General features: G+C 38.3%; 1 protein-coding gene across 3 annotated transcripts; it reads left to right on the top strand.

The window, feature by feature from the left end:
• The first annotated feature begins 19149 nt into the window (after positions 1-19149).
• Positions 19150-51416, top strand: KCNS1 (potassium voltage-gated channel modifier subfamily S member 1). 3 transcript variants are annotated; one of them, XM_039351318.1, is made up of 4 exons: positions 22838-22929; positions 24733-24805; positions 32449-33453; positions 49443-51416. In XM_039351318.1, the coding sequence occupies exons 3-4, from the start codon at positions 32488-32490 to the stop codon at positions 49875-49877; spliced, it is 1401 nt and encodes a 466-aa protein (XP_039207252.1). In that variant the 5' UTR covers positions 22838-22929; positions 24733-24805; positions 32449-32487; the 3' UTR covers positions 49878-51416. The 3 variants fall into 3 exon arrangements, with proteins under 3 accessions (XP_039207251.1, XP_039207252.1, XP_039207250.1); XM_039351317.1 differs by lacking the exons at positions 22838-22929; positions 24733-24805 and adding an exon at positions 19150-19495; XM_039351316.1 differs by lacking the exons at positions 22838-22929; positions 24733-24805 and adding an exon at positions 30020-30100.
• Positions 51417-72089: the final 20673 nt, after the last annotated feature.

Here is a 72089-nt window from a genome sequence, read left to right as displayed (position 1 = left end):
AGTCTCACCGACTCAAGGTTGACTCAACCTTCCAGCCTTCCAAGGTCACTAAAATGAGGACCCAGATTGTTGGGGGCCATATGTAAAACATTTAGCATTGTGAAGGGATATATCAGTCTAAGTGTGATTGCTATTTCTCTCCATACAGACAACCTCAATTGTAACTTCTCCTTTTGTGGCATCTGTACAGGGTAGACTGATCTCATGTTGCACCATTTTCCTTCCTCTGTACTAACCTATATTTGATGACTTAAACCTATCAGTAACCAACATTTCTTTTCTCTTCGGCAGTCTGAAACTACCTTATACACTTTTGCTTGCTAGGAACATTTTTCTCCTTCTCCAATTCCAGTAGCCACAGATCTTTTCCTGTTAGCTCCTTGGCCTATTTTCTATTTTATCTATCTCTCCTTGTGAGAGATTCTGCATATGTGGAAACACCTTATCTGTTTCCTACCAGCTCTTTCTCATCCTCAGAATTCAGTATTTTCAACTGGTTGATTTGTATTAGACTCTAATGGGCCCTAGACAAGATGACTGGCACATGAATCGAATAAAAAAACAAACAAATATAATTCCCACAATTTCCAATCAACATAGCCAAAAAGAAGAATTTTTAGAATTGAGCAGAAAGAATGATTAAATTTTAGATGAAGATCATAACTACTCTAACCCTCTCCTAACTTCTTGCCAACCAATTCCTCACAGCCAGAAAGCAGTTGTTCCCTCAAGATCAAAGTACAAATGTGCCTCAGTTCCTGTCCTGCCATAAAGATATCACTTGCCCACTGGCCTTGATTGTCTATTAAGTAATATTTATTCCAGTGATCCAGCTATGCATATATAAAGGCAGATTTTGAATAACCAAGCCGCAGTGTCATGCCAATATGCCCTCCCTCTTGGGTTCCTTTTCTAGTGTACAACCTACTTTGCATAGCCACTAATGCTCAGATTCTAATTGATTCTGTATTCAAAACATATTGTCAGGCAGAAAGTTAATTGAAGGCAAACTGCAAATCAAAGCTAAGGCTTATTGAAAAATGTTAAAATTACTGAGGCATTTTACGTTTTCCAAATATCCAAATCATTTAATTAGCAATTATGTCTTATGGGCTGATCTTTAAAGCTTTGTGCTCTTGGGCTTCTGAAAGATTTAACCCCGTATTCATTTTTTTCCTAGCAATACCCAATGGGGATAACAGAGAAGAGAGAAGCAGTCTTTTGAAAACACTGTAATTTTTAAGTGCAGCTATTTGGCAGTCTCCTGCCAAAGAATATGGGCAAAGTCATTCAAAAACAAGGAGATATAATTTGGTGTGAGGAAAAAACCCATATCAAAAATATAGCAAGATAGATTAAGTGGTTCTAAATTCATCTCTGTTTATATGGAGCCTTAGTGGCGATAGGGAAATCATAAAGCATATGCAGTAAATTTACAGGCTTTGATTATTTATTGCTTCTACGTATATCCTGATGCTCTTCCAAGGATATGGGTGATCTATGCTTCTCCTTTCTTACCATTGTTCCCTTCCAATATCCCTGTGAAATAGTTTGAAAGTTGATGAATGGTCCAAATTTACAGAGTGATTTTTCTAAATGTCTCCCTGCTCTAGTAATAGAACTTCAGAGTTTCTATTCTAATCTTAAAATAAATAACTGGATATTGAAGCTTCCTGAGGAAGGCCTTTGCATATCATGGTTAAAAACCAGAATTCAGTTGTGCCTAAGTTAATGTTTTGCATAAGGCAGCCAAAGAAAACATGTAAAACTTTATCCTCCAATCAAAGGCATGATAATTCCAGTGGCAGAGTCCAATGATCAATAGTGTAAATTATCAAATCTTTCTTGTTCGGGTTCAGGTGACATGGAATCCCTTTGCACGAGACTGGTCCTTTATCCGCTGCAAATATATATATTTTTAAAAGAATCAAATAATCATGGTAAGATATATCAACCCAGGATGTAATACAGGAAGCTCAATTTTGTTTTGTTTTTTTTTTGTAATATATTTTATTGATTTTTTTAAACATAAATCACTTAATAATTAGTGAACAGTGTGTTATCTGGGTTACATTTGTAAAACAATCGTTAACAATTGATTTCTATAATCCATAATCCATATAATGGTTTTAGTTGATTTCCTCTTTTCCCAAAATATCCTCTTTTGCAAACATTGAGTTAATGCAATTCTTATTGTTTTGATAGATAACAATTAAATATATATTTTTCCCAATATTCCTAAAAATAATAATCTATGGAAAAGATCCCCAAGAAGAAAAATACCTCTGAAAGGGAAGGAGGGGGATTTCTGCCCCAACCTTATACTAACAGAAGCGGTGAATTAATCTTTTTATGGAGGATCAAAACATATGGAAATGAAATAAATATAAAACCTGAAATTTAAAACTTAAATCTGGATAAATCTAAAATTGTTTGAATGGTTAAGACTCTCATTTTAAAAATAATTGTTCATTTTGGAAATTGAAAAACAAATAGTTGCTGATACCTAGTGGTGGATGAAGACTATGACAGCTATGACTTTAGTATAAGACTTGGAAAACCTGGGAAAAGCTAATCTGTGTTTGTGACCTTCATAGTTTTAACAACTATGACAAAAAAAGACAATAATCTGGGCTGTAGACAAAGAGAGAATTATAAATTTCAGGGAAAAATTTTTTGGGAACTATTTGGATTACAAATATCTATTTAATTGGGACTCTAAAGCTATTTGCAGAGAAAGGAAAGATTTATCTTCACAGGAATTGGAAAAAACAACTTATCCCTTAAGACTACAAAATAAATCTGAGGACAAGAAAACAGATTGGATAAAATGGACATCAGAGGAACATCGGAGAGAAAGGAAATGATAAGAGAAGCGGAGAGGAAGAAAAAGAAAAAGATTTTCAACAAACATGGAAAGGCAGAAGCCCTGTACAAAGACACTTCACCTGATTTACTTTTTATATCTACAGCAACATTTACAAACATATGGGAAAACCGTTTGATTTAGCAAAATACATTGATTAAGAAAGATACTGGGCAAAGGAAATAGACTAAAGTAGAAACCAAGAAAATAGATGATGGGAGTTACCAGAGAGAATACTTAAAAAAGAAACATTTGTTTGAATATGGTTAAAGAAATAGAAAAGTTTTGGAATATATATGTCATTCTAAGAGGGATGAATTCCCTAAATAGTATAGTATGTTTTTTCCCTTTTTTGTTCTCTTTCTTGATATGAGTAATATAAAAAAGTTGAAATGACTTAGATAAAGGAAATTGTTTTAGATATTTAAATGTGATTGAATTTAAGAAAATTATAATGGATAAAAAACCTCTTTTGAATAAGAGTTAAAGGACTAGATGACTAGATGTATTAAATGGAATGTTTAAAGATTAAACATATTTTTAATTATAGTTAAAAAGAATAAGAAATTTAGGAAATAAATATATATTAGCTTAGGAGGGATATATATTTTAAGTAGTGTGTTATTTTTTATGTTTCTTTACTCTTGCTCTCCTTTCTTTTCTTTTTCATTGTTTTATTATTCCTTAAGAAATGTAAAAGTGTGAGATGGTTCATATGGAAAAATAGAGTTAAATTTTTAAATGTAATTAATTTTTGAGAAAATCTTAATTAGTAAGAATACCTAGAATTTGGTGGGAGAAACAAACTAAAATAAGGACTGTAACAGGATCTATGATAAGGGAAGCTCGATTTTGATAGATAGATAGATAGATAGATAGATAGATAGATAGATAGATAGATAGATAGATAGATAGACAGACAGACAGACAGACAGACAGACAGACAGACAATTTCAAATGAAAACTGCTCAGAAGCCACTAAACATTTGAAGAGGTTATTTATTAATACAGCAGGAAATTTTCACCAATACAAGCAATGGTTGCAAGAAGGGGTACCTTTTCAAAATTAATATGTAGAAGATTACTACTTTATTTCATTCTTCTGCTCAGTGCCTAAAATAAGCCTGAAATATTGGGTTTCAATTGCCAACAATGATGCAAATAAGAAACTTTAGGTCCCGGACTTAATGATCTTAATGGAGCTCCAGTGTAGATGCCAAAGTGTTTCTTATTTACAATAGCTTACACCAGCTGACTAGTGGTACTCAGGCTGCTGGCTCTTCCAATTAGAGCAGGATTAGGCAATATAGTATTTGTATACAATATGTTATTTGTATACATCAATGTGCTTTCAGGTACCTGTTGCCCACCAGTCATCCTCTTTCACCCGACTTTAAAAAAATTATATTAATAAAAATAATGAATAAAGTTAATATGCTGTAAAACACCAATTTTTTTAAACTATATTTGTTCATAATAATATCTCTGGGCTTCATTAACTTTCTATTAGGATTGTGGGGGGAGGGTGTTTTTTTGGTGAGTGTTTTGTTACTGGCGATATTAAAACAGTTGCCATTTTGTGATGCTATTCATCAAGTGTTCCCCAAACTCCATATATTTCCCTGTTCCAAAAATTCTGCATTAGAACCAAGAAATTCTCATTATTCAAATAATAATAACTCTCATAAAATATCTGGATGGGAAAGATGTAGATACCTTAATTGACCTGTTTTTGTGGGCCTTAAATATCTGAAAGAAGATATTGAAAATTATTAGGGGTCACTCAGTAGGAAATGAAAAAGGGGAGAAAAATCAATGTTTATTATGAAGTAAATAATTAAGAGTCACAGAAAGGAAATTACTTTATAGATGAATATTGGGAAATGAAGCCTAGGATAAATCATAAAAAATACTAGATATGATGGAGAGGATAGGAAAGGATAAATGTCCACTGTATTTATAGGAATAACTAACAAAAATAGCTGATGCAAAACTGGTTGCGTTGAAGTGGTGACTAATGTGAAAATTCCTTCCAAATAATTAAAGACTTCTTAATTATTAAGAAATATTATGACAAAAGTTTGCAGGATTTCTATAACGCTTATTTTATTTTATTTTTTTATTAAAAATTTTTAAGATTTTACGAATAAGGAAAAAAACAACCCTACCAACCACCCCAACCCTCCCAGTCCATCCCCCCCAAACCTTCCCAGAGCTGAATATAGGCTTAATTAAAATTTCTAAAAGTCTTAAAAAAAATTTAAAAAGTATAAACCATGAATATATCTAAATACATTATATAAACTTATAAAATAATTAACAATAATGTATATGTGAAGAAGAAAAGCATAAGTATATATTAAAAAAAGAAAGTACTTAAAAAGAATAAAAAAAGAAAGAAAGGAAAATGTATATATATTTAAAAAGAAAAAAAAGAAAAAAGAGAGAAAAAGGGAAAGTAAAATAAGATAACATAAAAATAAGAGATATAAGGAAAGAGAAGAGAAAAAAAATACAATCTATAAAATATTAAAGTTTGTATATAAGTTATTGAAAAACTAAGTAATATTTTTTTATATCCATCTTATGTTGTATAAAATCTATCCATTTTTCCCATACTGCAAAAAACTTCTCTTGCGATTGATCCTTTAAAAAAGCCAAAATCTTTGCCATTTCTGCCAGATAAGAAACTTTAAAAAACCATTCTTGCAAGGTAGGCAAAGATTCCTTCTTCCAGTATTGCCCTACTAGCAACCTTGCGGCTGTAATTAAATTTAACATCAATATAACCTCCTTAACATCACAATCAGTAACGATACCCAACAAAAACAATTGTGGAGTAAATTTTACCCTCCTTCTAAAAATTCTTTGAATATTCCACCATATCTTAATCCAAAAAGCTTTTATATGTTTACACGACCACCAAATATGATAATAAGTAGCATCCAAACAACCACATCTCCAACATTTAGGCTGTAGGTCAGGATACATACGAGACATTTTTTGTGGATCAAGGTGTAGAACATTTTGTAAAAATTCTCCCTTAAATTCTGGGCTTGTGTAAATTTGACATTCCTCACCCAGATGGTTTCCCAGGTATCTAGTAGGACTGGTTCACCAAAATTTTGTACCCATTTAATCATACATTCTTTAATTAGTTCTGGTTCTGAATCCAGTTCTACTAGTACCCCATAGATTCTCTTGATATGAGTTCGCCTTTGATCTTTTACTTGTTTAAAAAGATTTTCATCTTCTCTAAGCAAACCCATATTACGATCTATTTTCCATCTATCCACTATTTGTCTATACTGAAACCATGAATATATAATATTTTCATGTGCTAAATCTTCCAAAGATTTTAACTGCCAATTTTTACCATCCCATCTGAGTAATTGTGCATAAGAAACACTATCCATCTTAACTCCTCTCCTTATCCCCTCTATCGCATGCCAAGGTATAGCCCATAATGGTATTTTAAAATCACTTTTGTAATATTTCCTCCAAACCCGAAGTAAAGAAATCCTTATAATATGAGATTTAAAAACCCGATCAACTTTTTTATTAAAAATTAAATAGGCATGCCATCCAAAAAGTAAATCCCAACCCTCCAAGTGGAGTATTTCTACATTTGTTAAATTAACCCAATCACTAAGTAATGTTAAAACCACAGCATCATAATACAATTTCAAATTCGGTACCTTGAGTCCACCTCTCTCACGAATATCTTGCATAATTTTAAGCTTTACCCTTAGTTTTTTCCCTGCCCGGATAAATTTATTGATACCTTTCTGCCATTCATTTAAGTTAACCTCATTCTTTAAAATAGGTATCATTTGAAATAAAAAGAGAAACTTTGGCAGGACATTCATTTTAATCACCGCAATTCTTCCCATAAGGGATAATTGCAACTTCTCCCAATTTTTCAAATCTCTTTGTACCCTGACCCACAACCTTTCATAGTTATTTTTATACAATTTTACATTAGAAGCAGATAAAATGACTCTCAAATATTTTATCTTATCAACAACTTCAAAATCTGTCAGATTAACCAGAGTCTGCTTATCCAAATTAGTCATATTTTTAGGTAATATTTTAGTCTTATTATTATTAATTTTAAATCCTGAAACCCGTCCATATTGGTAAATCAATTGTAACAACTCTACTACAGAATAGGTGTTGTTGTTGTTAATTGCGAAGTCGTGTCCGACCCATCGCGACCCCATGGACAACGTTCCTCCAGGTCTTCCTGTCCTCTACCATCTTCTGGAGTCCATTTAAGTTCTCACCTACTGCTTCAGTGATCCATCCAGCCATCTCAGTCTCTGTCGTCCCGTTCTTCTATTGTCCTCAATCTTTCCCAGCATTAGGCCCTTCTCCAGTGAGTCCTTCCCTCTCATTAGGTGGCCAAAGTATTTGAGTTTCAACTTCAGGATCTGGCCTTCTAAGGAGCAGTCGGGGTTGATCTCTTCTAGGACTGACCGGTTTGAACGCCTTGCAGTCCAAGGGACTCGCAGGAGTCTTCACCAGCACCATAGTTCAAAGGCCTCAATTTCTTTTGCGCTCAGCCTCTTTTATGGCCAAACTTTTCACAGCCCATTTTTTTACAAATTGCAACTGGAAAAACCATGGCCTGGACTATACGCATTTTTGTTGGCAGGGTGATGTCTCTGCTTTTTAGTATGCTGTCTAGATTTGCCATAGCTTTCCTTCCCAGGAGCAAGCGTCTTTTAATTTCTTGGCTGCAGTCCCCATCTGAGGTGATCTTGGAGCCCAGAAAAATAAAATCTGTCACTACCTCCATTTCTTCCACATCTATTTTCCAGGAATTGAGAGGGCCGGATGCCATGATTTTGGTTTTCTTAATGTTGAGTTTCAAGCCAACTTTTGCACTCTCCTTCTTCACCTGCATCAAGAGGCTCTTTAGTTCCTATTCACTTTCTGCCATTAGAGTGGTATCATCTGCATATCTTAGGTTGTTGATATTTCTCCCGGCAATCTTAATTCCAACGTTTGATTCATCTAGCCCTGCCTTTCTCATGATGTGCTCTGCATATAAGTTAAATAGGCGGGGCGACAGTATACAGCCTTTCCGGACTCCTTTTCCAATTTTGAACCAATCAGTGGTTCCGTGTCCAGTTCTCACTGTTGCTTCTTGACCCGCATATAAGTTTCTCAAGAGACAAATGAGATGGTCTGGTACTCCCATCTCTTTAAGAACTTGCCACAATTTGTTGTGATCCACACAATCAAAGGCTTTAGCATAGTCAATGACGCAGAAGTAGATGTTTTTCTGGAACTCCCTAGCTTTCTCCATGATCCAGCGTATGTTGGCAATTTGATCTCTAGTTCCTCTGCTTCTTCGAAATCCTGCCTGTACTTCTGGTAGTTCTCGATCTACATACTGCTGGAGTCTAGCTTGTAGGATTTTAAGCATAACTTTACTAGCATGTGAAATGAGTGCAATTGTGCGATAGTTTGAACATTCTTTGGCATTGCCTTTCTTTGGAATTGGAATGTAAACTGACCTTTTCCAATCCTGTGGCCACTGTTTCCAAATTTGCTGGCAAATTGAGTGTAGCACTTTTACGGCATCGTCTTTTAAGATTTTGAATAGCTCAGCTGGAATACTGTCACCTCCACTAGCTTTGTTGTTGCTCAGATTTTCTAAGGCCCATTTCACTTCATATTCTAGGATGTCTGGTTCGAGGTCAATGACCATCTCATTGTGGTTATCTGGGATGTTAAGCTCATTCTTGTATAGTTCTTCTGTGTAGTTTTGCCATCTCTTCTTAATCTCTTCTGCCTCTGTTAGGTCTCTGCCATTTGGTCCTTTATCATGCCCATCTTTGCATGAAACGTTCCCTTCATATCTCCAATTTTCTTGAAGAGATCTCTGGTCCTCCCTATTCTGTTGTTTTCTTCTATTTCTTTGCACTGTTCATTAAAGAAGGCATTCTTATCTCTTCTAGCTACTCTCTGGAATTCTGCATTCAATTGGGTGTATCTTTCTCTTTCTCCTTTGCCTTTTGCTTCCCTTCTTTCCTCAGCTATTTGCAAAGCTTCCTCAGACAGCCATTTTGCTTTCTTGCATTTTTTTTTCTTTGGGATGGTTTTAGTTGCTACCTCTTGTACAATGTTGCGAACTTCCATCCATAGTTCTTCAGGCACTCTGTCTATCAGATCTAATTCCTTAAATCTATTTGTCACCTCTATTGTATATTCATCAGGAATATGATTTAGTTCATACCTGAGTGGCCTAGTGCTTTTCCCTACTTTTTCAATTTAAGCCTAAATTTTGCAACGAGAAGCTCATGATCTGAGCCACAGTCAGCTCCTGGTCTTGTTTTTATTGACTGTATGCAGCTTCTCCATCTTTGGCTGCAGAGCACATAGTCAATCTGATTTCTATGTTGACCGTCTGGTGATGTCCATGTGTAGAGCCGTCTCTTGGGTTGTTGGAAAAGAGTGTTTGTTATGACCATCGTATTCTCTTGACAAAATTCTATCAGCCTGTGCCCTGCTTCGTTTTGTACTCCAAGGCAAACTTGCCTGTTATTCCGGTTATCTTTTGGCTTCCTACCTTAGCATTCCAATCCCCCATGATGATAAGGACATCATTTTTTGGTGTTAATTCTATAAGGTGCTGTAGGGCTTCATAAAACTGGTCAATTTCATCCTCTTCAGCACCAGTGGTTGGTGCATAGATTTGGACTATTGTGATATTGAATGGTTTGCCTTGGATTCGAATTGAGATCATTCTGTCATTTTGGGGATGTATCCACAGTAGTGCTTTTCCTATTCTTTTATTTTGACTATGAAGGCTACTCCTTTCGCTGAGGGATTCTTGCCCACAGTAGTATACCTGATGGTCATCTGAGTTAAATTCACCCATTCCTGTCCATTTTAGTTCGCTGATTCCTAAGATGTCGATATTCAGTCTTGTCATCTCTTTTTTGACTACGTCTAGCTTGCCTTGATTCATGGATCTTACATTCCAGGTGCCTATGGAGAAAAAATCTTTACAGCATCGGACTTTCCTTTCACCACCAGATATATCCACAGCTGAGCGTCCTTTCGGCTTTGGCTCAGTCGCTTCATTCTTTCTGGCGCTACTAGTACTAGCCCTCTGCTCTTCCCCCGTAGCATATTGGACACCTTCCGACCGGAGGGGCTCATCTTCCAGCGTCATATCTTTTTGACCTTTTAGTCCTGTGTATGGGGTTTTCATGGCAAAGATACTGGAGTGGTTTGCCATTTCCTTCTCCAGTGGATCACATTTTGTCAGAACTCTCTGCTATAACCTGTCCATCTTGGGTGGCCCTGCACGTCATAGCTTATAACTTCATTGAGTTACGCAAGCCCCTTCGCCACGACAAGGCAGTAATCCATAAAGGGGACAGAATAGGTAGGTTGACACAAAGTAACCACCAAGTCATCTGCAAAAGCTCTTAGTTTATATTCTTTTTTATTAACTTCTATTCCTTTTATCTCCTGAGATTCTCGGATTTTAATCAACAGAATTTCCAAAGTTAAAACAAACAGTAGTGGTGACAGTGGACATCCCTGTCTTGTCCCTTTTTCTATAGTAAAAACCTCTGACAAACCCCCGTTGACTATAAGTTGTGCTGTTTGTTTTTGATATATAGCACCAAGAGCTTGTAGAATTTTTTCTCCAAAGTTCATATCCTCAATTAATCTTAACATAAACTGCCAATTTAGCTGGTCAAAAGCTTTTTCAGCATCTAAAAATATCAATCCTGCAGAAATTTGGTTATTCTTATCTAAATATTCTAGTAATCCCTATTCAAAACAACAGCAAGGTCATTAACCACAATCTCTATCAAATCTTGATTCATGTCCTCTTTCAAACCCCTGATTCTTAGGGCATATTCCATTTCCCTATACTGAGACATAGCAATCTCATCTTGTGAAATTTCCATCTTTTTTTCCATACCTTCAAATTTATCTTCCAAGATATCAACTTTGTCTTCAACCTCTTCCACTCTAGAATCAAGCTTCTCAACCACAGAGGCCAATCCTGATAGAGCCATAACTATATCTCAAAATAGTATTATTCTTCTCTAAAAGGTTCTTCATTTCTCCTCTAATTTGAGTTTTGTTCTGATCTAAAAGCTCCTTCATTTCGCCTCTAATTTCAGATTTGTTCTGGCCTAAAAGCTCCTTCATTTCCTCTCTGATTTGGGATACAGCATTTCCCATTATATCTTTCATGTCTTGTACAGATAATACTGGCAAAGGAGGAGAAGGTGGTGGTGTAGCTTTAGGTTGTTGAGCTGGTAAAATTGCAGAAGAAGCCACCTTAGAAACTGTAGAAACTGCTTGCCTCTTTGAAGACATTTTTTAAAAAGGATCTTGTTCCCTCTTTCTTCCTTCTTAAAAAAAAATACTGAAATTCTCAAAAATTAAAAAAGAACAAAGGAGAGTCCAAAAGAAACTGTAAAACCACAAAACCACTTTCAGAAAAAAATTTAAAAAAATTTAAAAGAGAAAGAACTATATAGTCCATTACATTCCATTTAACTCGCTTCTTTCCGAAAAAAAAAATCACTTTCAAATCGCCATTTTACTTTCACTCTCCAGACCGACAAAGAACAAAAGAAAAAGAAATCAACATAAACTAAAAAGCAAATAGAATTCAGTAAATAAAATCCTTTATCCGGCTCTGTCCGCTTTAAAAGTCACTCACCCGATCAATTTAGGCGCGGAGATGGTAGCGACATTTCACTTTGTTTCCGAAGAAACAAAAACAACTGGGAGGCGGAGACAACACGAACTCCGAGGGAGCCTCTTTTCACCCCCCAAAAAGAAAAGTCCTGGGGGGTTTAGAGGCTTCTACCTCTATTCGTGTGCTTCTCTACCCCCTCCCTTCACCCGGGAGGGGGATTTCGAACCGCGGGACAGCTGATATGCACTGTGCTCCGCGGTTCTGACGCCGTCCCAGAAGGACGGCTACAATGTAGCTGGCATCAACGGCGCTGGCCACCGGAAGTTTTTTGCTTATTTTATTTTTAAAGGAAGGATTTCTATAGATGATTCTGCAATATAATGATATAGATTTCATTTGATTGCTAGTTTTTCACTAGAGTCATGTTTTCATTTTTAGAATGTATGCATTGAACACCTATTAAGAAAAGGTAAGGTAAGGTAAGGTAAGGTAAGGCAAGATAAGGCAAGGCAAGGCAAGGCAAGATAACTTTGATTGTCATTTTTTTTCTTTTACTGTGGGCACAATGGCACACATCAAAAAATGAAATTTAGTTGCCCGCTCTCAAAGTGAAAAACATATATGATACACACCTAGACATACTATATACAACATATGTATACTATATACAATATATGTATTTAGTACTGTACACACTATGTACAGTAATGAGAAGGAAGGACTCACTGGAGAAGGGCCTAATGCTGGGAAAGATTTGAGGGCAATAGAAGAACGGGACGACAGAGAATGAGATGGCTGGATGGAGTCACTGAAGCAGTAGGTGTGAACTTAAATGGACTCCAGAAGATGGTAGAGGAAGACCTGGAGGAACATTGTCCATGGGGTCATGATGGGTCGGACACGACTTCGCAATTAACAACAACAACACTGTGTATACATTTTTAGTATGGTACACATTTGTGGGGTCCATGAAGGTCTTGGGTTGCCATATCAGATGACTGAAACTGTAGAATGTTCCTATTTCTAAAACAGAATAACAGAATAATAGAGTTGGAAGAAACCTTGGAAATCTTCTAGTCCAGCTTCCTGCCCTATACAATTTCAGATAAATGGTTGTCCAATCTCTTCTTTTTTTTAACAGATATTTTATTAGTTTTTAACTATAACAATCTTCACTGCCTGGTGTACAGCGTGTTGTCTTGGTTCATATTTTAACAAGAAAAAAAGGACAATAATAATTAACAATCAATAATAATTAAATTTGATAATTCCATAATTAATATATTAATTAATGATACATTTCTTTGATCTTCCCTTTTCCCGTTTGTATTCTCCTTCTTAAACCTTAGCCAAAATATAATTCTTAATATTTTCAATATATAAATGATTAAATATAGGCATTTTTTATATTTACAAATAATAATAATCTCTATATAACATTTTTTCATCTTATATTATTCTCATAATCATCATCTCATTAGTTCAGCATAAATCCTATTTTTATAATTTTTGTTCGCTTAAATTCTCTTATATTCAACCCTATTCTTATCAGTCATAATTTCTTCATATTAGTCATCTAACTGTTCAAATTTTCCTATTTAGGTACATCCTCCCAATATTTTATATCATGCATTATAAAGATACTGTACTTTTTATCTATCTTATAATATCTAGATATAACATCCTTTTTAATCAGTTTATATTTCACTTATATATTAATAAAAATTACATCAACCTACTATTTTAACATTTCATATATTATAAAACATACTATATTACTTAAATCTCTTATCCTTCTTGTTATAAGGCCCCTTTGTGTTCAAAATTCTCTGTTCTTTTAGCCATATTCAAACAAATGTTTATTCACGTAATAGTCCATCTGGTAGGGCAAGTCAAATCTCTTGTATCTGTCTCTGGTCTTCTTATTTTGCCGAGTAATTTTCCAAGTTGATGTAATCCGCTTACCCAGCAGTTCCTGTATTTTTACAAGTGTTGTTGGGACTACAAAAGATGAAGTAAGTAAGATAAATTCTTTCTGTCTCCCAAACTTTGATGGTTCTCTTGATAATTCCATTTTTCTTGTTGTATCAGAACCTTGAAGATTTTTTCCTATTTGTGTCAAATTGTAATTCTTTTCCTTTGTTGTTTCATCAATTTGATCATACTCTTCTAATTTGCAGTCTGCTGTCTGATTTATTTGTGCCTTTGTTGTTATTTCCTGGGTGTTTTTTAATTGTAAATTTAGATTGGAAATATGCTTATTTAAATCATCAAAGTTGTTTCGGATTTCCTCATGGTTTGAGTCTATTGTCATTTGTATTTGTCCTAACATTACATATATTTCCTCCTGGAAAGTATTTATCTTACCTTGAAGTATTGCTTCTGGAGGCCCTTGATTTTCAAGGCTACGTCCTTCAGGAGAAAATATTGAATGTGATATCCTGTCATTTTTTGATACATATGTGATATCCATGTTGTCTCCCCCCTTCAAATAATCTTTCATCAATGTTTTAATTCAAAAGTCAATTTATCAGTCAGTCAAAATTAAAGTTCAGTATGTTAAGCCACTTTAAATCCTTCCTACAGATTCTCCTCTAAAAGATTAGCCAAAAAGCCAAGGTTTTTCTTTTCCATAAACAGTTCTTAGGTTTAAGCAACAGTCCAGGTGTTTTTTTTTTTCTTTCAAACACTTTTTAATCTTATAGCTGGCTCTTCCTTTGTTCCCAGCTGTCTTCAAGGTTATTTGCAATTCAAAGGAACAACTTTTTCTTTGTTTCTAGACCCTCTGCCAATTTCTGAGTCCTTATTGTTGGTGTTCTATTCTCTGAGTCTCCACTAGATGTCAGCAGTTATTTTTCTTGCAATCAAAAAGTTATTTTTGTTATATATTTTTATAATTCTATCAAAAAAAATTTAGGGTATAATCTTGACAGTATTTTAGTTCCTAAATTTGTCCAGACTGAAGTATTTTAAATCAAATTTTAATATATTTCTTCCCTCCTTTAATATTAATTCACTGCTTCCATCTGTAAAGGAATGGGGATATAGTCCTCTCCCTTCACTTCTGGAGGTTTTCTTGCTTTGGGGATCTTTTCAAGGATTTAGATAGTAGATGGAAGAAAGAAGATCAGTACTCTCACCAATTCCAAGCATGCTGTTCACCGATGTTTAGGTTCATGCTCTGGGACTTTGGCTGCAAGTAGCTTGGGTTAGACACTGATCTCATACTAGCCTTTTTCCTGTCAGGTTCAGAGGGCTTTCCCCAGATCAAATGAAGCAATTGCCATCATTTCGTGATCAACAGGGCACCCCTCCTTCACGATCACCTCTCTGGGGCACTTCGGACCCATCTAGGGTCCCCCAAGCAGGAAGAAACTAGCCGTGGGGAGTGGAGGTCCGCTCTCACGCAGCCATGTGCTGTGGGTGCAAAACCGGACATCTGTCCAATCTCTTCTTAAAAACTTCTAGTGTTGGAGCATTCACAGCTTCTGGAAGGAAGTCGTTCCACTGATTAGTTGTTCTGCCGGGAAATTTCTTCTTAGTTCTAGATGCTTCCCTCCTTGATTACTTTCCATCCATTACTTCTTGTGCTTTGGCGAATAGCTTGACCCCCTCTTCTTTGTGGCAACCCCTGAGATGTTGGAAGATTGCTATCATGTCATCCCTCGTCCTGCTCTGCATTAGACTAGACATACCCAATTCTTGTAACCATTCTTCATATTTAGCCTCCAGTCCCCTAATCATCTCTGCTGCTCTTCTCTGCACTCTTTCTAGAGTCCAAATGTCTTTTTGATATCATGCCAACCAAAACTGGATGCAATATTTCAAATGAGGTCTTACCAAGGCATTCTAAAGTGGTATTAACACTTCACATGATCTTGATTCTATTCCTCGGTCAATGCGGCCTAGGAAGTCATTAGTTACTCTAGTCCAGGAGCTACTTTAGATAATTCCTTCTCACTGACCACAGAAGGGGAGTGAGAAAAAAGAATCAGATGAGGAGATAATAAAAATCACATTACTTCATGGTTGTAATGAACTGCTAGTAAGAACAAGTGATATCCACATAAACAGAGGGCTTTTTTTGCCAAAATATCCAAAGGAGATTTCCAGAATCACAGTGCCAGTTCTGCAATTTTTGTACAATATCACAATACACAATACACACATCATTTCTCCTTTCCTGATGCTTCTGGTTCTAAAAATCTTCTTTCTCTTCTATTCACACAATTGATTCACACAACATGCTTCCATAGGCCAAAAATCTGATGTCTGCAACTTGCACAATGTGTGGTTTGATAACTTCAGACTGTTTTTGTGGCCTGATGAATTGAGCAAGCCTAGTTCATTCATTTAATCTAATGTGTGTATCCAGAAAAAGGGTTAATCCAATACCTTCAGAGTTATATGAATGTAGCTGTTATAATATTACAATTTTGTGGTGTGGCATGAGGATTTCCTTAGAAATTAATCTCACCGAATGGATTGATCCATCATGAATTATATCACAGTGACTCACTCAAAAAACTTGTTTAAACAAATCATGGCTTACCACAATCTGTAAATCAGCCATTCAAGTGGCTTTATCTCAGGTAAGTATGTATTCAACTGCATGTAGAAATATATTTATGTATGTTTATGTATTATTTATATATATGTTCAAAAGGAATATCATTCTGAATTAAAGATGATGCCTCTCAAAAAGCAAGGGTGGATGGAAACAATAGATGCATCCATGCATCACTTTTATGCAAATATGTATGCAATAATAAGACATTGATAATTATAGTATTAGTAAAATAATATGATTAAACCAGGAGGGGGGAGGGGAGGGGAGGGAAGAGGAGAGGAGAGGAGAGGATAGGAGAGAAGAGAAGAGAAGAGAAGAGAAGAGAAGAACGTTCTTGGTATGCTTAGAGGGATCTGATGTTGGTCCTTTCATGGGCTCAAAAAGCTACAGGGATGCATATATCTATTTTTCTTTTCACAATACTGAATCTCTCAAGCTTCAGGATGATAATATATTTCTTTCTAGCCCTTATGAGAGAACAGTTTATATTATAAAGGAGAATATATTCTCAAAAAAAGTAGGCACTGTCCAACTGTAACACTCCTACATACTTCCAATTCACTACAGTAATGTTACACTGAGGAACCACACAGTTGGTTATTTCTGCAAAATAGTTTTTACCTACACAGAAAGCAGATATGGAGGTTTTATGTATTCCAAATAAAGAAAAAAGAATGGTCAGAAATACTTATTTCAGCAATACCAACAAGCTTGCAACTATATCATCTTCGTTCTCATCACCATAGATATTTAAATCATCTCTCATGAAATTGTAATTTCTGTCCTGTCTCTATTGAGTCATACAAGTACCATACTTGTTTGTTCATTACAAACAGGTTTTCAATGGTTTCCTTTTAAATGCCTTAATATGAGATTGTTTCTCTAAACACTATTGAGTGTTTTGCTTAGGATTCCTTTTCCTCAGAAGAATGCTTTCCCAGAAAAATATGCAGATAATGACGTCAATCCTTGGTGAGTTTTTTTAGAAAAATTCATTTAAAGACATCCTTTTCCTGGAGCAAAGTAACCCTCAAATCTGTACCCATCATTTGTTCCATATAACATATGCTTTTACATCTTGGCTTCCTTGTTGCTGATCCATCCATTCCTAATTAACATAAACAAGAAATAACTTTTGCTTCATCTCACATTTGCAGCCAACTGGGATCATCCCTCTCTTCTGAAAGCCCCCCCCCTCCCCTTGATCTTCTTCCAAGAGAATTACATCCAAGAAAGCTAAAACATTTATTATTATATTTGACTGCTCCAGTATTCCAAACCCATCTCAACTAGTTACATCAGATTTAAGGGCAAGAGTATTATACGAGTATTATAACAGTGGATGTAATATTAAACTGTTTGAGCTGTGTTACTCAGACCATAATATGCCAGTCCCTGAGGGCATGTCCCATGTGTCAGGTTGACCACACTGTAAAATAACAGAGCCATGAATCAAGGACTGTGAGAACCTCTGGATTGCTTTTAAGCAAAGGGATACATTAGTCTACTCTACATGTTGTGACTGAAGGCAGTGTTAAGCTGTTTTAAAATCTAAAATTTTAGACACACAACTTACTCTTTTAGATAGTATGCAGACATATTTTTAAATTGGCAGACGATTATTTTAATGGTCAATCTGCATAGAGGTTTGGTAAGGATAGCAGGCTGCGTGCTGTCATTGCTTCATCTTCTCTTGGGCCCTGCATCCTAACACAGTAAAATATATGCTTCCTGTGAAATTTTAAAAATGCCCATGTGACAGGTTCTACAAAAGCAGGCCAGAGAAGGTACCCCCTGTTAACATGGCAATAACTCTTTAGCGAACAAGCCACTTGTCTGCTTGGACTCCCATGTCCAATGATCCCCAAAGGGCAAGGTCTTGGAGAACCTGGGCTCAAGCCCACTCTCCGCCATGGAAACTTACTCTGGCCCAGCCGTTCTCTCTCAGCCTGACCTATATTGCAAGATTGTGATTATGAGGTGAAAATCAAGGAAGATGCTGGAACGCTGGAGAAAAGGCAAGCTGGACATTTAACAAATAAAACAGCTAATTCTAAAGTCTACTGTCAAATCCCACTTTTCCCTGATGGTTTGGTTTTTCACAAACTGTATTAATCAATCCTCTTTTAGAGAAACATACTTCAGCTTCTTTCCTGCTTTTCACTTTGGGCTGTTTCTTTTTCCGCCACTTACTTTCTGAGGAGAATGTGTCTCTCCCTTTCTCTTCATGTCCCTGTTGGATAGCTCACAAACAACAGGAAGCCCTCAACTTATGAACACAATTGAGCCCAAAATTTGTGTTGCTAAGTGAGAAATTTATTAACTGAGTTTTGCCCCATTTTACGACTTTGCTTGCCACAGTTGTTAAGTGAATCTGGCTTCCCCACTGACTTTGCTTGTCAGAAGGTTACAAAAGGGGATCACACAACCCCAGGACATTACAACCATCATAAATATGAACCAGTTGCCAAGCATCCGGGATGTGGCAATGGTTGTAAGTGTGAAAAATGGTCATACGACACTTTTTCAGTGCCATTGTAACTTTGAACAGCCACTGAATGAATTGTTGTAAGTCGAGGATTACCTGTATTCCTCCGTGCCCCCCCCCCCACTGACCTTTCTCTGCCTTGCAACTATTCAGGGCACAGAGAAACTGCTTTCTCTTCTTAGCGAGACAAATCCAGTCGAGGTTTCCTCGGAGGCTTTCCCGTCTTCTCTTCTGCGCCTTTGCCTCAGCTCGGAGGCCAAGCAACTCGGCGTAATGAATTGCCTCCCAAGTGGCCTTTATGCGCGGGAGGAACCGGAGACCCCGGAGGCAGAGACGACGCGCTTGGTCCGTCCTCCTCCTTGGTTCCAAAGAGAAAGTCATCCTCCGGCAACCTCCCGATTTGGAAAGGAAGAGAAGCCACGCGCAGGGCTCACCACGGACTCTCCCTCCCTCCCTCCCTCCCTCCCTCTTTCTGGCAAGTAACAAAGCGAACATTTGTAGACGGTGCCTGGACGGGGTTACGAGGGGGAGCTGTCTCTCTCATCTTCAGAAGCGGCAGACAGCGGCGGCGGCTGTAGCACTCTGTGCGGATCCCCCGGGATGGCTAGAGGTGATTCGGGAGCCGCGCAGGGGTAAGCGGCAGGCGCCTTCGGCATCAAGAAGAGGGCGCTGGACTGCTGCGGCGCTAAATCCGCTTCTAATCTGGATCCGGGAGAAGAATTAAAGACCCGGCGCTTCCCAGCCAAGGCGCACATGGCTCAGGCGGAGCGCGGTTCTGGCGGGGTGAGTTCGTCTATGTTGCTGCCGCCCGGCATGTGCGCGCTACGCTGCGTCCGGAGTCCTTGGCCAGGGCGCAGCGGCTGAAGGCACCTGCCGTGCCTACAGGTAAGTGGCATTCGCTGGCGATAGCTGCAAAAGAGACGGGGGCCCGACAAACTCAGACCTAGCCAGACACTCGGGTGAAGTTCCTTTTCCAGAAATCCGGGGCATCTTTTGCCCTCATTCGTGTCCTGTTCTCACGTTCCGCTAACGCGGTTTTATCTGCAGGATTCTTGCTAAAGAAGAGTGCCCTTGAGCATGTGCAGAGTGTTTGCAGTCATGGTAGGGACTGGCCTCACCTTATGTAATGTCAGGAGAGCAGGGAGTTGGCGTTCTGGACCAGTAGTTCGGCAGTTCGATTCTCATCGGCTCAAGTTTGACTCAGCCTTCCTTCCTTCCGAGGTCGGTAAAATAAGGACCCAGATTGTTGGGGGAAATATGATGACTTTGTAAACGAGGCAGAGAGGGCTGTGAAGCGGTATATAAGTTTAAGTGCTATTGCTACCAGCAGGAATTGCTCTGCCTTGACTGAGTTGCACTGAGTAATTTCAGTGTTTTATTCCAGGACTTACTCTGAATAATAAAGAATATTATTCAAATTAGAATTCAAAGTTTAATAAGACAAAGTAAAAAACCCCAAGAAATAAGCAATTCTTATGTGTCCCTGTATACATGCAGTGTGTTTATTAATACAAATATTCCAAGTCATATTGAGCAGGACGGGCCATTTTGTCTATGTTCAGGCTTTTTTAGAAAGTAAGTATTTTGTATTCAAACATATGACCCCCAAAACACCTGAAGGTTGTTGCTTTGGTCAGCAGCAGCTTGGGTGAGAGTTCTGGTAAACTTTTCCAGCATAGCTGAGGAGGACGTGGGCAGGAAGTGTAGGCCTAGCTATCAAGTCAGGCATCACAGAGATTGAGACTGAGAGAATGTGAACGTGGGGGTGAACTCCAGACAGCACAGACCATCATGCCTACTCGGCAGAAGATTTATTGCACAAAAGAAAAGACAGGCTGTCATGTTATAGATCCAGAAACTGGAAAATGATGTTCTGGAATGCTTTAGCTCTCCACCTCTGTAAACACAGCAGCCAGTTCTGGGCTTTAATGGGTCATGAAGAGGCAGTAATGGATTGCCAGGATTCTAAATGTTTTTATTTGCACAACACATTTTTCCTTGCTGTTAAATTGACCCATTTTCTCTGTCCAAATAATGTGGGTTAGATACACATACATACATATGCAAACATACATTCAGAGTTTGAAAGAACATGTTTCACACATTGTGCAAATTCTAAGTTCTGGACCAGAATAAATGGATCCAGTTTCCTATCTCCCTCAGCCATACTGCTGGAAGTGAGTGTGGAGGATTTTTCAGCATAATATAACTCACAAGGCTGTTGTGAAAGATAAACATTTTCTTGAGCTTTTAGGGAAAGTTAGGATATAAATATAAAATGACAGTTGCTAAGTTTCTGGCAGTCTTACTTAAATGTCACTGAAAGCATCTGTAGGACTCAATTTTCCACAGGGGCAGATCACTTGGGAAGAAGGCATTCTTCATCAATGACCCCTACATGTCAAAATCAAAACTGATGCTTAGGAAATCTGATGCTAATTAGCTATGAGACATAATTGCCTTTTTCAAAACAGAGTTTGGAGAAGCAGTGCAACAAATTGAATTTTAATGTGGCCATAGAAGGTGGAAGTTCAGGTCTTAGCTCAACCATGACTTTTACTGTACAGCATTCCCCACTCTGGTGTCCTCCAGGAGAACATGGAAATGCAGCTTCACAAATTACCCTCCAGAGAATTGATGGCCATGCTGCCTAGGAATCTTGGAAGTCACAGGTGCCAAACTGAGTCCTGCGGTTAAGGCAAGTGAAGACAAGCTGTTGGACCAGCTATTGTACTAATCTAAATGAAGAGGAGACAGCATGATTTTTGGCTGGAGCAAAGTCCACATGGACATCACTGTTGTTCATTCCAGGCTCTTTGCCTCCTCAATGTTTTTAGACATGTCTTTAAAGAGAGAACCAGTTGGTATAGTGGTTAAGGCATCAGCTAAAAACCGGGAGTCTAGGAAATCATGAGTTCTAGTCCCACCTTAGACACAAAGCCAGCTGGGTGATCTTGGGCGAGTCATTCTTTCTTATTCCTAGGAAGAAAGCAATGCCAAATCACTTCTAAATTTTGCCGAACAAATTACAGGGACTTGTCCAGCAGTCTGCAGGAAGCAACACTAACTTGAAGACATACACATATAAATACATAGGTTTTAAACAAACATAGGCCCCTAGCATCTTCCTTATTGACCTGAAATGTTTATCTCTGTCACTCCCCTTTTGTGAGAAAGCTAGACTTCTAAGAATAAGGTGTCCACTTCAGTTTTAAAGTCTAGTTTGCTGAATTTTACCTTCACATAAAGCCTCTATTGTTTTGTCACAAGTTCAAGATTTTGCTCCGAAGATCCACAAAAGTGTAAGTGCCACAAAGAAATTCAGTAAGTCAAAATTCTACATTTCATCATACTCTAATATTATATGCCATAAAGTTATTTTCTTTTTTTCACTCCATTTTTCTTACTTTTTACATAAATCTAATCAAGGACTGAAAGCTGTGAATAATATATAGTACATTAATACTTAATGGATTTTATAGGGTTTATGAGTATTTTATGCCGTTTTTAATTTATTCATTTACTTAGCTTTATAGATACAAATATTTTGCTCTCTTTTTCTTCTTTTTTTATATTGGCAACTGACCATGATAACATTCCATTCAATTCCATTCTGTTGTCTGTCAAATAAATCCCATAAACATTCTTTGAATAAAAAATCCAGTGAATTACTGAAGCCCAGGGTTATTTTTGGAAGTGCCCAAGGAGAAAACCCCAAAAGCTGCTAAAACAGAAGCAATCCAAAGAAGCCAAAAGAAGTGGTAGGAAGCAATTTTACCCCTCATCTTCCAGTGAAAAGGATTTGTAGTGATTGACTGTGATTACCATAATAGCCATTTTGTGAGAGTGCTCACAGCTGACTCTCAAAATTCCATATGGGCTTTAGTCTTCCTTTGACCTAGATCAGTCTCTGCCACCTTGGTTCTTTCAGGATTTCTAAGGTTGCACAGCTCCTTATCCACAGCCATTACACAAACATGTAGCTGGAATGATGGAATTTGCCATATAAAAGGGAAGCCTGGGGCTAGAGAAAGCCAACCTCATGCATTCTATCCTCAGGTGGGTGCTCTTGCACATCCACCCACACTATTTTTCTAAACAGTCTATGTAGCAGACAGTCTTTTTGTACATTCAACAGAGACCACTCCAGAGAAGAATGCATAAACAGACTTCATATAGATTCAGGTATAAGCTCCCATGCTCAGTTTTGTGCTTTTGTGCTTAAACAGAAGCAGGAGAACAACTTGTACAGTTTGACTTCTCGGAAGAATGAAGGTTGCTATGATAATGGTTGTAGAGCATCCATGGAAGTTAATAAGGTACTGTCTAGAGAATATTAATATCATCATATAGATGTCAGAGTGGTGAGAAGTGTTGCAAGTTGAGAGGCAGTTTATATGTGGGGCTGAGAGGGGAGAAGTTGAATGGATGGTGAGTGCTTTTTATTCTATTCCTTTTATACAAATACCTTAATTGAGCTGTGAACATGAGGATGACCGCATGATGGAAACAAGAAGAAGAGGGTTTTTTTGTATCTCCTTATTCTCATTTATTTATCCATTGATTGCATTGCAATTTATTTGATTGTTAGAGTTGTTTAGAATCAGACAGCATACAAGCTTCATAGATGTTGATGTTGATGATGATTATGCAGTCCAGATGTGGTATGCATAACCTTTTCTAACTCAATTGCTTGTATTTTCTGTTCTAAAGCAGAAGCTGGAATACATTCTATTAACATTCTTTTTTTTTCAGTCACGGGGTAAAAGAAACTGAAGGAAGTCCAAATCCTTTCAACCCTAGACATTTTTATCAAGTGATGGATTCTGTGGTTGCTTGTTTGAAAATCTTAAACGATTTGTGGCGTCCAATGCTTTGTAACTGAGCAGTAGCTATATTAGGCTTTATGACTATTTAAGACTATTTGCAATAGATTGGCATATTTAGTACAATCTAATTTTTTGTGGGCAAACAATTTATTTTATTGGACATGAAGATTATTACCCCAACAGAGAAGTATCTCTGTACATTTATGGTTTTAAAAAGTTACAGCTTTTTAAACCTCTGGTGTACAACAGGGACGTCGGTCTCCAGAGTTGTCTTTGATGCAGAAATCTCTGGAGCACCAGATGGTGTTTGACTGCAGCCTAATCTGTCCTTGAGAATGAAATTAAAATGCAAGGAAGAAATTTTCCATCTGTTTTGTCCTCCTGATTTTCCTTAACCAGATGTAAAAAGATCACTGGTTAGATCACCCGCACTCTGCTAGCACCAGTGCTTTTTTTCTAAAAAAAAAAAAAAGGTGCCGGAACTCACACACGTCATACAACCTGCTTTACCTGCCCTATAAGGTTCCATCCAAAAAAGGTGCTGGAACTCCGTTCTGGGCGTTCTATGAGAAAAAAGCACTGGCTAGCACCATATTGTAACTGCAAAAACGTTGAGTCTCATTTGCATTTTTGAGGATTGGAGGACCATTAAGGGGCAAAAATCATTCTTTTAAGCCTGGGTGGCATCTATAATTAGGTCCTAAAGGCCCCAACCTCTTGAAAATAATGTAACCCTGAGTGTGCAGTACAAAGCCTGCTGTGACTTTGATATCATAGTGGTTGTACACTTTTATAGAGAGGAGTCATTATTGAAATAAGATATAGGTATACAGTGACCTTAGCTGGGATTAAAGGCCAAATTTATATGTAGCACTAATCTGTATCCCAAAGTTTATTCATTGTTTACAAAATAAATACTGAAGAAATTATGGTTTAGAAGGATGTTTGCATCTAGTCATTATTCCTAATAATAAGTTAGACTCAGATTTTGTTACACAAAGGCACAATATGCACCAACATTTGGGGGAAGTGACAGATATTTGTACTAGATAAATGGTGGGATTCAAATATGTTAACAACCAGTTCTCTGTGTGGATGCCGCTTCCGGAAATCCATTTTGGACCTGAGCAACAAAAAATTAGCTATCAGTTCTGCCGAAGTGGTGGGAACCGGCTGAATCCTACCACTGACTAGAAGTTGCTACTCTATCCCTTGGTCTCTAACTTATGGATTGGTATCTTCTGTATTCCTTGGCTCTCCTCTATATCTCTTCTTGTTATCTTCTGCTCCCAGGGAAGAAGTGGGTGTTCCAAACCAACTGGTATAAACCTACTGGATTCTTTAGCTGGATGAGGGCACATGGAAGGTAAGGCAGCTATGCGCTGTCTGATGATTCTATTCATCTAAGATTAGCTATATATCCCATTTGAATAATTTTATTCTCTATCCTGCAAAGCAACAAATTCTCATATTGGAATTACTCTTCTGCCTAAATCTACTTACAGAGAGTTAATTGGAAGTTCTGGACTAACCATCATCTTTTTAAAAGACATCATCTTCATTCTAATGGTTTCATAACCTAAACAGAGACGTTTCTTGTTTGAACTGTATTCTGTGGGGAACTGTTCTTGAAGACTGTTCTGAGGCCTCAGTTTGCCCAGAATGCAGCTATCACTGCTTTGAGCAGAACAACTTGGTTAAATTAAATTATTTTGATTGGTAACCAGAGTCAGGGATGTAATTCCAGGCTCAATTTATAGAGCTGGATTTGACCTTTAAAAATCTAAGCAGCCTGTGGATCAGAATTTCAATTGTCTCCCATACTGTGAGCCTTTTGAAAACTTTGCTGGATGAAAAACCTTTCTTTGTACTCTCCAGTTGTTAAAGTACAATAAATAAAGGGACACAAAAGGTATTTTAAAAAGACAGGTACAAGTATAGGAAATGAAAAACCTCTATAAACATTCCCTGCTGAGTTTTTAGATAGCTAGCTTACAGATGTCACTAAGATCCATCTCATAGTTCAGAGTTAATATTGCTGTTACTTTATTTTGCTTTTACTTACTTTTAAAATATTCTCTCCTACCACTAATCTAGAATGCTTGTAAAAATAGTAAGCAAATCAATAACTTATGCTGTGTGCTATCTTACTTTCCCATTGGTCATTTAAACTTTGAAACAAGATGTGTAAAACGGTCAATTTTTGGAGTTGCTGAAATATTTTATTTGTTTTATTTGCACACATAGTATACTTATGACTATAATTATTAGGCTCACATACACACATAAAACTTTCATTGTAAACAATGGAAATGAATTAATTTAGGCCAATTTTTCAATTGTTCTAAGTTTACTTGTTATTTGAAGCATGGTAAAGAAGTATAAGGTGGGGCAAATAAGTTAGAATCCAGTCAGCTCCACCCATTTTACCACTTTGGGGTAAATAATAAGAAAATAAATAATAAGAATTGTGGAAGCCAGCATGAAAGAGAATTCAAAACTGGATTTTCCTCTACAAGTTTAAAAAAGTGATATGCACCCTGTCTTTGGCTCAAGGATGTTGTCTGAGAAATGATAAGATAATTTTCATTTCATCCTTTCTCAGCTATCATCACCTTTTTCGTTTCTGTGTCTGAAACAACTCAGCCAGTTTAGGCCTTGGAGATCTTTGGCTTTTGATTAAGCTTACATTGCAGAATTCTGCATTGATACATGGCAATATATAAATATTTTTTGATCCTGAAAAAGTAAACAGAAATGGTTATTTTTAATTATAACAGCTTAGATAATTAACTTAATGTGCTGGAATGTCAGGAAGACTCAGGAATGGGGGAGATAAAAATATGTAATTTTGGATTTAATCATGGTATGTTAGTCCTATAGACAAATTGCAGCACTTATAAGCTTGACATCTGAAAGAGGCTGGATTATGTTTACTTAAATAAGAATCATTTTTGCATATACTATAGTTGAATTGTACTCCTCTTGTGAAAATATAACTTTTAAAAAAACTATTTTTAAGTCTTTGGAACTGAATCTCATTTAATGGGATCTTTTTCTTCCCATTACATGTATTTCAGTTTTATTTTATTTTTTCTTTCAGCTTAACACCACAACCATGACATCTCCTGAAAAGCAATGGGGAAAATCAATAACAAATATAATAGTCTTTCAGAGAAATCGCTGCAATAACTTTTGTTAGTGTGTGCTGGTAGGGAGGGAAAAGCATTAATAAAGATTTAATAACAAATCCTGCATGCACCAGGTCTGGATGTTGTATTAATTTCTAATTTCAAAGTATTCCTAAGACGTTGTAGAGATCCTTGGTTTCTAATATGAAAGCATGGGGACTCTACTGTCCAGAGCACTGCAGTTTATTTTGCAGGTGGTCAATACCTGAAACATGCAATAAGAGTTAGTGTTAGGACTGGATCCAGAGAATTAATTAAAAAAATAAAAGTATACAAAATCTATACATTTTAGTTGCTTTCCTTCATATATGTATTTAATTGTAACAAACAGCAATACTGAATTACGTCAATTTGGATTTTTTTACTATTCCATCCTGATTTCTGTAATGAAAGAGGGGAAATAAAAAATATGTTCCTAAGTCTAAAAAAATTATGAAAAGATCAGTTTTATTCCCATAGAGAACATTGAAAGCTATCTATATGTGGCTTCAAGAGGAAGTCTCATATATGCTTTTTTTTTCCTCAAAAAAGCAAATGGATTGCTTTTTCCCTGAGGAAGAAGAACAAAATGTTTTGCTTCTCATTCAAGAAGCTTAATCCATCGTGATGACGTGGGGGGAGGGGGAGGATGGATGGAAGGATAGGTACTGACAGTTGAGACTGGATGGTGGAGAGATGGAAGGATAGTTTCTGATTGGATGGTGGAGGGGAGGACATGGAAAGATTGTTTTCTTTGCAGACATCTAATTGTTAGCACTCTCCCAGAGAGCTCTTGAGGCCACTTGAGGGTTTATTTTTGCCCTCAGGATCACCTGAATCAGAGTGCAACTGGTTGTAGAATCTTCTTGGAACCACTGCAAGGGCTGCATTGTAGACTGGAGATAGGTGGTGTCTTATCCCTCCCCCTCTGTTGAGAGAGGGCTGCTCATAAATGCCCTCTGTAGCCTTCTTTCAAACCAATGAGTCTCTCTCCAGAGGAAGGAATGGACTGAAAACAGCATCACTCCAATATTTATGGGAGATCTCAGGTTTTCTCCCTGTCTGGAGAGGAATGATCAAAGAGCTCATTGCCTGCTCTTCATTCCAGTTCTGATGACTGCTGATGTAATGAAGAGCAGGCAATGGGCTCTTTGATCATTCCTCACCAGACAAGGAGAGAACTTGAGATCTTCCATAAGTGTTCTAGACAATTACTCCTCACAAGCACACTTTATATTTTTTCTTTTTCTTTATTCCTAATTTGCTTTCTATTTCTTTTTTCTTTTTTTCTTCTTTACATCTTCTGCACTTTATTCTTCTGTCTTTTTTAGTTTAGTTTTTACTGTTGTAATTATAATTGTGAATAAAATTACTATGCAGAACACTAACAAGATATGTCTTCAATAAAACATTTAGACCTAGATCTTGGCTTGGTTCACACATTCTATTAATGATTAAGCATGATTTGTTTGGTTTTCACTTTACATGTTGCACAAATCTCAAATAAATCATGGTTTATGTCTTTGCATGTAAACTAACCTACTGTGATTTATTTAATTATTATTTTTTAAACCATGGCATGGGGAAATGGCATTTTCACAAGTGGAGTACTGTAGTCCATTGGATTCAACTGAATTTTTGTGGGTTTCAATAGATCTGCTGTCATTATGCTTACAAACCTTAAACATTATGCTATCCAAACCTTTAATCTTACACATGGAAAAATTAATGACTTGCTGAAGTTATTTATCTGTTTGCAAAATAATCAAGAAATATTACCTTCTTCGATAAGATTTCATCTGTAAAGTGCAATGGGATGCTGCTTTGTCTGGACTACCGGTAAATTCAGAATAATTTTGAAACTCCCCAAAAGCAGTGTGAGTGAAACCCAAATACATATATTTTTTTCAGTGCTGTTAGGATGCTGTCATGTTCCTTGAAGTGACATGCACTATTTCCAGTGAGAAAGTCTGTGCTATATTTCAGTAGGAAAATAATCTGAATCCATATGCTTTCTTCTGAATGGATTCTCTCAGATGTTTAATAATTAACATTTCATTTTATCTCAGTTGACATACTTCACAGAGAATTGGAGCAAGCCCATAATATTTGTAGCTGTGTTTCAGAAGCCCTAAGCATTACCCCACTGTATTTATAAGTGTACAGATACACACAAAAATGTTCAGTGATATGTGACAATTGTGTATATTTGCAAAACAAAATCGGGGTTGGAAAATGGTTGGATGACTATCAAACACTTTTCATTCAAATTTATCTGGATGGATTTCTGAACATTAGTAATCTTGTTCAAAATGATACCTGGATTCCAGCTCATATTGAGCCATATTATTACTTGGGGATTATTTTATACCCGCATTTAAAACAAGCTATGGCTTAGCAGGACCTGTGCATCCAGCTTGTTTTGTAAATCTGTATTGGTTTATATGAACAAATAATTGGCCTAAAAATGTTCAGGATCATTCAAGCTGAATTTCATAAGCATTTTCTGAAGAGATGTCTGGGGTCTGCTTGGAGTGCATTTTCCTAGCTGGGGAATGAGCACCAGTTTCAAGTAGCTCATGAGTGCTACAAAAATATTCCAACTGACTTTTCCAGTCAACTGTAACACTGTAAGGAGTTGCTTTGTGAAACATGAAATCTGAGACAAGATCTCAGGATAGGATGTTGTCAAGCTATTTGTCACTCAACCCAGTAATGTATTTAGTCTGGTCAGTTGCAGTTGTCCAAAATCTCCAGCTGGCATCTTTCCTCATCACTAGCCACTTGATCTTTGTAGACAGGAGACACCAAGGATAGAACTTTAGATCTTCCACAAGACTTTATGCTTGACTGATATTGATGTTAACAATGCACTGAAGGATGACTCCTTTTATTTTATTGATTGATTGAATTTATATGCCATCCATCTCATTACCCAGAGCAATTCTGGGTAGCTTATGAAGTGGAATAGACAAGCATTAAGTAGAATTTGAAACAAATAACTCTAGAACATGCTGAAGATAAATTTGGGAGCATTTCCAACTCTAGAATCAGTGATTTCTTTTAAATAGCCCTACAGTTCAGTTTCTATCGTGTTTAGATTGTGTCTTTTTATTCTTTCATTAGAATACCACAAACAAAAGAGCTATTTATGTTGGCAAAATACTTAGGAGGTCTGAGATATCTGAACGATTGGCTTTTCCTATATGAACACTTTAGAAAATCAAGATATGTATCTGAGCTTTTTAGTCAACTGCAAGCATCATACCTAAACAAAGTAACCAACACAGGTAAATAGTTCAGAGTTAACAATGTTTTTTTGCCTATCTCTTTGTGTTTCCAGCATTAAGACAGAAAGCCTGTTAAAGCAAAGTTTCTGATTGCATAGATTTTTTTTTTCCTACATTCAATTAGATACTCTACATAAGTCCCTGCGTAGAGCTTCCCATTCAATGAGGGGCAGTTGGAGACTGTAGACAAATATGAACAAGGTAAATTGGCCCTTTGGGGTATTGCTATACCTGTTCAGACAAATATAGATCCCAGATTTTTATGTTTTTGCTTTTCCAGACATTCTAATTATTAATTTTTAGCTTTTAGTTAAGACTGATTTATTTACATGGGCAAGTTTTAAATTTTTATTTTAGGAATAGCTTTTATTGCTTCAGCTTGATTTTGTCTTTAAGCCATATAGTTTCCCAATTAACATGCCCTTATTTGCAGCATTTACAACCTTAGTATTTTTTATTCTTTAATTCTATTCTCTGATTATTCATTTATTTTTGTCTGCGTTGAAAACATCATACCTTTGGAAAAGAATCTATCTGGTACCGAACCATAAAACTGAATTTTACGTGAAAATTGTCCAGCATGGTGCCCTTTGGAAAAATATATATTCTTTTCCTGTTAATCCACCAACTGGCATGGTTAACATAGTTAACAAAGTTTAGCGAATTTGGGGATCATTAAGTTAGATAAGGATTCTCTCTGTGAAAGCATCTAGATATTTATTTATCCTCTTTTCTTATATTACCTGGGCCTGATTAATCAGATTGCCTTTAAGATTAAACATGTGCAAGACAAGTAGAATCACAGAAATCTACTACCAACAACTTGGCCGAGAACCATTGGAAAGCATAATTGAGGGTAGGAAATGGTGTGGTAACACAAGTTTAGTTTTCTTCAAAGGTGAATCATCCTTGGCCTGTTGTAGAAATTATGCCACTTACTCTGCTGACAAAATTGGTATTTTAGGATCTTCTGTTTTGGATACAGAGCTAGAGTTTGTGGGATGTAAAACTCCATTTTGATCTGTTTGTTTGCATTGCTTTCATATAGTTTCACCCACTGATAAAGGCAAGCATGCTTGATATGAACTAAAATCTACATTCTTCCAGATCTGCAATCATCAGCAATTTAGTTTAAAGCCATACATACTGTCAGTTTCCTTGACTTTCCGTCTTGGGCAAAATTGTTGGGTGTTAGTTAGATATATCAGCTGTATGTTAATTTTTGTGGAGCAATGCCTTGGACCCTGCTATCTGACTGGGTGTGGGCAGGTTCTAAAGACACCTGAAGCTTCTTTCTGTGATCCCCACAGTCTTTTGGTTTTAATTTTCTCAGACAACATCTTATCCTTGCAATATTGAACAATTAGTTGAAGTTTTGAAGGAATAAGATGTCAGTTGTAGAAAAAGAAAACAAAACCTATTAGTGCAGTGGTTCTCAACCTGTGGGTCGGGACCCCATTTGGGGCGAACGACCATTTCACGGGGGTCGCCAAACAACTCAGTCCGCCATTTTTCCCCCTTTTTCTTAGCTGTGCTACTCCATTTTATTCTATTGGCTTTTGAAAGCCAATAGAATAGACTCTCTTGAATAGAGTCTAATTCTATTGGCTTTCAAAAGCCAATAGGAATTGTCCAGGCTGTCTCTGCCCTGCTGAGCCCGCCAAAAGTCCCATTCTGCAAACGGTGCTGCACCAGTTGAGTAGTCCTCGATTTATGACTGGTTGAGTAGTCCTCGACTTACGACCGGTTGGGGGTCGCGGCATTAAAAAGGTTGAGAACCACTGTATTAGTGGGCTACTGACTCAATAGCATAGCTCATTGGTACAATTCCTACCTCCATTTGGCATGTAGAAATTCCAAGGTTTCACCCATGGTGTTTCCACATGGATTAGGCAGAATTCCTGCCTGGAATTCTGGAGAGCCACCACTATTAAGTGGCAATAATTATGAGCCACGTTACCTAGAATCTGACTGTGTAAGGTAGGTTTCTCTGATCCTCAATATGAAAACCTTGAGATGAGGCTTATCAGCATTTTGCATCTGAGTCACTTCCTGGCAAAAACAAATTGATGTTTGTTTCTCTGTCCATCACTTTTTTGCTGTAATTCCATAGAGAAAACAGGGGCATATATTTCATTCCCTGCATGATTACAGATACATCTCCTCAAAATGAAAGAAGTTGCAGCAGCTATAGTAGTGGAATTAATCAGTACCTCCTGTTTTTCTATTCAAAATAATCCCTTTCTGTTTTTTGTGTAGAAAAAAACCTGTTGGCGGTTCCATGAAATACATAGATTTCAAATGTCAGGTTTGCTCTGGATTAAAAAAAAATCCTTTAATTGAAAAGTGTACCAGGGATTCTTTCTAAACTATATGATCAAAGCACATGTACACTCCTAGCTGTAAAACTAATTAACTTTGTTTGTTATAACAAATAGTCTAAATAGCTAGGGGACTCTCAGGCACAAAACTACCTTTAGATGTTTTGGATAATTGATTTTTTTTCCCAATTAGCTTAAGCAAAGAATCTTCTTTTCTCTCTGTTTCAGTGTTGTCTGCAGGCCAAAATAGTCCCATCTCTACTGATCATGGTCAACAGGAGATTAAACTATTGGGAGTCTGATTTTGAGGATGAGGTCATCAACATCAATGTTGGGGGCCTGAGAAGGAGACTCAGTTCGAGTGCCCTCTCCAAATTTCCTGACACTCGGCTTGGGCGTTTGCTTTCCTGTGACTCTGAAGAATCTATCCTACAGCTGTGTGATGATTATGATGTGAGTGCCAGGGAATTCTACTTTGATCGGAATCCTGGCTTCTTCCTATATGTGCTCCATTTTTATCAGACTGGCAAGCTGCATGTGATGGAGGAACTGTGTGTCTTCTCCTTTTGCCAAGAGATAGAATACTGGGGCATTAATGAATTCTTTCTGGATTCCTGCTGCAGCTATCGCTATCATGAAAGGAAACTGGAGAGACATCATCACAATTGGGATGAGGAAAGTGAGGTTAGCAGTGTGGATACATCCCCAGATGAGATCTTAGATTTTAATCATGACCTGCTTCGCTATAATACACTCCGCTGTGGCAATCTGCGCAAGCGCCTTTGGCTCACCATGGAAAATCCAGGATACTCTATCCCAAGCAAACTCTTCAGCTTTCTGTCTATCAGTGTTGTGCTGGTTTCCATAGCTACCATGTGTATTCACAGCATGCCAGAGTACCAGCAACTTGATGAGGAGGGCAAATTGAAGGATGACTCTGTGTTGCAAAACTTGGAGTATTTCTGCATCTCCTGGTTCACATTTGAAGTTACTGCCCGCTTGCTTTTGGCTCCAAACTTGAGGAAGTTTTTCAAGCATCCCCTCAATCTGATTGACATTATTTCAGTGTTGCCTTTCTATTTCACCCTCTGGGTAGATGTGACCATGAAGACAGATTCAGAACTGGGAAATGTGGGTAAGGTGGTGCAAGTGTTTCGTCTTATGAGAATATTCCGAGTACTGAAGCTGGCAAGGCATTCAACAGGCCTGAGGTCTTTAGGAGCTACCTTGAAGGTAAATGAGCTTTAGCACATTTGTTTTTATTTCATAATTCTTAGAAAAAAATAATCAAAAGTGTAGTCAAAAGCACTTTTGTCTTGTTTCAGTCTTAAATGTGTATCTGATTTCAATGTGGTGAAATTACTCATGCTTTTGAACTTTTTAAAGCTCAATTACAATAATTGATTATTATGTGATTATGTCCCATCAAATCATGTTGACTCTTAGTGATCACATAGATATTCTCCATGATGATCTGGCCCTCATCTGGTCTTTGAGGTCTTCCAGTGCTGCAATCATGGCTATTCTGAGTTCACTCACCTTGCTGCTGATCATCCTCTTCTTTTTCTTTTCATTTTTCCCAGCATTAAAGCTTTCTCTTGAAAACTAGACCTTTGCTAATTTTCCAAAGTATAATAATTTCAGCCTGGTCCTTTGTGTCTTCAGTAAGAACTCTGGGTTGATTTGTTTGATTATCCATTTGTTTGTTTTCTTAGTTGTCCAAAATATTCCCAGGAGTCTTTTTCAACACCAACATTCAATAGCATCAATACTCTTCCTATCCTGCTTCTTCAAAATCCAATTCTTTCACTTCCATAGAGTGGGAATATCATTGCTTGCCTTATTCTAATCTTTGTAGGCATGGACTCATCACAGCATCTGACTATCTTTTTCAAGGCCTTCTTCCTAGTTGCTCTGCTGAGTGCTACTCTGTAGTATATTTCTGATGGCTTATCCCTTTACTGTTGATTGCTGATCCTAAAAGGGAGAAGCTGTTTATCTCTTCAGTATTTTTATTATTAGTTTGAAAACTGGTTGTAGTACCAGGTAATTTTCTTTATATGTATTGTTAGTCATATTTTTCACTTTGCTCTTTGAATTTTATTACTAGACTTTGTAGATCCTTTGGATTTTTAGCTTTTATAGTGGTGTTATTAGCATAGCACAATGAAGATGAAGTTACTCATCTTCTTTCAATCCACCTTCCCTTAATGTATGTTCAGCATACAGGTTGAATAAAATGGAGAAAGTATACAGCTCTATCCCATTCCTTTGTCACCTTGAATCCAGTCTGTTTTGTCATGTGTTGTCTATACTGTGGCTTCCTTACTTCTGTGTAGATTTCTCATGAGCACAATAAGATGTCCTGGGATTCCCATTTTTCTAAGCGCATTCCACAGTCTGATATGATTGACACCTTATACCTTTCTATAATCAATAAAGTACATAGTGATTTCTCTTTGGTATTCTTTGACTTTCTCAGTTGTACAGCATGAGTCAGCAATAATGTCTCATCTTCCGTGGCCTTTTCTATAGCCAGCTCAAATGCCTGGTTTCTCTTTTTCTATGTAGGGCTCTAATCTATGTTGGATGATCTTGAACATTATGTTGCTAGCATGTGAAATTATAGCTATTGTATGATAATTTACCTACTCTGTTAAGTCTCTTTTTTTGATTTGGGTATTTAGACTGACGTTTTCGAATCGGTTTGCTGCTATGTCATTCTTCAAATTTGCTGGCAGTTACTGTCAAATTAGCATACTACAGAGTGAGAGTAATCATGATGCACAGTTATAAAGCCCAAATGAGTTGGAAATCCAATATTTTTTACCAAACAGACAAAACTATCTACTGTTTTCATAGTAAACCTTTTTCCTATCAATAATTTCCACATATTATCAACATCCACATTTCCTTCGGTTTTGTTTATATCTATCTAGTGTCATATCCACTGCAACCCTCTTCAAAAACTGAATGGAATGGAATAGAAATAGGATAGGATAGGATAGGATAAGATAGGAATCTGTATAATTATATCTGTCCTTGACTCTATATATGCAGCTAATGTGAAATACTCCTGTATCCTGTCTGGCCTCCAAAAGGTACCTTTGTTTGATTTATGTAATGGCAAAATTAAGCTCTTGGCATGGAATATGGGTTAACATGGCCTGTTTTAAATGCAATATTTACACAGATTGAGCTCCTATACCCTGCAGAATTCAGTGAGAGGTTTCTATTGTGGTCCTCTGCAGTTAGCTCTGTTTATGTTCAGGCTTCTGCTTCCTTACCATAAAAAAGAAGATATGGAGGAGGAAAGCAGACAGTGTTGGAAAAAAAAATCTTGCAAACTTTGAACTTTCCATCTTGATTCCTAAAACTTTACATTATTTGTTCAGCTTGGTTGATTGTAGCTCATTTATTTATGGGCTTGCTGCCAGGCAGCCTAAGGCTGACCTGCAAGAGCACCATCTGGCACCAGGATTTTCAGGGCCAGCAGATGTGTGCGCATGACTGGTTGCCAGAATAGGTGACTGAGAAGGGTGATCTCCTATGGCACAGAGCAGATTTAAGGGACTGCAATTTGTTTTGCTGTCTTAATTTTTACTCTTTGCTTGTAATGTTCAGTAAGTCTAGAAAAGCCGTATCTGCTTCAAAGAGATTCTAGCTAGTATAAAATCAAAATATTATGCGAAGAAGGCTGATACACTGTATCTGGCATTCCAGAAAATCCCAAGGGATTGCTGTAGTCTGGGGCTATAAGCATCAAACAACTGGAAAGAATAGTTGAAGATATTAACTGTGAATGTCTTCCTTCTGACTTCAACTCCACAAGCTCTCTCTTACTCTCTGAGATGCCCCCAATCTTGATGAAGGAAAAAAAAATTGGTTTGATGCTAGTTCACATTTATGTTCACTTTGTGCAATTTGTTGAGCAATGCCCATTTAATATTCTCCTTTGTATAGTCACTGATAACCTGAATTTCCACTTCCTTCACCCACTCATATTTATTTATTTGTTTGTTTGTTTATAAAATTTTACATACAATAAAAGTCAAATCTAAACAAAAAGATAAAGGGAAAAGGAGGGAGGAAAAAGGTGCCAGGAAAGAAAAAAGTAAAGAAAATCAATGCATAAAATGTAATGTATTGTAATAATTCTCCCTCCCTCTTGAATGTTATACAAATGCCTTAAACTTTCAACTTGTCCACACCTTTTCAATCCCGACTGCTCTTTAGAAGGCCAGATCCTGAAATTGAAACTCAAATACTTTGGCCACCTAATGAGAAGGAAGGACTCACTGGGGAAGAGCCTAATGCTGGGAAAGATTGAGGGCAATAGAAGAAGGGGACGACAGAGAATGAGGTGGCTGGATGGAGTCACTGAAGCAGTAGGCATGAGCTTAAATGGACTCCAGAAGATAGTAGAGGACAGGAAGGCCTGGAGGAACGTTGTCCATGGGGTCGCGATGGGTCGGACACGACTTCGCAATTAACAACAACAACAAACATTTTTTCTTCTTCTTTCAACAAAAAGTCCATGTAAGGTTTCAGGTCCTTCAGAAAAGTTTTTGTTTGTTTATTTATTAAATGTATATGTTGTTTTTTTCTCTCTCACCATATATACCTGTAGTTCTGATTGCCTTTTTACCCAAGAAGCTTAGTGGAACAGCATTTCCAAAATGCATCCACAGAACATAGAAGCAGGACATGAAACAGCAGGCAACATACACTGCTTCCCATTTAAATGCCACTTGGGAAGGGAAGCCAACCTCTCCTTCTCTAGGCAGAGCTCCCCAACCTTTTTGTTTTTGCAGTGGGGGGGGAGAGGGGATGGTTCCGCACAAGTGGCGGGCACATGTGTGCTCACAGCTCCATTTGCATAAGCGGTGGGCATGCATGCCTGCCACTTGCGCAAATGGAGTGTGCATGTGCACACATTCACCCACTGTTCACACAAGCATGTGTTCTTGTTCATGCACACTTGCCCACCACTTCCGCGGCCCGGTTCCGAACAGCTCAAGGTCCGGAGGTGGAACATAGCCCAGGGGTTGGGGACCCCTGCTCTAGGGCAGGGCTTTTCAACTGGTGGTACAGTTACCACCTTTGGTACTTTGCCATGTGGCAGGTGGTACGTGACTGCTAGCCAAGTGTAGCAGGGGAGGGGAATGAGCCTAAGCGACCCAAGCCTGAGGGAGAGGACTCCAGCTGATTGGCTTCAGCTGATTGGCGCTTCTGGAAGCAGCTCGGAGCTGGAGGTGAACTGAAGAAAAAGGGGGGGAGGACAGGCTATAAAAGGAGGTGGTTTGGGTGGGGGAACGGAAAGGTTTAATCCCTTTAAACAAACGAGATTAGTTTTACCCCCTTTAATTGAGTCTCTCTATGGCTTTTAGAAAGTTTTCTTTGAAGGTAAAGAGACTTAATTTAAAGTTAAAGCTTTTCGCAATTGCCGGAGCCTTTCAGTCTAGGACAGGGCTTTTCAACCTTTTCACCCATTGTACCACTTTTAGGATATGGCAATATCCGAATACCACCAGTCGCCTAGCAAGGTGTCGAAAACTTGATGACCCCCCCCCAAAAGGAAAAAAGTGATAAAGTACAGGTAGTCCTCGACTTACAACAGTTTGCTTAGTGACTGTTTGAAGTTACAATGGCACTGAAAAAAGTGCCCCCCAAGGCACAGCCAAGCAAGACACCTGCCTGCCCTCCCAGCAGCACTCTCATTCCCCTCCCCCGCTACCACTTTTCTAGGATGGTCGCACACCACCTGCCAGGTGCCAATGTACCACAGATGGTACCCATACCACTGGTTGAAAAGCCCTGGTCTAGGATTGCAACACTGTGATACGTGACACGCCTGAGGCAGCTTAAAGAGAGAAAAAAATGGAGGCTTATTTTGTGAGCCTTTCTTGCTTTGCACTTGATTCCTATGTCTTTAAGGGTACAGGAAAGGGATTGGAGGGGTGCATTCTTACTATACTATGGAAGAGCTCAGAAGGGAGAGAGGAAGAAGGGCTGAGGAATTCTGGGAGTTGAAGTCCACAAGTCTTAAAAGTGCCAAGTTTGAAGACCCCTGAACTAGCTGGTAGTGGTGCATATTAATAAACATGCATAAATTCATTATATATTTGTCAGTGCAAAGGGAAAATGATTCAACAAAGGAACCGCCACCGAAGAAATTAAAACTGGTACTTTTTTTCTACAGTTTGTAATATTTTATTAGATTATAGAATAAAATACAGAAATATAAAAGCAAATAGTAGGACACAGTGGGGAGGAAAAAGGGGGGAAAAGTGAGGGGGAGAAGGGAAAAAGAACAGACTTCCTCTGTTACAGTAGAAGGAAGCATTAACATTGAACCTCAACTTTTTACTTTTCCATAATATTATAAACTAGCCATTTCTATAACAACAAATGAATCTAATCAGTAAAATCCAAAATCCCCCCCCCTTTTTTTTAGTCATCAAGTTTTTGACACCTTGCTAAGCACTGGTGGTACTCAAATAGTGTCATGTCCTAAAAGTGGTACAATCTGTGAAAAGGTTGAAAAGCCCTGCTCTAGGGGACCTTAGAATTACAGTAAATGTTCACCAAAGTGTCACCATTGTGAACTAGACAAAGTGGACCATTGTGAACTAGAAGTGTTCATTGCCCTTCCTGAAGGTGGAGGGCAGTCAGTCCTGACTTTCCCAACTCACTTCCCCCAATGAGACTGTTAAATTTTATTAAATTAACTTTTTTCAATAATTAGTTTTCACAAACCAGATGGAATCAACATCCCCAAGCCTAATGTCTGTTTGATAGGCTATCTAGAGCGTGATATGAATGGGAAAAGGAGCAGATGGGAAGCCATGCCGCTTCTGTTTAAATCATGCATGATCCATGTGTGTTCATGGAAAGTGATTAATGCTTCTCCTTCATTTGATTTGGAAGTGGGGCCTTTAATGGGGATAGTTATAATCAGTGTTTTTTTTTCTAAAAAAAAAAAAAAGGTGCCGGAACTTACACACGTCATACAACCCACCTTGCCTACCCTACAAGGTTCCATCCAAAAAAGGTGCCGGAACTCCGTTCTGGGCGTTCTATGAGAAAAAAAGCCCTGGTTATAATATGGAAATTTGAGTGTCTTTTCCTATCAGTCTACTTCTCAGCCATTATCCTCATTCATCAGTCATTAACTAAACTGCCTAAATGAAAGATAGAACATCTTATAACCTTTTTTAAAAATTGCAGTAAGCCTCAGCACTGAAAATGTATGTTCTCTCCTTCTTTAATCCTGGTTTTGAATAGAAAATGAAAACTTTTCTCCCACTCAATTCAGAAAGAAAGATGGGCCTCTCTTAATTCTATTTATTTACAATAGTTGTAAGCTGCTTTACATGTTTTGTAGTAAGAAAGCAGAACAAAATATTTTAAATAACTGAGCACTAAATACACTATGTACACATTAATCTGAGTACACTTTGTGATTGGGATAAGAAAGACTTTAAGTCAAACTCAGCTCCTAGTGAGCATATCTGTGCATTTCTCATGCAGCATTATGGAAGTGATTTGCCATTGCTTATTTTTTAAATTGGATTTCTCAGTCTGACAGCTCTGGTATTCCCAGTCTAGTCTTTCAGGAACTAGACAAGATTGTTTAGGTTCTGACAAAGATTGTGCAAAATTTATGAGATAACTTGCTACATATAACTAAAACAAAATGAAATACATATTATGATAGTTTAATGCAGACTGGCCCACACACAAACTGGCTAGTATATCCATTTTTAAAACAATAACAATTCCTTATCCCATTCAGGTTTTAAAATAATTATATATAATGGAATATAATCATATGAATGCATATAATATGAAATAAGAGCATCAATGTGGAAAAACAGGGTAAATTATGTATTGTATTTGTTTTGCGTGGATTTTGTTACTGTGAAACCTTCAGCAGCTCAGGACAGAGCAGAGACTTCTGTTCCTTGGATTCAGATCTTTAAATCAGTAGATTTGAAAGAGATCATCAATTATATTCAAACTACTATTGTGATATTAAGAAAGTGTAAGTAGAAATATCCCATGTATAAATATAAGGTTGTTAAATAATATTAAGACTGGGCTTCCTCATTTTTTAACAAAGACTTTTTTCTTTGTGTTTTTTAGTTTTCCTAAAGAGAATAGAACACTTAGTAAACAGTCATGTAAGAAAGGATGCCATAAAAAGGGGGTGCAGTACATTGATCCCAAACCTAATCAGGATATAGTATGTACATAATGTTGATGGTTTCAATATAAATTCAAACACTGGGAGAAGAAAGTTGAAAGAAGGAGAAAGGATGCTAAGGATAATAGGAGTGTATCATCCCAATTATTGAATTTCCTTCCTAGGAAGAATACATTTGTTTGCTTGCTTATTACATTTCTATGCTACCCATCTCACTAATGCAGCAGCTCTTGGCAGCTTACAATATAATAAAATTTAAAGATACTAAAACAATTAAAATTAGAATAAAAAGTTAGAAAGTTAAGAATCAAGATGATGGGCAGCCTGGGGGTGAGAATCTTATCTATCCCGTCAGCCAGCCTTAATGTAGCAGGCCAAACACCCCAAGAGTAAGTTTTTAGACTCTTCCGGGAGACCAGGAATGTGGGGGCAGATCTTACCTCTGATGGGAAAATATTCCAAAGAGAGGGGGCCACAGCAGAAAAGGCTCTTCTCCTGGAAATGGTTGGAGTTACTTTATTGTCTTTTAAGCAGTAGGCAATTTTTACACTTTGGAAAATACATTATGACTAATTTAAGTCTATACAGTTGACAAAAAACATACATAAATGTAGCTAGATAAAGCTAAATGTCATCTCATTTGTTATTTAGAACTAAAGTTCAAGTAAGCAGCCAAGGGCTTGCCAGATGCTTTGAAGGGCAACTGTCAGAAATCATTGACATGTTAACTAGGTCTGATGGGAGTTGCAAACTCAAAAGACATTGTATTGCCTTACCCCTGAATTACAGTATTTAAGTCAAACATTCTGTGGAATATGAGGCATTGGATAAAAGAACTGATTATGAGAGAGAGTATGAGGTATATGAGAAAGAGAAAACTGTAAAACAGATTTAGGTGTTTGAGTAATGATTTGTTGACCAAACCACTGTCACATATTTTTAAAGTACAAAAAAAAAATGCTGTTTTTGTTTCCTCTTTTCTTTCTCCAGTGACTAAATTCACACACAGTACTAAGCAAAATTATGGTGTATTTGACTATAATTTAGTTTTATGTATGAACCTGGTCATTTTGCTGACAAACACATGCTGGTAATATTGCTTATAATATGAACTTAAGCAATCCAGTTTTTGTTAAACAAATTATAGATTAGGACAATGTACAAATCAAATCAATGTTTCATTTGAAGGAAACTCTCCTTCCTGCAGTAAGTAAGATATAATCTTGATTAGACCTAGGCAATCTTCTTGGCACTGATACTTGATTATGGTCCAGCTGTACTGGGTGGCCAAGAGGAGAATTTTGGTTTGTTGTTATATAGGTTTGTTTTGATTATAAAGGGCTAGGAGTGAGCAGCCCACTTCCTTTCCTTGCTAACAAATGGCTTCATAAAGAAACAAAGGAAGTTAAATTGCTATCTCTAATATATTATGCTTGGCTTCATTAAATAAGCCAAACTGTTTCAGTAGAGACACCAGAAATGCTGGAGATGCTACTGGCAAGTTATATTGAGATCAAAGCACAGGCTTCTTGATAGAGAAAGTAGAGAGTATGCAGCATTAATGCGGAACTGCTTCCTGGTGTTAGAAGTAAAGTCTTCATCCTGGTTCATCCAAGCCGGGAATAAATAAGCAAACATGGCGACTGCTTTGGGAAGAAGGTTACAGTTTATTGCAGAAAGATGGTTCTTCAGGAAAGTGCAGAGGAGAGAAGGAGGGCAGAGAAGGGCAGAGAGAGCACATGGGCAGTAGGTTTTATACCCCCCCCCCTAGCCTTTTGTTTGGAATAGTTTCCTGTTCCTGTGGCATGAACCTTGAGACTGTTTCTGAGTGTTTGTCTAGGCCTTAAGATCTGTGGTTTAATTCTGTTATCATATCCTGCTTCCCAGGTGATGGGGCTGACTCCTAGAGTTTGGGTGGGGTATGCAGATCTTCTCTTTTGTCTTCTTGATTGCTCTATCTCCAACTTTCTGATGGTTTTACATTTGCATTTGTATAGGGCTAAAGTCTTGCTTGGGGCAGAGAGATAGATTTGGGGCCAAGTTTGGTTTTAAAAAGTCCTTTTGAGGAAAAATATATTTTTCTGCCCTTTTTAATATTTCTTTCTGGGTTAACTTTCATCAATCCCCCGCTTTGTGCCTTAAGTGTGTATTTATGACACACTTATTGGCACAACATTAAAATTGATCTGGTCAGGGAGACTTGGTAGACAAGCTTTTGAACTGTTAAGCAAAAAAAAAAAAAAGAAAAATAAGACATTAATGGAGGCAGCAGAAAAAGATCCCTTTAGTGGCTCCCAAAAGGGGAGCTTGCACCCATAAAGTTCTAAAAGTCAGGGCAAAATTTTGTTAAGTTGAAAAGAAATTTATAGTGTCCAATATTCTGTGCCAATCATTTTCAAATGTTGGATATCACCTTTAGCTTCCAGTCAGGTTTGCATACCTCCCAAAATTCTTCACAGCCATGGTTTTCCTTCGTACATGACCACTGGCTGCCCAATTTCAAGGGTTGTTTCCTGCCTTAGCTCTTAATTCAGTGCATCCAGGTTTGTAATGTCCAATATGCCAGGCCATTAAATTTTTCTTTAAATTGCACATACTGAGCTCTAGGAATCCCAATCTGGGCTCACCAGTGCAAGATATTCAGGGCTGAAGTTTGGGATTTTTCCTATTGCTTCCTTAGTCAGGGCATATGAATTGCAAATCACCTGAGGGGGCCTAGTTCCCTCTCCCCTGGAATCTGTTGGAAGTTGGTCCCACAAAGCTTTGGTGCAATAGAGCAAAAATCAGCCTGAGGAACTTTACTAAAGGTAGGTGGAGGGGATAGACTCTGAATGGTGTGAATGGTGTATGTGTGCATATGCAGCTATTTGTACAAAACAGGCAATACAAACATTCTGGAAAAGTTTTCCCTCCCACCAGATAGAAGTCCAAGGTGTTCAGTACTTGTTCTACCACTTATTCCTAAATGCCATCTCTCCACTAATACATTCAACTGGCTTGTTACAATACAAATGGGGCAAGAAAGAAAAGTTTACAATGAGTTTCCACCCTCCCCCCACAGTCTAATTTTCTCTTCTGAGGCTTCACATGGCACCACCTTCCTTCTGCAGCTCTCACAGGCCTCTGGGTAAATGGTAGGACTTGGGAAGATGTTCCCCACTCAGATTGCATGGTGGCTTTTTAGTGGATGGCTGGATTCAAAACTCAATTCCATGGCTCAAATGGATGGAGGCCGCATCTGGGTCTGTGTGTTCTGCTTCCAAAGGCTTGGGAGAGGGTTTCAGGGCTGAAAGATACAAGAACAAGGTCTCCCCCCGCTTTCTGGGTGGACTCTACCAGGAGAGGCAGACAAAAGGTATGGAGAACAAAGGGCAGGAAAAGAATTGGAAGGGAGGTAGCTTGCAGGCAGTTTGAAAAGGGCATTAATACTGCAGTTATTAAACATAGACAAATGGGGAACAACAAAATGAAATGTTTCACCTTTGAACTTGACCATTTGCAACATATTATGTACAAGAACTTGCAACTTGAAAGGAAGAGGAGAAAAAAAATGCTAGGCAGCTTGAGAATGCTGAAAACTCCAAATAATTTTAAAAGCCTAATATTTTAATATGTGCACATTTATTCTAAAATATACCACATCATTTTAGAGATTGAGAAATGCTTATGTTTCAGAAAGCTTCAAAGTAGTTTCACCAGTAAGTGATAGGATAAGAAAAGTAACTTAAGAAAATTATTTCACCACACAATCAGACTTGAACTTCAAAATGCTCTTGTAGATAGACACACATTTTTCAGGAAAAGGATAGATAAAACACATACAGTAAATGCAAGTGAAACTTTTCCAACAGATAAATTTAAAACAATCCCTCCTGGTAACTTAAGGCTATTCTTTAGCATACACAGAGAGAAAGAGGAAAACAAACAAACAAACACATTTTTTTTTCTTCACTCTGTTTGTTGGCCAGACAAACAGAGTGAGGTATTTCCTTTTTGTGGCTTATTTTTAAGCAGAATTTCTAGCAGACTTTAAAATTCTTTTTCCTTTGGATTTGAAACAGTTAACAGTCACATTTACCTCTCACGCACAGACTTTGACAAACATATATACACAAAGACAAGAGAACAGAAGTCCTAGTTTTACACATCCTAGTCATTCCCACCATAAATTTCAGATAACTCAAGTTAGGGAAGGCACATATTTTAAGCATACCACGTGGTTGCATAGAGAAGAGAGAGAGAGATAGAGAGAGAGAGAGAGAATCACTATTTCTTATTTTCCCTTTTAAGTACCTTTATTTAGCCAAATTGGTTTCCCAGCAAGGCCCTAAGCAAAGTCTATTTTTCTTTCATACGCTACACAGTCGAAATCTCCTTGTGAGACTTCTTTCCTAACACAGTCGAAGTCTATTTTTCTTTTTTTTCATATAGTTTCTTTACCTACCTCTTTTCCATTCCGGCCTGGACAGGAAGCTGATTCCTGTCCCAGGCTACGAGCAAGCTTTCAACTGGGAAACCTACCTTAGCCCTTGAATTGGAATCTCCCATTCTTATTTGACGAGATTTTCCCTTGACGCTAAAGGGCACTACACAGTCAAAGCCTCCTTTTGAGACTTCTTTCTTCCACCACGATTCTTTGTGAGTCCGGTAAAAATGGGACTCAAGGAGCACTCTGGATCCCTCACAGAGTTCGTGGGACAGCTCCTCTGAGGGATCCTGCCACGTTTTCAGACCAAAAAGGGGTCTGCAGAGACACTTCTGGTTTCCTCGTTAGAAGGTACTGGCTACTCTTCGACCGGCCGGCTTCACACCACTGTTTACGGACGCCTCTAATGTCCGTGGGCACCTCCACTTGCTCTCGGAGGTAAGTGGCCGCTCCCTTCCTGAGGCTTAATTTCCTAACTTTGCTTTGCTTACAGAGCCTTACCAGCTAGTTGCCCAAATCCAATTCTTTCATTCACTCATTCCATTTCATTTTCACACAGCCTCTCCCTTTTCCCTAACAAAAGGTTCTGTGCTCTGGCCAACCCCCATGCTTTCCAGGTTCTACCAATTAAACAGATCCTTTCTGCGGCTAGGAAAGACCAGAAGCAGCAAAATCCAACTGTGATTGGGAAAAAAAGTCTTCTCACTCACCCAAACAGAAATGCACACATTTTCTTTGTTCCCCTGGGCTTTAAACTTAAAATTTAGAGGTACTCACCTTCATCTTCTTTCCAAAGCAGCCCTTGAGCTCAAACTCTCAAAACTCCCTTTACTACCCTAGCTCCACATGGGCAAGGCCTGGGAAACCCATCCACAGACACAAGGGGGTCTGCTGCCGGCAAGATGGGGCTTACCAGTCTCAGTCCATTGGAGAGGTTAGCTTGGAGTCCCATCTGGGGTGCCAAATTGTTAGAAGTAAAGTCTTCATCCTGGTTCATCCAAGCCGGGAATAAATAAGCAAACATGGCGACTGCTTTGGGAAGAAGGTTACAGTTTATTGCAGAAAGATGGTTCTTCAGGAAAGTGCAGAGGAGAGAGAAGGGCAGAGAGCACAGAGAGAGATTGAGCACATGGGCAGTAGGTTTTATACCCCCCCTAGCCTTTTGTTTGGAATAGTTTCCTGTTCCTGTGGCATGAACCTTGAGACTGTTTCTGAGTGTTTGTCTAGGCCTTGATATCTGTGGTTTAATTCTGTTATCATATCCTGCTTCCCAGGTGATGGGGCTGACTCCTAGAGTTTGGGTGGGGTATGCAGATCTTCTCTTTTGTCTTCTTGATTGCTCTAGCTCCAACTTTCTGATGGTTTTACATTTGCATTTGTATAGGGCTAAAGTCTTGCTTGGGGCAGAGAGGTAGATTTGGGGCCAAGTTTGGTTTTAAAAAGTCCTTTTGAGGAAAAATATATTTTTCTGCCCTTTTTAATATTTCCTTCTGGGTTAACTTTCATCACTGGGCAGTGCATTTCTTATTGCTGCCTTAATGTTGTAAGAATGTTTTGGTTTATTGCTTTCCCTTCGATTCAAACAGCCAGTGAAGTGAGAGGATGAAAATAAATGATACGGCTTGTCTAAAAAGTGGGAAATGTACTATTGATCCAGAGGCTGCAACCCATTCTATTCAAGTGTAAACTGCACATTTCAGTCTGTACCTAATTCCTTGGTGCACATCATTTTCTCTTTCCTCAAAGCACTGGACTTCCTAGCTCTTAACTAGTCATATTATTTTCCCTTCTTGCAGCTTAACCATGTTCTCTGCTTCTTTCTTATGTATATTTTAATGAATACATTTTCAGTTGTTCCACATTTCTGCCTAGGCTGTCTATTGGCTGTCATTTTCGTTGGCAGCTTCATTTTGTGACTGACTGTACTGGGTTGTCTCTTTCTATTTGTCTCTTGTGCCATGCCTATAAATAGACAGCTCTGACAGTCCTTATTCTATTCTGGATTGAGCCTATCTACTGCATCTGCTGGACTCCTTGTATATTTTTGAAAAGGAATTTCCATTTCCCACCTACCATGCCTGCCTAACATTGACCATCTTAGTATATTTTGTCAATGATCTTGGTTATATCAGCCTCACTTCCAGCAACAGCTTGTTTTGATCTTCCTGCTAGGCCTCAGAACAATTATAGTTTGGTATCTGTTTTGGAAAATAGCAGATTTTTGTCCTAATAGGTCTTGCAAGTTACAAATCCAATCAATTCTGAGCCTGGATTTCTTATACATATGTTACAGGAAATGTCTTTGTGTAAATAAAAAACAAACTAAGATTGTTATTCTTTAAACCCTGTTAAACTTGAACTCTGGAGCTGAAGGGCTCATGAGAGTGGTTTGCCAGGATAACTGCAGCTTTATTCTCAAAGCTTCTTCCATCTTCCCTAATCACGTGCTTTCATGGTGGTTGTGATTGTTATGCTACAAGGAAAGCAAGGAAGGCAGAAGAGGGACTACTTATGGACAACAAGGAAAGGAATCTCCAATGACAGCACAATTGGGATAAATATTTTTTTGTTTGGGACCATAGCAACTAAAGACGCTTGATACCTCTGTCTTCTTGGTTCAGGAACTGGAAAGGCTGCATCCTCTGATCCTTTATCCTGAGAACTGGCTATAGATATTCAATCATATTGCATAAAAGGGATAGACCATGAAAAAGATTGCCAGATTTGATCCAGGAAAATGGGAAGCCAATGGAAGGGGACAACAGAAACACATTTGTTCCTCAGTTATTTATGTCCTGTAAAATTATAGATGCCAGATCTGAAATCAGTACATATCTTGATCTTACTTGTAGCTATTTAGGGATCATATTGCATTCTGAATCACTGAGTAGACATCCCCGTTTTATATGTCTGCTTTAAACCTATAAAATAGGCTAATGAAAGATATTTATTTGCCACTAAGACTTCTGTCTTCTCCCTGTCAGATGCAGATCTTGCCTCAGTACAAACTGAGATATGACTGATGGCGCCAGTCTAGAGTTCAGGAACAGCTTTTGTCCTTAAAAGCAGATATTAGAGTGATTATTGCCATCACCACGTTCTGTCCTTCTGTCCTTGGAAACCAAAGAAGCACCAAAGCATTAATAAGATACTTTATCTGGAAAGTTTGCATTAGTCCCAGAAATGTTGCATAGAAAAATATTTTGTTTTATATTCGAAGAGATGCTAAAAAGCTCATTGATCTGGAAAGTTGTCTTGCTTGACAAGAATATATCAAATGGTGCAGTAGGGAGCAGATGGGTCTCAATCCTCCATTCGGTTAGAATGTGTGAATCCCACTTAAATAAATGAGAATCATAGCACACTCCTGTACATATCTGCTCAAAAGCAAATGAATTTGTTGAAGGTTACTCAACAACAATGAATTTGTTGAAGGTTACTCCCAAGTAAAGTGGCACAGATCAGAGCAGCAGTGCTGAACAAGTTAACTGAATGTGGGACATTCAGTTTTAATGAAAGCAAAAGTTATCTGTTCCTAATTAAGTTAGCTTCCTTACAATAGAAAAACACCTCCCCATTCTAATCTCAAAAACAATAGGAAGGAAATATGGATATATATTACATTTGTTTAAACTATTAAAATCTCAGCCACCCTCGTGCACCACAAGTAATTTCAAATATTACAATTATAAAACTTGCAACTGTGTGAAAAAACGGTATTTGTATCGCAACCCAGGCTCTTCAGGGCTAAAAGTAATAAGAATGGATGGAGCCTAGAAAGTAACTTCTGTCTGGAGATCACGGACCTTTGATCTTTATTGTTTATTTATTTATTGGATTCCTATGCCAGCCATCTCAGTAATACAGTGACTCTGGAAAATTTACTATATAATAAAAGTTACAAAGTGCAAAACAAATTAAAATAGAACAAAAATTTAAAAATTAAAATTGAAAACCAAGATGATGGGAGCCTGGGAGTTCTAAAATGTTAGTGGTATTGACAGTAAAAATAATGGTATAGGTATAGGCAAGATCTCCTGGCTTCCTTTTATTAATGCAACTCACTGAAGGAGTATCTCTATTCTGAATGCTGAAGTTTTAGCATCTACCTGCAAGTAATCTGTTCCTCAAACTCTGGAATGCTACTGCCTGCCACAGTAAATGAACATTAACTGTGCCCAATACAGATGTGCTGGAGTACAACCTCCATCGTTTTCAGCATGGGTCACTGACTGGGGGTAATAGGAATTGTAGTCCAAGCATCTGGAGGGCATTAATCCAGATGTGCTTATGCACATATCATTGAAAGAAAAGTAATAAATGATATTGGTATTAAAGTACTATTGTTTCATGCTATTTTTTTAATGAAAGAGATTATTGGAAATGTGCTAATGCAAAATAGTGTTCTGTTCTAAATTTCAATCATGATCTTAGCCAACTGTGGTCTGATATTATAGAAAGGGATACAACTCAAAGGGTAGAAAACCCAGCATTGAAAGAATGAAGTCTCCTTTCATACTATTTTTTATCTATTGATCCTAACTACGTACCTCCATATTTTTCCTTTTTTTATCTTTTCTTTTTCAGCATAGCTACAGAGAAGTGGGAATTCTGCTTCTATACTTGGCTGTTGGAGTATCTGTTTTCTCTGGAGTAGCCTACACTGCAGAAAAGGAGGAAGATGTTGGTTTTGACACTATTCCTGCTTGCTGGTGGTGGGGGACAGTTAGCATGACAACTGTAGGCTATGGGGACGTGGTACCAGTGACTGTCGCCGGCAAGCTGGCAGCTTCTGGTTGCATCTTGGGTGGGATTTTGGTTGTGGCACTGCCTATCACTATCATCTTCAATAAGTTCTCCCATTTCTATCGCCGGCAAAAGGCCCTTGAAGCTGCTGTGCGGAATAGTGATAAGAAGGAACCGGAGGACTCTGAGAATTACCCAAGCCAAGAATCAGATGCTTTCAGTGAAGTTTACCACAGAGATGAAGATCTCACCAGAAACATCCTTCCAGTCTACTGAATTGAAGACTTATCTAGCGTCAAAAAAAGGCAAATTGGTAGCAAGATGGTCAACAAAACCCTTAACTACTTCATTATGGATTTATTCATTAAAAGTGATCTGTTCCAAAAGCATGTATAAAGTAACTTCTTCCTGAGCCATTGCAGAAAACGCACTAACCTTATACACCTGGATTTTCACTATTCTTCCAAGCCAGTATATATTATAACTAATTCAAATCTCAGTCCGTCAAGAGACATCTGGAGCAAAATGGACAAAATAGTTTAAGATTCCATCTGTGTCACATTCCTTCAAAGCAACAAAAGAAAGTAGATTCATCAATACAAGCTTTTCTGTCTTGAGTATTGTACTGGCAATAATACTTCTAGCATCCCACCTCCCACAGTGTAATTTACAGGCAGACATCCAAGTACTTGGATTGGGCTGGAAATTCAAGTTTGGAATCTAATAAATATACAAATTATATTATAAATAAACACAGTTTTATTTCAGCTGACATTCAGTAGCTGCAGCTATTCTTCACCACATATCCTGAGTCTACATGCAACCAAATATTTCCACAGTCTGTTAACTGTTTTCATAATATTGTTTTCTCCCCCAGACATTTTAATGTTCTGATTCATAATTTATCTTCAAAGATTGCCAAAGAAATGAAATACTGATTGTAAAGTTATAACAAATAATGTTTATGGCTTCCACAGAACTGAGATTGTGAAAGAACTTCTAACTTGCCTTATAAATGTCTGTCTGATGGAAGCCATGGAAGCTACCAGCATAACCTAGAAAGATTTTAAATTGATCCAAAGCTGATACAAGATAAATAGAAAAGATTGTAATAGCTGATGTCCTGAAGAAGGACTGGAGCAAAAGTCATGATAATGTTTCTCTATGGCTAATTTTGCACTACCAAATCTTAACAAATCTATGCATGATTTATAGGATGATATAAATATTTTCCTTCCCTTTCCAGCTTTTCCATTTCCCTCTCCATACCTTATTCTCATTGCCATCCAATAAAATTCTTTGATGGTAAACTCAGGGTACAGATTAAAAGGATGTACTTCTTCTATTATGATGCACTAAGTGGGGGATAGGGTACTGCTAAAAGTGCAATGGTAGTCATTAGGAAAAAAGTAAAGTGTTGACAAACTCATACACAAGATAGATTTATCGGTATTATGATTTGCTTTGCTGATGAGCTTCCTAGAAATATTTGATTGTCTACTGTGAGAAAAATATGCTGAATTACATAAGCCTTTAGTTTTATCTAACTGGCCTTGTATTCCCTCATGATTATAGTCCTGTAAAGTAAGACTGCATGATACTGATCATCCCAACACCTCTTATGTTAAGAATGGAGAACTGGTGATCTCCCAGATGTTGCTGGATTCTAATTCATTCTACTCAATCAGGATAATGCTGGCATTTGTAGCCCAATATTTAGAAGGATATAATTTCTGCACTTTTGTAATACATCATCTCCAGCAACATATGCTACTGTTTCTAACTTGATTGTTACCCTACACAGAACAAGACAAGTGTACTTTATAAGTCTCAGCAGATGTCACCCCTGTCCAGCTTGTCTGGGTTCAGAAGCTAAGCAGACTCAAGCCTGGTTAGTACTTAGATGGGAGACACTACCAGGCATCCCAGGCCTCTAGACCAGAGGTCCCCAACTTTTTGGGTACCAGGGACCAAGTCTGTGGAGAAAGGAGACCGGAGAGTGCGTGGTTTTGTGTGCTGTCTGCATCCCATGGATGGGGCTTTGCTTGTTTGTGCAGACTGGTTGCTGGCATGTTGCGGCCCAGTACCAGTACACGAATCGGGGATTGGGGACCTCTGCTCTAGATCAAACTGGACAGACTACACAGACTAGATAGGGAAATACACAGATATCCTGGAAAAAGTAACGTGACACTTCTTTTTGTTACTATTACCAAAATGATTAGATGGACATGTCCAGGTATTCACCGCGAACTGAGCTCAACTCAGCACTGCCTTTTCTATTACACTTAATGAAATGTTTTTTGAATTACTACATATATTTAGTTCATTACTGGAGATGGTTAATCTCCCAGTACTCATTATTTATATTATTTATATGGGGGGAAGGAGGCAGGGAGGGAAGGAAAGGAAAGGAAAGGAAAGGAGAGAGAGAGAGTGTGTGTGTGTGTTGTTACTGTAAATTGTAAAGCCTTATAGTCTACCAATTGCAATCTTAAAATAGATTAGTGGGTATATGCTGATTTAATGAATTTAAAATATGTCAGAGTGATGGATGGGGAAAACCTTTGAATTCCACTAAAAGTAATTAGATGAAAGATGCTTGGTTTCTCCCTCTTCACAAGTATGAGTCCCAGAGTTATGTAATTGTTTACTGACCAAAATAGAAAGAATTTTCTCCCTTCATTTGTAATTGTTACAGGCTACAAAGAAGTGCATATTGCCCACTGAAAATAAGAGTTTTCATTTCTGTTCAGATACTTCAGATTTTGCCCCTCTGACGAAGAAGTTCAAATATCTACCCTGCATATTTTCTGTCTCCTTTTTATGGTCATATGGGTTTATTTTTTATTTTTTTATTAAATTTATATAACCTCCCCATCTCACAAAAAGTGACTGTGAGCAACATACATAATGAAATAAAACAAATACATAAAAACAATCATTCAAAATATAAATCAGTCATTAATTTAAACATACATAAACCACCAGGCACAGAAGAAAGTAGATGTTAATAATAATGGAGCCATCTTAAAATTTTAGCCTCCTCTGGGACCCCCAGGCCTACTGACATACCTTGGTCATGATTCATAAAAACCACAGAGATTCCTGCTAGCCTGAAGTGGCAAACAGCTGGCAGGAGTGATTAGAATGCAGTATTGCAGGCTAATTCTGCTGACTGTTGACTGCCAGCAGTTTGGCAGTTCAATTCTGACCAGCTCAAGGTTGACTCAGCCTTCTATCCTTCTAGGTCGATAAAATGAGGACCCAGATTGTTGGGGGAAACATACTGACTCTATAAAACCGCTTAGAGAACGCTGTAAAGCACTGTGAAGCGGTATATGTCTAAGTGCTATTGCTATTGCTACTGCTATTCAACAACCATTCAAACTTACAATGGCAGTGAAAAAAATGACTTACAACCCAGTCATGCTTATGACCAGTGTAGCATCCCCATAGTCATATGATCAAAATCTGAAAGCTTGGCAACTGGCATGTATTTACAAAGGTTGCAGCATTCTGGGATCACAAAATCGCCATTTGCAACCTTCCCAGAGGGCTTCCAACAAGCAATGCTAGATTCGCTTAAAAACCATATGATTTGATTAACAACCAGAATGATTCAGTTTATGACCGCAGCAAAAAGGTTGTAAAATTGGGTGGAACTCAGCGATTGCATCACTTAGTGATAGAAGTTCTGATCCCACTTGTTGTAAATTGAAGACTGTCTATATCACAGATAAAAGTAAAAACATACGCACATCAAATTTTCTCCAAAATACCATCATCCGTTTATATCACATGCCTTCTCCCTGTGGCTGTCAGTCTCATTGCCTGCCAAAAGATGGCCTCCCCTGATCTAAAGCACCTAGAAATGGAAGAGATCTATGGTAGCCCCCTCCTTAATAGCAGCTTGCATTTGAATATTTTGCCCTGATATCTCATTCTGGATATGGTTGATTTGTTAGTTTGCCTTTAATAGCTACAGTATGTGGCAGAGAGAAGATAAAATAGAGTAAGTGAGTATAATAGCTTGAGAGGAGAAAACGTGTCAGGAAATATATTCTCAAAGACCTAAAGAAGACTTTGGAGTCCTACAGAAAACAGAGGGCTTGGAATAGCCACATATTTCTTGAACCACTGAACAATTCCAGTGCAGTATATCTGGAGTAACAGTAGCCCTCAACTTACAACCAATTGCTAAGAAGTTATGATGGATCCCCCGCAAAGTACTTATGACATGGTTCAGGAGGTCCAATAGCTGCACCACCCTCATGGTCATGTGCCTTCACTTGGCAACCAGCCCACTTTTCCAATTGTTTGCAGCATCCCATGGTCACAGGATCACACTTTATAATGTTTTATTTTAAAAAATGGCATTTGCTTCCAGTTTTTGGCATTTTTGCCAATGAACAATGGGTTTGTTTAACAGCCGCAGCATTCACTTAACAATCGCCGCAAAAAAAGGTCGCAAAATCGGGTCAGTCATACAATGACCTGTTTTACAACCATCATAACTTATGATCATAATTGGCAGGCTCCATTACACGCGTAAGTCAAGTATTGCTGAACACTGACAATAATTGTAGTTTAAAAGTACCTTTCTATAGCCAGTGAAGTTTTTCACTGGGTGCCATATTGGTTTAAAAATATATTGCTTTAAATATATAAGTATAAATATGTGGAATAACTTAGGAAAAGGAATTCAGTAAGAAAATTAAGTCAGTTTTTTTGGCAGGTAAGTTATTGTTTCAGTCTCACTGCTTTGTAATATATTAGTTTTTGTTTTTGTTTTCATATTTGACCCATCTGTGTCTTAGTCACAATATTTGCAGCAAAATTATCTTTCAACACATATTTAATTTAGAATTAATCATTGTTTAATTCAATATATTTCACTAAAAAAAGTCACTGTTTACAATGTTAAGAGGAACATATTAAACTGTATGAGAAATGCCAACAACAAAATCAATGAAACTGTTACGACCCATATTGTCTAGATCAGGGGTAGGCAACCTCGGCTCTTTTATGACTCATGGACTTCAACTCCCAGAATTCCTGAGCCAGCTATACTGGTTGCCTACCCTGCCCTAGATAGATGCAGGCTTCAATAAAGTTTTTATTATTCTGCTATCCCACAACAAATGTCCCTACAATCTCCGATAAAGCTACACCCCAAACTTTCCCAAAGGTAGCCACCCACAGTCAATGCAACACAGTCCCACAATAGTAATCAGAGTTGATTCAGAAGGCAAGGCAAGGTCCGTAAGTCATAAACAAGGTTCAAGGCAAGATGAACAAGGCAAGATCCGTAGTCCACAAACAAGATCAGAGTCCATAGGACAAAAATGCAATCTGAAGCAGAGTTACAATGGCTGGGAAAGTGTGTGCTGAAGCAAAACAATTGTTCCCAACAAAGACACCTTCCCCCAGCCTGATTAAATCAGTTCAAGCCAGGTGTTCCTTGTGAGAAGGGACAGGGTGGCCACTCACCAGCAACCTCACAGACCTCTGAGCTTCCCTCTCCCTGCCCTTGGATAGAGTGGTGGAGGCAGCTGATCCTCATCAGAGGGAATCTGCTGTCTGTCACCACCACTCCCTGTGTTTGTGAGGGCAGGCAGCTCCCCTTCTGGTCGACCACCTCCCCCAATGCCAGAGAGGCCTGGGATAGCATCGTCCTCAGCCCCTGGTCTCTCCAAACATTCCAAGGGGAGACCTGCCATCTCTGCCAGATGATCCCAGTTCCAACTCCTCCTCCTCTGAACCGGGATCTGATGGAGACACGACAGAAACTTTTGTCAGGAAACAAAGTCTTTAGTTAAAGGTACACAAAAGTTGGCTGGGTAAAGTTGCCAAAGATAGGCTCAAGTGAGGAATTACCCTGAAAAGTATTCACCAATTATCAGTCTAAGAGCCTTTCTCCACTTGCACCTAACCACTGTATTAATTTGCCACGACAGCCTCTCTTTTTTTGCTATATTCACTTAATATTGTTTTCATAATTCTCATCTGGGTAGCCTTAAGACATCCTTAGGTAATGTTCTTTAGGCTGTTTGAATCTAGTACTTTCAAACCAGACTCTCCCTCTGTACTCACCAGCTCTGCAAACCTTTCCCCAGGTTGGAAACCTGGATTGTTTCACAGCTGACCAATAATGGAGGGGCATGTAGTAAAGTTGGGGACAAGGAGAGACATGGTTTAGTTTCTGTGGCTCCATGTTACAACCTCTTCATGTGTCTCAATTATTAAAGTTGAACACAGGTCCAACACTTTGGAATACTGCCAAATCTGCTCATCATATTGGAAACATGGGTTTAGTAATCTTCTGCACAGCACTATTTCTATTTTTAGCTCCATCCAAACATGGAAATCCAACTATCAGCTGATTGGTTCACTTTGCACCTATATAAAATATTTGCACAAAAACAGTAAATTTTGAAAGCTAAGCTATCATAGGTGCCAAGCCATCTGTCAAAACATGCTTCCTCCTTCACCCCACATCCATCCCATATTCTGCTGGTTCGTGATATTTGGTGGATGGGGAAAAAAATAAAACGGGGAACCCACCTATCACTTTCTTTAACATGTTCTGTACATTAAGTTAGCATCATTTGCTATCTTGTATTTGCTAGCATTGCCTACTGCAGCAGAGGAACAGAAAATGTTATGGCAATATGATTTTCTGCTGGCTCAAGAATTGGTGACCAGCACTTTAAATCAACAATAAGGAAGAGCACTTAATGGTGGGATAATGAGTACAGCAACTCAAATAGTACAATCCAGGAAAATGTCTCAAATACCTGGTTCATCCAATTGTTTCATCTCTTTAAAAAAAAAAAAATCATCCTGCAGAAAGCACAGCTCCACAACAGTCCTTTCAGCAGTTCCAAGAAGGCCCCACATCCATTTACACTACTCAGATGACTCTTGAGGACCCAAACCTCCAAGTGCCCTCAACAACTCTCTAAAAGAATGCAAATGATCAGCTGTCTGCAAGGAATATAAATCCTTCCATTCCCCACCATCCAATTAGAGCTGAAGAAGTTTCTTGGATGAGAAGCAAAATGTCTTCAAAGAAAAACAAGAAAGTCCAGTTGCCTCTTGAAAAATCCCCTTTGGGACAACAGGGAAACATGCCTGTGGCTTAACCATCGAAAGACAAACCTCATACAAAATTAACAAGAGCCAATTTAGGTGAAAGATCCACCTATTCCAACATTGAGGCTCACAAACAGGAGAGGAAAGTGATGGTTTTCAATTGTTGCTCCTCAGAACCTGGGATTGTAACAATGTCTGTGATTTACAGTGTAATATGCCAACATTAACACAACTGATAAGTCTGCTTGTAATGTTATAGCAAACTTGCTGAAACCTGCTGGCATACGCTAAAATATTGGTAGCTTAAATCATATTTGAAACTAAACCCTTATATAGTTCTGCAGTTGCTATTTTGAATTCTTGCTTAATCATTTTATTATTTCATGATTCAATTGAAAGTTCTGATTGTGACCTTTATAGCTCTAAATGGTCCTTTTCCAAAGAACTTTGCTCACTATCAGATCCTGGTGGCAGATTGGTTTAAATAGGACACTTGTGATAGTATTATCCATAATCTGAAACAGCTTCCCCTTGCCTAGCAGAGAAAAAAAAATACTTTTCTTTTCCTCCTCTCTGGTTCAAATGCTTGAATAAGCCGGGATGAACAATAGTTATATTATCATGATTCACTAAAGCCTTGGATTGTTGTTTATAAAAGAACAGATTGCATAATGGCTTTTATGATCCACATGATCTAATGCAAACCTCTCTTCTATTCAGAACAAAAATAAAACTATTTCTACTGGGGGAAATTTAGATGCTCACTTAGGATGCTGCCCTGGTTTAGAGAAACAATGTCCACCATTTCCCTAATCCCTGGGCAGTATTGGTGGGGCTTAGCTTAGTGAAAAATACATTTTGCAAGTAGACAATCACAGGCACAAACTATGCTAACTTCTTGCAGGGTTAGGAAAGATGTCAGCACTATCAATAATATAATCTAGATCAACCAATAGTCTGCTTCAATATAAGGTAGCTTCTTCTACTTCTAAACAAACAAGATGAGGGAGAGCCCTATTTTAGTCTTCATGCTGATACTGAATCTTTCCTAATTACTCAACTGATGATCCCAAATACAAACTCTCATCACTATTATTTCACAGTAATAATTTGATAATCCATGATACCTAGTTACTCCCTCATTATATTCCTAGTAGCTGGAATTGGGTATGTCTCGTTTAATGAAGAGAAGGACCAGAGGTGATATGATAGCAGTGTTCCAATATGTCAGGGGTTGCCACAAAGAAAAGGGAGTCAAGCTATTCTCCAAAGCACCTGAAGGCAGGACAAGAAACAATGGATGGAAACTAATCAAAGAGAGAAGCAACCTAGAATTAGTAAGGAGAAATTTACTGACAGTTAGAACAATCAATCAGTGGAACAACCTGCCTCCAGAAGTTGTGAATGCTCCAACACTGGAAATTTTTAAGACGAGACTGGATAACCATTTGTCTGAAATGGTTTAGGGTTTCCTGTCTGAGCAGGGTTTGGACTAGATGACCTCCAAGGTTCCTTCCAACTCTGTTGTTGTTTTTTAATCCTGAATTCTTCTAGAAGTATCTGTACTATCTCCAATGCAAAAAATTCTCCCTAGTGCTGTTTTGAAATTATTAACTTCTTATAAAAGTCCCAAATCTATTGCCTTTCAACTTCCCCAAAGTAAATGGCAATGGCTATGACCTTTAACTAGATTCTTGTCCCATTCTCATGCAATTCAGCCTGTTCTGAGGCAAGAAAATATCCTCCTACTCATCATTCTGTTCTCTACCTGCTCAAAAGCAGTTGTATGAAACAACCTTTTGCTTTGTTGCCTGTAGCAATTAAAAATTGTCTCCAAGCAACTGGGCAGAGATACTTTTATAGACTGGGAATGAGTTAGTCCTCATACATTGCAGTCTTTGTTTTCTTCCTTATGGTTGCTGCAAATGACAAAAAAAAAAAAAACATTTTTAATGGTTGTAATTAGAGAAGAGCTAGTTAAGCTACTGGAAAGATGATGTGGGGGTGAGAAGTGGAGATGTCTGAGACTGTGATGTTGATCAAGGCCAGGGAGAAAATGATCACTTCTTCCAAGCAAAACAGTAAATGTTTCCCTAAATTGAACTCTTTGGATAGAAATGATTTTGAGAAGTCTATTGCCTTGATTATTTTGAATGGTATATATGCCATGCACTTGGCATTGCTTTCTGTTTTTACTTAGTAGTAAGAAAAGCAGGTGTTTCATTCCTCATATTAACTACTTATAGCCATCTCTCTTAGAATCTTTTTAAGGCTCTGAGAAGCCCAGGAGTAACATATCTGAGCATCTCTGAACTCTTTTTTTCACCTCTCACTATGATTTAACTTCATTGTTATTTTCTTTTCCTAATGAAATCAATGGCCCAGTAAATGGGACTTAATGAAAAATACCAAAATAACTCCTGGGAGTAAATTATAAATGTTCATTTTTCTGCCATCAATTTAAAAAATGTGAATTCTTCCAACTGTTTAAAATATTGGACCTTGCTTTGGGTCAGCCTCCCTCTGGAGAAGGCCCGAAGGCACTTGCATATTACCACCTTAAAAGAAAGAATTTTCTTTTGATAGGGATGTCTAGGCTTCTGGATCATGACTAACTTTCTGAGTTACTAAGGAAAACCTGTGGGACCTGGGTTGTTCAAGAGAGCTGATTTTGACTGAGGAAAGCTCTTCCCAGAGCTCCCTTTGCATTCACTAACAATGCTCTGCCAGTGCCAACTCAACTTAAAAATGAAAAAGGACACCTCTGGAAATACAGCAAATTTATTGAGCAGGGAATACAGCTAATATCTGAAGAATTAGCAGCAAATTTCAAGGGGAGGAACTTGAATTATTATGGATCCAGTGTGTGAGAACATGGGAGGGAGATATTCTGGGAGTTGAAGTCCGGATATCTTATTGCTAAGGTAGACAAACACTGCTGTTTATCAGGGAACTGGCTATTGTCTAGCAACCAGAAAATGCTGGAGAAAGATCCATAACTGAATTCATTCTGGACTTCTATTTAAACTGTAATATCTACAACTACAAGATCTACCCTGTTTAAATTGAAGCACTAAAAGCTAAGTGTAGGTGAATAAATCTATATTTGTGATAAGGGGCACAAACTGACCAGGGGAAGCTGACATTAAAAACAAAAGGGAGAAGTGGGAGAAATAAATTTAGTAAAATGTCTATGTTGTTATTTAGGTGGTTCTCCAAATACATATTGGAAATTGAGTGGATGATTCTTAGCCACTGCTAATTTGAAGATCTGCTTTTAGCAGAAACGTGTGCCAAAAGGTATTTTAGTATCTTGTTCATGGATTCTCACTATTGGAAATTGTTCTGCAGCTATATACTTTCTGGACTTGGAGTTACAAGTTACCATTAAGCAGGAAAGAAGAAGCAAATGAAAAAAAAAGGGGGGGGAGGCAGTGGTGGATCTTGACCATGTTCAACTTTCCCATTTTTTCCCCTCCCATTTTTTCAGAATCCCAGCTGAGAGCCAAAAGTGCAACACAGCTGGGGGCACTAGGTTGTAGAAAATCTGCTTCTTCATTTAATTATAGGGCAGGTCCTTTTTCATCAGCTGATAGCAAGCAAACATGGAAAACTAATGTATCTGTCTCCAAGAGCTGTGAATGCTAAATAGATGGAGAAAGTGAGACAAGTCAAAATGAATGTAAGTGTTCTTGTTCCAAGTTGCCAAAAATTGCATTAAGCTACAATATTGATAACTAAGAGTAGCTAATGATCCTGAAACCATCCCCAAACGAGGAAAGCAAGTTAGAAGTGATCAGGGCGAGCACTATGCAGTTCAGAACGGATAGCCATTATTCTTTGTAAGAGTAATGAAAATTGCTTTGGCTTTTCTTTGAGAGCCAAGGCTGCATGTACATAAACAAACATAAATAGTTATAACCTACGGAAGTCCAAGCACTGGAAATAATGCATATGTACATAAAGTCACTAGCCCGGAAAAATCACATATCCATTATCTGTTTATTTTGCAAGAATGGAAGGGAATTCTACCTGCGGGCCAACTCGTTCATGCATAGCTAGTTTTGGGGAAATGGAAGCTTCTTGATCATAATTGTAATACCTAATTCTGAATTGTCTAGTTGTTTTTTTTGCAAGTATCCCTTGACTAGATGGCTTATCAGTATTTGGTTATGCCTACCGTTATCGGGCAAGGTTTTATCTCTCCAAACTTGTTTTTTCAAGCAGACCAAGGCTTTTTCAATCTGAGACCTGTAGGTGCTTCTAATCATGTCAAATATTGTGATTATTGTGATTAAGACCTATTTTGATTCATCCCATATGTTTCAGCCAGTGTTCCATGTTGCCCGTTCAACTGTCATCCTACTGCAGATGAACAGAGGAAACATCTGTATAATTAACTGTGTACTGTGAGGTATATTTTCTACTTTTTATATGGGTCTTATCGATAATATCACATGTGTCCAGCAAACAGCCTTGGTAGCCCCAGGTTCTTCCATAAGGCCCAAGTTTTTAAAGATCTCAGTTTTAACCCTTGCATTAACGACAGCAAGAGGGGAAAGACAAAGAGAAACAAAGAATCCAGTATTTTGCATTAACGACAGTATTTTGCATTAACGACAGCAAGAGGGGAAAGACAAAGAGAAACAAAGAATCCAGTATTTTGATTGGCATAGATCAGAGGTCTGCAACCTTGACAACCTAGCACAGCTGGCTGAAGAATTCTGGGAGCTGAAGTCCACAAGTCTTAACATCGTTAAGGTTGCAGACCCCTGGCATAGATAATCTGATTTCTGTGGGACACTTCTTCTGGTGGGAATATCATTTCTGGTGCACTCTAGTCTTTCTATTCTACCTGACTTTATTTGTAATGGGGGGGGGGACTTCTAATAAAATGATAATTAAATGGAAACATGGCATCTAGAAAAACAAAGCCCTAACATTAGATATATCTTAATTTACAGATTCAGATCTACTTAGTAAATGGATGTTATGTGACTAATTGGCAGAACAGCCATTTTGTGACAATTCTTGTGACATACTATCAAAATTCAGATGTGCTTATTGACTCAAAAAAAAAAAAGGATGGCTAAGAGACCAGTAGTTGACGATATAAAGCATTCAGATGCTTAACTGCTATCCATTCAAATAGAGGTTTGGGCAAACATGACTATCTGTGCTGTGTTGCACATTCAAGACACTTCTTTATGATCTATGAATTTCAACTTCCAGAATTCTTCAGCCACACATATCCAACCCCATCCAGAAGTAGATCCAGAAGTAGCTATTATATATAATTCAGAGGCATCTAATTCAACGTTTAGGTCAAAGGTGAGAAGCCTTTGGCGTTGCTGAACTCTTGCTTTCCATCACCACTGCTGATGCTTCTCAGGATGTTAAGGATTAAGATTCTCCATCTTTGTTTATGTCGACTCTGCCTCCTTTCCAGTATAATCCATTTTTCCTTTTCTGCTTTTCATCTATCAGTATCATTTTTCCTTGTTCATCTCATTGCTGGTTGCATCAGATGAATGCAATAAATTATTTGTGACACCTAGAAGTGAGTCAAGTAGCTTTTATGGTTTTTAAAATGACACATTTCCTATGTAGTATTGTTTATGAGAATACTGGGGAAAATAGGCTCTTGGGGACTATATCATTTACAAGGTCAAGAAGGAAGGTAACTTGCATGCCATATTGGAGGAAATTCCTATCACAGTAATAAAAAGCAATACACTAAATAACAGAACAAATGAATTTATTAAAGAGATTTCCTCCGACTTCTGAAAAAAGTTTTAGTTAATTCCTTCAGCTGTCTTAAGTTGTCATGATAGCACAGATGATTAAACTCTGGCTACTAAAAACAATTTATATACTTGTTTCTCTATTTATTTATATCCCATTTTTCCTCCAGGAGATCAAGACAGCACAAAACACACCCTTTTCCATAATAATTATCTGTATTACGTTCCTATTTCAGGTGATGCTATGGGATGTTAATGAACAATTACATTGCTTCAATGCCTGCTCATATGATTAAACTCATTATCAACCACTAAGTACTTCTAACCTTACATTGTAATCTATCTGAAATATTATGAAAGTGAAAATACTGAAATTACTATTCTTGAGCTTGGAAGGAAGACAGCAGTCATGTGACTAATAATTAAAAAGGTGAAGTATCCAAAAATCCTTAGCTATTATTGATATGAAAACTGCTGCTCCTAGTGCTTGCTGTTACCATCCCTAAATGTTCCAAGTACATCTTTGCTAACAATGACTGGGGAATGAAAATTCGGTAGTTAAACTATGCAGATTACAGCCATATCTTCCTAAAAAGGAAGCAGGGTTGTATTCAACAGACGTCATTGACAGCATCTGATTCAAAACAGAAAGATTATTTGAAGAATTCAGACATATAAAGAATCAATGCATTATGCCTTTCTGATAAAGATGTTTTTTTAAAAAAACAACTAAGGAAAATATTAGATTCCAATTGTCCTGGTTTTCATTTTCTTGGAATAAACAGGTTTTTCAGCATCCATTTGAAGACTGCTTACATTCTATGTTTCTCCTCGTGTCTTACATTTTTCTTTAAACAGCTTTATGAAAAGATTAGCCTCTTCTCTCTTTTTTGGTTGCTCTCAAGTTGTTACATATCTTATCTAATCTGACTCTGATATTTTAGAAAACAGCCAGAAAAGATTTGACCACATAGTCATAAACTGATGACTTAGGTTTAAGTTTTCTTAAGTGTGCCTCATCTGGTTTGTAAATCTGTTTTTTTAATATATATGCAAATTATATATATTGTGGGTGTCCATTTCCAACCATACTAGCCCCTTAGGAATCTAGTCATTAATCTAGTCTCAGTTTAGTCTCAGTCCTTAGTACAATCATACCATGGTAATTTCAAGAGATAACATTGAGCATAAAAATATTAACTGGTGACATGAGTCATCTGCTATGGGTTTACTGGGCTGCTGCATCTTGTTCATCTTGATGGAGTTTAACTTCTGAAAAAGAATGCTACAGATCTGAATATAAGAGTTTCCTCTTTCTCCTAATATGTTCTGGAATCAAAATATAATATGCAAATCAAACATGTGAATGAAAGTTGTTATGCAAATAGATAAGTATGTATAGTAATCATTTTATGCATGGAAGATACTAAAATTTAAATTGATCAGTCATGAATCTGTTTCTCTTATTGACTTGCATGCAGCCTATCAAAATACATAAAATATTTCAAACTTCAAGGTCAACCAACATTCCATAAAACAATGAGAATAACCATTTAATTTTTCAGCACAAGGTGTCACAATTTTATCACTCTGAATATAGTCAGAATTATGACATTTAGGGAGAAATCTGGCTTGGACTGCTAATTAATATTCTTAAAGATCCATATAATATCTTGTAAGCCTGAATTAACTAAATTGTATTTTCAACTTTATGTAAGTAAAATCTAAGTCAACCCTGCTCCAAGTAGACTACAAATGATAGAAGCTAGATCATGGAGGGAAGTGTGTAGTGGGGTGCCCCAGGACTCTGTTCTAGGCCCAGTGCTCTTCAACATCTTCATCAATGATCTGGATGAGGGAATAGATGGGGAACTCATCAGATTTGCAGACAATACCAAGCTGGCAGGAATAGCCAACACTCCAGAATACAGGCTTAGGATACAGGAGGATCTGGACTGACTTGAACACTGAGAGGAATCTCGGAGTCCTAGTGGACAATCATTTAAATATGAGCCAGCAGTGTGCTGCAGCTGCCAAAAAAGCCAACACAGTGCTAGGCTGCATTAACAGGGAAAGTGTTAATACCACTTTACAATGCCTTGGTAAAGCCACACTTGGAATACTGCATCCAGTTTTGGTCACCACAATGTAAAAAAGATGTTGAGACTCTAGAAAGAGTACAGAGAAGAGCCACAAAGATGATTAGGGAATTGGAGGCTAAAACAGATAAGGAATGGTTGCTGGAATTGGGTATGTCTAGTTTAATGAAGAGAAGGACGAGGGGGGACATGATAGCAGTGTTCCAATATCTCAGGGGCTGCCACAAAGAAGAGGGAGTCAAGCTATTTTCTAAAGCACTTGAAGGCAGGACAAGAAGCAACGGATGGAAACTAACCAAAGAAGAGAAGCAAAATAGAACTAAGGAGAAACTTCCTGACAGTTAGAACTATTAACTAGTGGAACAACCTGCCTCCAGAAGCGGTGAATGCTCCAACACTGGAAGTTTTTAAGAAGAAACTGGACAGCCATTTGTCCAAATGGTATAGGGTTTCCTGCTTGAGCAGGGGGTTGGACTAGATGACCTCAAAGGTCCCTTCCAACTTCATCATTATCATCATTATCATACATTAAATCATATTGTAGTTTGTTTAATTTTGGTTAAGCATATTGTGTGAATTCAGCCATTCTGGTTGTAACAATCATTTGGCATTAAATGTGAAAACGGGTTGCATGCCGACTTCATAGTTTTACTAGCATGCCAAATACTTTCACCATTCACTCTCATTTTGTTTAACATCCATCCTAGGGTATAGCACTAAAGCACTCATTCTTTTGTGACATTTGGCTGACTGGAATATATTGCAATTACAATTACAAGCTTTCCTTTTGACAAATGTTCTGTTGATACCAGTTAAAAACTATTATAAGTAATGCTCAAATGTTAGGAAAGATAGCCTTCTTTACTTTTCAAATGCATCTGTTTATGGTCATTCTTCATCTATAGGCTGCTTTTTTTTTTGCCAGCAAATGAGTGGAAAGGGGAATATTTGGTGTCATGGTACTTACAAGTCTCTTTCTAATAGAAAAGAATATATGTAGTTTGGGATTGAATTGATTTATGGATTTACATCGATAAATCCAGAACTAGAAAAAGAATTCATTGCAGCATTACTGCACAACATAACCTGAAACAGTGAATTCACTGAGCTTTATCTTACTACCTACTTTTAACTCAATGGACAATTATACCAGCAAATCAGAAAACCTTTCATGGATCCACTATACAGATGACACCTTCATCATCATCATCATAAAAAAGACACACAAGACAAGAACATCTTTAAAGAAAGAATCGGATTAAGGATGACAATATCTGGTCTAAACAGCTTAGTACTGTAAGGTTCCACTGGTGTGCTAGAACCCCATACAGTGTTTTAGCCTGACAATAATGATTGTATTTTTCTGGGAGATGCTTTATTTTAAATTTTGAATTTACAGAAGCATATGTAGCAGGGGGTCAATAATGTCAAAATGGTGGGTGGGCCCAGGCTATCAAAGCCTCACTTTTTTTACATGCATTTAATATGTAGCACACCTGCTAAAAAAAGGGGATAGCGCTTTAATTTACTCATTTGCACCCATAACTATTTTTGTATCACTGTCTTCCTCTTGTGAATTTGACTCCACTTTGTTTTGTTTTATTATTAGCTTTAATTCTGTATCTCTTGTGGGAACCAGATGAACTAAAAAGGGATTTATGTACACTTCATATTCAGTAACATCTGTTCAAATAATTTGTTCCAGTACCATTGGTATAATATAGCAACACCAACTGGGGGTATTGCTCTGATGTTGCCTGTGATATCTCCCCACTGGCCATTATTAAGAAAACTCAATTATCTAAATGCCATTGATTTCAGTGAAAAAGAATTAGGTATTATAAATTAAAAGGAAGGAGTAGTAGGCTTGAATCCTGACTGAACCAAAGTACAAATGGAAATAATTTTTTACTGAAAAATGAAGTGTATACATTCTCTGCATAAATGTTTTTGGTTGCTACCTATGGTTCTGTATAGCGTAAGATAAAGTAGGTAACCAATCCACAGAATCAAATAATCAGCTCATCTTAGAAATGTAACTGTTCTCTTTAACATTATTGAATTGATGATATACCGAGTCATCCAAGATAGCATGATGCAGCTGCTTGATAGATCAGAAACTGACAGTAAAAACCTATACAAATTTCCTTAAGGGCCCATGTATCTATATAAAGCACTAAGCCAAACGAACTATAAAAATGTTGCTAATTAATTATGCAATGTGTTTTGTAAATACCATTGATGTTTTTCCAGGTATGCTGATGTACACAGGTATGAAGAATTTTGCAAGCAAAACTGGGAAAGTTTAGAGCAGAGATTAAATCATGCTTTCCCTAGAATAAAATATATTTAAAACTACTTCAGTCTGATTCTTTTGTTCAGGGTAAGTGATTTCCATAAATTCTAAGTGCACCATCACAAACTGTTAGAGATAAGAAGAATACTTTATTTTTTCTTCCCTTATATTGTTTATAAGAGGATATCTCGTTTACCATTTGTGATACCCCCAAAAAATATACTGTTCAAAACTGCTGGCAATCTGGAAGAAAATATCTAATAGTTTATGATCTGCCATTCTGTTCAAGAAGTAATTTAACCAATTGCATTTAGCTATAGCCCGAAACTATTGTGCCCTAAAACAGAAAAATTAAAAACAACAGCAAGCAGCTAGAATAGCTGACTATGGTGCAGTTTTGAACCAATTAAAAAAATACTTTATATTTCATTAACATTTGTTAATTTTTTCAGACTTTACCTATCATTTTGAAAAGAATAGTTTAGAAACATTTTAATAATAATGCTAAGTAAAAATAGATTTTAAAAAATATGCACCAGATATTTCGGGCATTAAGCTCTTTGGCAAGTGCTATCTTTTCTTGCTTCTGGTATATAATAGTTTCCAGTATGAAATGCAAAAAATTGAAGATATAACTTTCTGCAGCTAAATGATATGCTTTACCACTGACCTATAGTCCTTTGCAAATGCACTCCTTACTTATTTATATTAAGAAATCAATTGTCCAATATAGGGTTTACAAGGACCCAGGAAGTAAATCATGCAACCTGTTTCTGGAATCTTTCAGTAACATTTTTACCTGCAGAAATAAAAGGCGCCTAGATGGATAGATAGATAGATAGATAGATAGATAGATAGATAGATAGATAGATAGATAGACAGACAGACAGACAGACAGACAGACAGACAGACAGATTCTTGTATCTTGTATCTTTCAAGAATATATATATATATATATATATTAGAAATAAAAACAAAAATGCGACTCTTGGGAATATTCATATTGTCCAAATAATAATGATCACCAAGAGAATATCTATCAAAAATAGAATTTAATCCACCGAGCTTTCGTCAAATACACTTGACATTGTCAGGGTTAAAAGGCAAACGCCGGGGGGGAAGTCTTATATACAGTTGTTTAATGCCTGTTTCCGGCTCCTGGAGCGCGTCATAGGCCCCAGCTGATCGGGTTGAGTCCTAAGCATACGCCCCACATCAGCATCTGTCCCCATCCCTGCTGGTTTGCGTTCGATTATATGTTGCTTCGCTAGCTGTTACCGGGTTGGGGGTCCAGATCCTTTTTCCTTCCCTGCTCATAACCCCTCCACCATCCCACACACAACTTCCCTTTATGAGCGGGGGTGGGCAATTATCTGCACTGCTTTCAATATCCCTGCAAGCCCCAAGGCATTAAACAACTGTATATAAGACTCCCCCCCCCGGCGTTTGCCTTTTAACCCTGACAATGTCAAGTGTATTTGACGAAAGCTCAGTGGATTAAATTCTATTTTTGATAGATATTCTCTTGGTGATCATTATTATTTGGACAATATGAATATTCCCAAGAGTCGCAATTTTGTTTTTATTTCTAATTACTATAACAGAGCAGTTTTGCTCATGGCAAGGCGCTGGGAAAAGTCTGCCTGTCGTATCTCGGCTTGCTATCGTAAGCTAGCCTTCCTGCACGCTTGTATGCGAGAAGAACTCCCACCTAAGTCATTGATGAGGAGACCCGCGGTGAATTCTGCTGAATGCCAGCTAGCGGTGAGACAATTTCAACATCGTACGGTATGGGCACTCATCAATGACCAACACCGTCGGGTGGGAATCCTGAAGATGGGAGCTGGCTGCCTTCGTGAACAATGTAGCAAGGATTTATCAGAGCAACACTTCCAAATGCTCGACCAGTACATTCAGTTAATGGCGGAGAGAACCAACCAACAGACTGCCACACGCCTCCAACGTAAGATAGACACCTTACGGGGATTAAAGGGTAATGGGTACATGGACAACTTAGTGCATAACTTGTCCTCAAAGGCCCTTACCCGCCCCCAACTTACGCTGCTGCAGCGCGACGCAGGACATAATCTGATGGATGCAAATCTGTTGGATTTCATCGCCGCGTTGGAACCCGCCATACACCACGAGGATATGGGGGAGAATTCTGTGAGCTTAATCAGGCAGCAGGTCACGGGGTTGCTTATGCGTCATAGGCATCACCAAGTGTTAACTAGGGATGAAATAGAGGCTCTGGAGCATCTCAAGAGGGACGCCACCATTGTGATACTCCCCGCTGACAAGGGGAGGGCCACAGTGGTGATGGACAGGGCACTCTATGTGGCCAAAGCACTGCAGTTACTAAGTGACAGGACTGCTTACAGAATTGTTAAGAAAGACCCCATGGTGACCTTGAAAAATAAAATCAACAAGTTACTTGATGGTTTTAAACGATCAAAGAAACTCAACGAAGATACTTTAAGGAGAATACGGCCCAATGACTCGGCGCTCCCAAGGTTTTATGGGCTGCCAAAGATCCATAAGGAGGATATCCCACTTCGCCCCATCGTGTCGTTTAGAGGCACTCCCATTTCGGGGTTGGCGAAGTGGCTTAGTGATCGCATATCCTACCTGGTCGATGGCAGCCCTACTACAGTCAGATCCGCGGAGGAGTTCCTGGAGAGGATCAGGACCCTTAGGGTGGAGGAGGATGAGGTGATGGTCTCTTTTGACGTCACCTCACTCTTCACCTCCATCCCCCAAGACCTGGCCCTGAGAGTCCTCAGGGATAGATTAGAAAAACTAGGAAAAACCGGACACCGGGATTCCCTGCAACCGGGGGATCTAGCGCAACTCATTGAGCTATGCCTTACAACTTACTTCTCCTTTCAAGACAGTATATACGAACAAGTCAAGGGCACACCAATGGGCTCCCCAATATCCAGCGTGGTGGCGGAAGCGGTTCTACAACAATTGGAACACGAGGCCATGACCCGTGAACAGCCCAAGTTTTGGGCACGGTATGTTGACGACACTTTTGCTGTCGTCAAACGATGCCATCTAGCTGGCTTTATGGGAGTATTAAATTCAATATACCCGGACATTAAATTTACGATGGAGGAGGAGATCCGGGGCTCGATAGCCTTCTTGGACGTATTGGTCCAACGTTCCTTAGATGGAACCCTGAACACCAAGGTCTATCGGAAGCCCACCCACACGGATCGAATCCTCCATTTTTATAGCAACCATCCGGCCTCCCATAAGGCCAGCTGCATTAAGACCTTGTTTAAACGGGTGCAATCACACTGTAGCACCATGGAGTCTAAGGCAGAAGAAAGAAAACATCTGTTCCACATATGCCGGATGAATGGGTACCCCCCAAGGTTTATTAAGCGACACAGTATGGCATCAGGACCTCGAAATGGACAACAAAGAGAGGAACCCCGGACACGAACCGTACGAGTGTTGCTACCGTACATCAGCAATGTGTCAGAAGCCACTGCCAGGCTCCTGGCACCTCACAACATACAGGTAGCTCACAAACCTACCCAGACCCTACGGGCTAAAGTGATGCGCCCCAAGGATCAGCTCCCTACCGCCGAGAGGTCAGCCGTAGTTTATAGAATCAATTGCACAGACTGCCAGAGTAATTATATAGGCGAGACCTCGAAAAGACTTAAGACTCGTTTACACGAGCATAAGCTGGCTATTAGACGAGGCGAGCAACATTCGCAGATCTGGGCCCATGTAGCAGAACACAATCATCGCTTCGATTTTGAGAACGCCCAAATCTTGGCCAATGATACGACAAAAAGAGGTCGCCTATTGAAAGAGGCATGGTTCTCAGGAACGGAATCCATTAATCGGCGTGTGGATTTGTGTGCAGCGCACCAAGCTCTAAAAATATGGAGTGCCGGTAATTGTACTAATGTGGGGAGGGGACCCAATCAAAAAACTTATAATCAAAAGAACATCGCCTGCCCCCCCCTACGCAATTACAGCAATGGAGTCTCCATTGACAGCTCCCCCCTCCCGGATCAACAACAGATCAACTCTAGCAGGCAACTGCGGCTGGGTGCGCCACGATCCGTAGGGAACGGATCACCGGTGGGATGGAATGGAGACGGAGTGGAGCCCGAGGAACCGAAAGAAAAACGGAATACAACTAAGTCCAACCAAGACGATGAGACCGAGGACGAGTCCCCCTCTGAGGATATCACCACGCACACCATGACAACCCGGTCACAGTTGAGTAGAAGAATGCACCCCTCTCGGATACTCTCAACACAAAGTTGCGAGATGAAACAGCGACTGCAATTAAAGGGGAAGAGCACCGTACGGAGTGGGAGCGGAGAATTGGGGATGAACGGCAATGGTGCTCATCGACAATGGATGGAACAACGAGGCACTGACAGCGGAACAACGGCAAGAAACATCGTGACTGTGCGCAAGAGAGAGAGCGTGGAAACGAACAGTAGACCGCTCAGGAGAACCTACGGGAAGAAGGAGGGGAGGAGGAATAGTATGGGTGGGGACTATGAGCCCGTGTTACAATCCCGAGGGATAGGAAAACAAGATCAAAGCAGCCTTGGGGCTTGCAGGGATATTGAAAGCAGTGCAGATAAGTGCCCACCCCCGCTCATAAAGGGAAGTTGTGTGTGGGATGGTGGAGGGGTTATGAGCAGGGAAGGAAAAAGGATCTGGACCCCCAACCCGGTAACAGCTAGCGAAGCAACATATAGTCGAACGCAAACCAGCAATGGAACGGGGACAGATGCTGATGTGGGGCGTATGCTTAGGACTCAACCCGATCAGCTGGGGCCTATGACGCACTCCAGGAGCCGGAAACAGGCATTAAACAACTGTATATAAGACTTCCCCCCCCGGCGTTTGCCTTTTAACCCTGACAATGTCAAGTGTATTTGACGAAAGCTCGGTGGATTAAATTCTATTTTTGATAGATATTCTCTTGGTGATCATTATTATTTGGACAATATGAATATTCCCAAGAGTCGCAATTTTGTTTTTATTTCTAATTACTATAACAGAGCAGTTTTGCTCATGGCAAGGCGCTGGGAAAAGTCTGCCTGTCGTATCTCGGCTTGCTATCGTAAGCTAGCCTTCCTGCACGCTTGTATGCGAGAAGAACTCCCACCTAAGTCATTGATGAGGAGACCCGCGGTGAATTCTGCTGAATGCCAGCTAGCGGTGAGACAATTTCAACATCGTACGGTATGGGCACTCATCAATGACC

The sequence above is a fragment of the Crotalus tigris genome, unplaced genomic scaffold (assembly GCF_016545835.1).
Source record: "Crotalus tigris isolate CLP2741 ecotype Arizona unplaced genomic scaffold, ASM1654583v1 scf7180000018371.15429387391:27106975, whole genome shotgun sequence".
Classification (NCBI taxonomy): domain Eukaryota; kingdom Metazoa; phylum Chordata; class Lepidosauria; order Squamata; family Viperidae; genus Crotalus; species Crotalus tigris.
The sequence above is the reverse complement of the archived record's forward strand: the minus strand, read 5'-3'. Positions and strand labels throughout refer to the sequence as shown.

Excerpts from the sequence above, each read along its gene's own strand:
- KCNS1 (XM_039351316.1), top strand. Across the intron at positions 33,454-49,442 it reads CTTTAGGAGCTACCTTGAAG|CATAGCTACAGAGAAGTGGG; the intron begins GTAAATGAGCTT and ends TTTCTTTTTCAG.